General features: G+C 35.2%; 1 pseudogene; it reads left to right on the top strand.

Moving 5' to 3' along the window:
* The first annotated feature begins 36,617 nt into the window (after positions 1 to 36,617).
* LOC109677404 (aldehyde dehydrogenase 1A1-like) lies at positions 36,618 to 64,007 on the top strand (annotated as a pseudogene).
* The last annotated feature ends 8,082 nt before the right edge of the window (positions 64,008 to 72,089 follow it).

Raw genomic sequence — 72,089 nt, 5'->3', positions numbered from 1 at the left:
AATATCTATGTACAAAAATAAAAAAAGAAATAAAATGAAAAATAGAAAATTAAAAAAAAAAAACCAAAAAACCAAAAAACCTCCAAGTTCAAATGCATTGAAGTTTCAGGCTAATAATTTGGGTGTCTGTCTCAGTCTCCAATCCTGGAGATGGTGCCTCAGATGTTGTTCTGTAGTTATCTCATCAAAGGGAAAGCGTAAAGCAGAACAAAACTACACACACACACTCACAAAAACCCCACCAAGTGTCCCAAGTTCAAATGCAATACAGTTTCAGTAAGGTTTTCAGCATGCAGGTGTAAAGGTGTAATTCGGTTGTTCTCTCATCAAAGCTAGGGAGAAAAAGAGAAAAAAAGGAAAAAAAAGCAAAAAAAAAAGTCTGGAGACAGTTCTGAGAATGGTATCTGCAGCTGTGGTTTGCCTGCCCACTGCTGTCAGCCTGCTGTTGCTGGAGGCATTATTTATGCAAATCTCTGGGGTGAGCTTAGCACTCACCTGGCCCTGCAGGCATTGTTTACTCAGCGTTTTCCTGTGAGCCTCTGCTACAAGCTTTCCCCTTTCCAATCACTGGGAAAGGTGACACTGCATCCACGTTCTCAGGCCTACATGTTTATTTACAGTTCATGTGGGAAGTGGGTCTTCCCCCATCTCCTGTGCAGTTTTGCTCCCACCGCCACTTTTATAGGCTTTCCTGCTCCTGATTACTGGTTGGTGCTGCTGCTCCTGCCAGCTGCCATGTTTGTTTACAGCTCATGTGGGAAGTGGGTCTTCCTTCTTCTCCTATGGAGTTTTCCTCCCTCCCCTACTCTCACAAGCTTTCCCACTCCTGGTTGCTGGGCACGCATGCCCCTGCTCCCACCAGAGCCTCTCCGGCCTGCCTGGCTTGTTTATTTTCAGTCCTGGGAAGGATTCCCTTCCCCCAATCTTCAGCGCTCAGTGCACCCCACCCTCTTTCCCGCATGTCTTTATTGTTCTTATTGCTTATTACTCAGTTTCTCTTTTTTCCCAAGGTGGGGGTCAGTCTGTCCAGGGGCTATGCTGCTCTGGCCTAGGCTTGTCTGTGGGAGTACTGCAGTACCGTGAAGCTCACCTTGTCTGCGTCTTCCCAAGCCATCTGGGCGCGGGCGACTGGCAGCCTGGGGACCCTCCTTGTTTCTCCGTTTAACGTGAAGTAGAGATTCTCTGTGCTGGCTGGAGGTGTGCAGGGGTCAAAGTTTTGCCCCTTCTCAGTGATTTTGCCTGCAAAGTGTGTCTCTAGCATCTCTCCAAGATTTCACTATAGGAGGCTCGTTTTCTGCTCCTCCCTCTAGCCACCATCTTGGAATCCTCTCAGAAATTGGTTCATTTTTTGTTTCTCTTAGAAACACATTCTGGAGGTATAGCTGAGAGAAGAGCAGACTAATGAGTCAACGGGAATTGTTTGGTCCTGATTCTCCTGCTCAAAACCCTACAAGTTGGCCTCACATGGACCTTCAGGGGCTTCCCTGCAGAACTCAAATTCCACTGGACAGTGTCCTCAAAGACTCAGGTCTGGTACCTTCCGGGAGGAAACTGGCCTCATCTCAGCATTTATTAATTTGAGTCTTTTCCTCATCTGTTTTGTCATGTTGGCTAAACATTGTCAATTTTGTTAATCTTTTCAAAAAACTGACTTTTCGTTTCGTTAATTGTTTGTACAGGTTTTTTGGTCTTGATCTCATTGATCTCAGCCCTGATCTTTATTATTTCTCTCCATCTGCTAGTTTGGGGTTTGGTTTGTTCTTGTTTTTCTATAAATTTTAGATGTATCATTAGGTTGTTTACTTCACAAGTCTCTGTTTTTTTTAATGTAGGCACTTATAGCTCTAAATGTTCCCCTTACCATGGCCTTTGCTGTGTCCCACAAATTCTGGTAGGTTGTACTTTCATTTTTATCAGATTCTAGGAAGTTTTTTATTTCTTCCTTTATTTATTTGATCACCCACCAGCCATTCAGCAGTATGTTGTCCAGTCTCCATGTGTTTGAATATTTTTTTGTGGTTTCTTTTTTTGTTGAGGTCTAGTTTTATTCATTGTAATCTGATATGATACTGAGGGTTATTTAAATTTTCTTGAATTTGTTGAGACTTGCTTTGTGTCCTAAAATATGATTTACTTTGGAGAAACTTCCATGAGGTTTAGAAAAGAATGTGCATTGCATGGTTGTTGGGTGGAATACTCTGTAGATGCCTGTTATGTCCTTTTGGTCTAATGTGTACAATAGCTCTGAAATTTCTTTGTTGATCTTTTGAAAGAATGACCTATCTATTGGTGACAGTGGGCTCTTCAGGTCTTCCACTATCACTGTGTTATATTTGTGCTCTTAGGTCCATTAGTGTTCTTTTATGTTGTTAGGTGTCCCTATGTTTGGTGCATGTATGTTAAGAATTGGTATTTCCTCTTGATGAATTGTTCCTTTAATTTATATCAAGGGACCTTCATTGTTTCTTCTGACTGGTTTTAAGTCTGAAGTCTACTTCATCAAATATGAATATATGCCTGCTTATGGGGTCCATTTTCTTGAAAAACCTTTCCCTGACCTTTCACTCTAAGCCAGTGTTTAGTTTTTTTCAGTGAGATGGGTCTCTTGAAAGCAAAATAAAATTGGGTCTTGTTTTAAAAACCTAGTTTGTTATTCTATGTCTTTTGATTGGGCCATTGAGGCCATTTATATTCAGTGTTCATATTGAGAGGTGCATGGCCTTTCCAGTCATTTTTATTACTCTGTTGTTTACTTTTTACCTATTCCTTGTTTATTGCTCTGCTTGGTCAAAAGGTTTATTCCTTTTTGCATCTTCCTGTCTCATTCTAGTTTCTTCTTCTGTGTGTAAGAGTCATTTAAGTATTTTATGCAGTGCTGCTTTGGAAGTCATGAATTCCTTCAGTTTTTCTTTGTTGTGGAAGGTTTTAAATTCTCATTTAATTGTGAAGGGTAGTTTTATTGGATAGATAATTTAAGTTGATAGTTGTTTTTCTTCAGGCACTAAAGTATGTCTTTCCATGACCTTCTTGCATTTAGAGTTTGTGTTGAGAAATCTGCTAGTATTCTAATGGGCTCACCGTTATATGTGATTTGTCTTTTCTGTTTTGTAGCTTTCAGTATTCTTTCTTTATTCTGTATGTTGAGTGTTTTGATAATGATATGTTTCTTTTTTGGTCTTGATGATGTGGTATTTTGTAAGCTTCTTGAACCTGGCTTCTGTTTCGGAAGGTTGGGGAAGTTTTTAGCAATTAAGTTATCTATACCTTTAGTTTGTATTTCTTCTCCTTTTTCTGTAGATTTGGTGTTTTCATGGTGTCCCAAATGTCTTGCATGTTCCAGTCATGTTTTCTTAAGATCCATTCCTGTTCTTTTACTATTCAATCTAATTCTACTTTGTCTTCTGTTCCTTATACTCTAATTTCAACTTGCTGTACTCTGATTACCAAGCATTTGATTGAGATTTTTATTTGGGATATTGAGCTGTTCATTTCAGATTGATTCTTTTTCAGGATTTCTATATCTTTATTGAGTTCCTCTTTCATATTGTGCATGGTCTTCTTAATTTCATTCACCCATTTGTTTGAATTCTCTTTGACCTCTTTTAGTTGTTTATTTATATCTTCTTTGAGATCTGGCAGTAGCTTTTGTGTCCCTTCTTTGAGCTCATTAATCATTCTTTCTATTATTTTTTAAAATTTAGTATTTGATATTTCCCTCTTTTCACTGTCCTTTAGATCCTTAGTGGTGGAGTTGACTTTTGAAGGAGAGCTGTTGTCTTGTTGCTTCCTGTTTTTACATTGAAGTTTGTACATCTGGGGTTGTTTTTGGTTTGAGATTTCAGTCTCTTGTGCCTCCATGTTTGGGATTTTATGAAGGATTGTACTGGACTAGGCAGTGGTTGAGCTCTGTTGTGTTTTCTTATCTCAAGACAGGAGGGTAATAGTTCAGTATCAATGTTTTTAACTTCTTATTCTCAGGATGTTGAGTTCTATCCCTGTTCCACATAGAAAAAGAAGACTTAGACACTAAGTTAATAACTGTTTCAGTTTTTGAACTGCAGCCTTAAAGTTGCAGTAGTCCCTGGTGAAGATCAGTTATCACTAGTGTTCTAGTGCATTTGGTTTTCAATTGGAGCAAAGATAAATCTTCATAGTGCTGGAAGGCTAAAGGTAGTAGGAGTTGTGGTGGGACAGAGACTAAGGGAAAGGTCTAGAGGTGAATAATTTATGTAGTAGGAGGGGTGGTGGCTGAGCTAATATAAGGTATTAATTAAGAGGCAGGCTAGGATGGGTAGAGGAGATCAGGTAGGTAGTAAATTAGGGGAGAAGGGGGGGATATTGGACAAAATTGAAAAGACAAAAAAATCAAATACAAATTTCACAGAACCAAAAAAACAAAGAGAAAAATAAAAACTGGGAAGCCCTTTATCTATTGGAATATTATTGGTAGTGAAGAAAGATTGCAGGAGGGTAGATAAAGAGAAAGAAAATTGATAGGTAGGGAGTTGTTCTGATGGTTGGCAGGTAAAAAGTATGAATTGGGGAGGGTAGTAGAAAGGGAAGGAGATAAGCAGTTTAAGTTTATAAACTTGTAGGTGGTTTGTGGGAGTCTTGTGAATGCCTGCAGTAAGAGAGGAGGAGGGAGATAAATCAAAAGAGGGAACTGGGGATCAAGAAGGCAAAACTCCTGTGAAATGTACAGAAAAGAAATGAAAAGCTGCAAGTAAATGAGTAAGAGATCTACATCACAGCTTCAGTAGCAATGAGCATACATTCTATGTAAGAATTGTGAATTTTCTATTGCTGTTACTCTTCTCCCACCCCTTTGTGTCTGTCTTTCAGTCCACATAGTGTACTGAGTCTTTTAGTCCACTAGACAGGCTAAATTGAATTGCTATCTCTGAGTTGCAACTGGTGCTGTATAGAGAGGGTGTTTGTAAATCTAACTGTTTGGAGTTTGTACTGATCCCTGGCCAGCCTCACCTCATTCACATTTGCAATGGTTCCATCTCTCACATTCCCCAGAATTATAGCCTGTAGCTATGCACCAAGAGCAGAGTTTTGTCCAGATGTTCTCCAACCTCTGGTGGTGTTGGAGATGTAGCTTGCTCTTGGTAGCACTGCCACACTGTGACCCATTCCCTGTGACCTTTGTGGGCTGCTGGGTCCCAGTAAATTTTCCCCATAGGGTACCTGTTCCTTGCAGGTCTTTCATTGGTGGTCACAAGTAAGATCAAGAAGTGTCACTGGCAGTAGTGTGTGTTGCTCATGCTCGAGGGTGGGGTGGGGAGACACACATCCTCCAGAGAAGTTCACTGTGGCTTCAGAGAAGGTTTTTGTTCTGGGACACACCATGGTGTGGCTTCACTTCTGCTCACCGGTTCCAGCAGCTCTTCTCAGCAGATTGCCTGCTAGGCACCTTTGTTTCTCAGCACAGATCTTCTCCATGTGGTTCTTCTACAGAAGGTGTAAGCTCTTCCAGCCCCACAGGGGGAGCTGGCACTCCAGTCCATGAGAAAGACTGATGCTCAGTTCTAGCTGTGAGAGAAGAGGCCAGAAGTATTAGTCTGCAAATTTTTCTCCATGTATTCTGTTGCTTCAATCAGTTTAAGTTCAGGCAGAGTTCTGATCACTGCACGTGGGGCCTGTGACATGATTTTCCAGGGCCTACAGTTTCCATATTCTTCCAGGTTTGTGGAGACTGGACCAGAGTTTATGGCTGTCAGCAAACCACTATGTTGAATTGCTCTCCCCAAGCCATTCTTATAAATAAAGCATTACTGGAACATAGCCATATCCATTTATTGACATATTATCTGTTGTTGCTTTTCCTCTTAATATTGAAATTCCAAGCAAGTCTATGTGGCCCAGAAAATCTAAAAATATTCCCTATCTCATTCTTACAGAATAACTTTGCCAATCTCTAGACTGAAAGATTAAGGGGAGCAATAAAAACCAGAAGTCTTAGTGAAATAGAAAGATGATAGATAGATAGATAGATAGATAGATAGATAGATAGATAGATAGATATGTAATACAAATATATGGATACATATAAATAAAATCTATAGATACATATTGGTATATAGATCCACACAAATTAAATAATGAAAAGATACTGATCACTATGATAAGTAGGAATTAATGAATTCATATATGCAAAATTGGTGCTAAACTAAAAGACAGCATAATCCGAAGTGTAGACATACCAGTGGATTGCAAAACTGATATTATGATGTGACTAAATAGAGCTGATATTATGCTATCTAGAAATTATAGTGTCAAGACTGGAATAGAAGATCAAATATTTCCTGTGGATTGAAAAAACCTCCATCTGTTGAACAAAGATATTATTGATTCTATTAAAGCAATTAAAAAATGATGACAGATTGAGTTCTGCTACTCAATTCTCTGGGTCATTCTACTTCCACTTAGGACAATAGTCTACAAAAGTGATATCCAGTCACCAACCTGGTGGATTTCTCAGGACAAGACTAAGCTAGTATACATGATGCCCTCAAATCAAGTGACTCAAATGATAAAAGCACTCCACATCTGTATCCTGTAAACATCTCTGTGTATTCTTTCCACATTTGCAGGGAAGCTCTACTCTTGGAGATCATTCATAGACCAAATTCTTTCCCCACCATTATCCTGTCCTAAAAACTCATTTTTTTGTGGACTTGAACTTAATTCCCATCTCATCTACCTTCCTGCTGGTGGGTAAACAAAAGAGAAACTGGATGCAGAGCAGTCAGCACCTGAAGTTCCGTCAGGCACACTGCACTTCCAGAAACATTTACTAAGCCCATGTCATCCTCACTACTGACGCTATGGAAGATCATTTTAGCAGGTTTTGATGGAAAGTGACAATGTCTCTCCACATAGTTAGCAGTTTTCTGCCTAGGAGAAAAAATGCCAACCCCACCACATTATACAGAGATGTAAAGAGCATGATTCCAAATGTGGAGACCATAGGGTAACATATTAATGATTGGTGCTTAGAAGAAAAATCCATAAAAAATCTTCAGGGTTTTCTACATTTAAGCTGAATTGTGAATGATATGCAGTTTGTTTTCTCCCTTTTGCAAGATGATGAGAAGAACAAATGCAATTTTTTTCCAGTCACTGAAACTTCTACACATTTATTTATTTGAAATATTAAAAACAAAGTTGACAGAATGAAATGTGGTGACAGAATAAATTAATTTTAAGGTAAAATGAAAAAACATGCTAGCAATTCTGAACTGTCACAAATTAAGAGTACTAGCATTATGTGTGGTTATGGCATTCTTGCCTCAGGAGGCAAATAAACATGAAGCTTTGTGGGAGACGCTCTTGAATGTTTAGCCCGAAGAAACATTCTATCTATTTTTAAGCATTTTACCCATAGTTTGAGGAAGGGAAAACTTCATTGTTAATTCATGACTTTTTAAAAATTCTTTCCACCAGCCAGATGTGCTAGTTGGAGATCCTAATTCTTAAGTGTAATGGGAGCATTCTATCTGTGCCAACTCAGGTTGAACCTGGTTCAGTAAACAAGGAAGTAATAAATCATTAGCAATCCATCAAATAGATACTGGGTGGTCTAAACACAAAGCTAGCATCAATGTCAGCAATTTACAAAACTTAAAAACAAGTATACAAAAGTCTATCAAAAGCTGCTGAAAGGATGAGCAAGAGTATGTGTGAAGGCTGGATTAAGAGACATATCAAGATAAAAGAAACAAATTTCTATAATAGGTGACAAGTCCAAGAAAGTAGGGATCACATAGACTTGGAATAGTAGAAAGGGTTAGGAAGACAGCAGGACCTCAGCAAATATTAGTTTTCTCATCTATACAATGCAGAAAGCCTAATACTTTCACCTAGATTTTTAAAACCAGTGGAGCAGAATCATGCTTATAATAACTACAAATAACTGTGTGATTATTGTCATTTTGTGAAAATCAGCATAATCTTTTGAACATCTTATTTTGAATAGTACCAATATTCCTACAATTGAAAATGATGGCATATAGAATGCCAGACAGATGACCTTGAATCATCAGCTGTTTGGTATTTCATAGGTTATGAATTCAGAACACAGCAGGATTTAACATGGATTTACTAGGAGAACTGCCTTTCCTATGCCTGAAGCTTAATAGGAATTCTGAGACACTGAGGTTTCTAAGACCTTCATTCTTTATTTAGAATCAGTGATTTCATTTACCCAATCATATAAATTTCCTGGTTTTGGCCTGTGAAGGGAACACTCCCACAGGTTCTTTCTATGTAACAAGTAGGGTAAAAAATTTTTTCATTGCATGCTATCAATGACAGGCCAGATATGGAGGCATATAAAAACCACTTTTACTTGAGCCAGTTTTTTGGATTTCCTTAAATGGTAGCTGAAATGTCAAGTGATTGGTCAAGTGATGAGAAATAGATAATCTACTGTTTTATAGAGCAGAGGAGAATCTATGTACACAATGCTTAAAATAAAAAAAAATTTTGGTCATTAGCTAAGTATTTCTTAGAATTTTTCAGGTTAGAGGTATTGAATTTCAGGTCTAATTTCATTTTTCAAAAAAAAAGTCTTAGAATATCAACTACTTAATACAAAATGAACTTTCCAGAATTCATCCAGGAGTTTGCACTCTTGAATTTGATTTCCTTATAAAAACAATTTGGACTGTCCACAGATACTCTTATGAACCTATATGTGTTTACAGAGTTCATGAACATGTACCTGAGAAGCTGGTCATTGTACAGGAGTATACAGACAAGAATATGCCAAAGCTTTTCTAGCTGGGCAGGATATCCTCTCACAGAACTATCTCCCAATGGGTTAAAAGGAATTTTTGAAATCTGGGTCCAGGTTGAACCATGATACTGTCACTTGAGAAGAGCTATTTCCTATGTTCACAGACAGTTTATTTTTAAAATGTTCAAACTCTACCTAATAAAGTGCTATTCCATGCTGAAAAACTATAGTAGTCTGACTTTAGAGAGAAATGAATTCCTAATTCTCAGGATGTTTAAACGCTTTACAAGACTAATCAGGACAACTTATTAACATTTTGAATTAGTACATACTTTTGTTTTAGTCTATGAAGGAGAGAAAATATAAGCAAAAGCATCTCTTATTCTTCAAAAAGTGTTCAAAAACAGAAAAATATGCAGAAGTTGCCCCTTTACAATATTCTTTGGGAGCTATCCAATAAATGCAAGTAGTTATTTATATTGCCACAGAATCTAAGAAATGTGACTAAAACAATAAAGTATAGGAGTAAAATATCTTTTAGACATGCAATTCAGACTTCCCCAGTGCATGTATTTATTCCACCCACCCCCCCAAAAAAACCACAGTGTCCATAAAGGAAACAGCTGAAAGGGAACAAACTCAGATCTGGAAAATATTTCAATGACATTTATCTATGCATGTAAGAAATAATTAAGCATAAAAACCATAAGTAAAAACATCTTCAGATATATTAGTATTCATCAGAGAAAGCTTCACAAACTAAAAGTGAACCAACTATAAAAATCTATTATTTTTATGAACCAATCGAGTTTTTTTTATTTTGTTAAAGCCTGGGGTCATACTTTTCTGATGAAAAAAATTTCCATTCCACTCAGCATTAAAAGGAAGATTACATAAGAATTCTCTTCTTAAAACACAACCAAAATTGCAAGGTAAAATATCATATGTAGCTATTATATGCATCTTTTAGCTCAATCAAAAAGGAAGAGAAATCCCCAGAACATTAAAGAACAAAGAGGAAACTAAAAACTTGGAGGTAAACAAACTGTTCCTGCCCTTGAGAATTTTTAGCCTTGATAGATACAGGTTTTAAGAGCCAAGTAAGAAGAGCAATCTAGGTTGCTTGAAGAGCATGTGGGAGCTGAGACCCTGCATCTTTTAATGACTTACAAACCCTGAAGAACGTGATAGAAAAATATGTTCTCCAAATGACGGGATAGGGAAGCAATACACTCACGTCCTCAGCCTGGACTCTGGGAAAAACATTCTTCTCTCATTGAGGTTTCATAAACAAGGCTAATACTTATTGTCAGTGTTCCAGCACTTAGGCCTTAAACCACAGTACCTTCCGAATGTCTATGAAAGGGCTATCAGAAAGACAGGAATACAACTCTCCACCTTCTTGTGCAGTAACAGACTAACATATAATTTCACATCTTATACCTAGTTCTGATAATGAAGTCAAGAATCTTTTAAAAATCTCAGTATGATTGCCCTTTCCCATCCAGAGATCTGTATTAAAGTATGTAATTTTGCTGAATTGCCTAACCTATTCTTGGAAGTGTTATTAAAACAAACAAATGAGTGTCTTCATTTTTTTTTTTTTTTGCCCATTTGGACTTCTTCCTTTGAAAAAGCTGTGTTCAGTTCACTTGCTCATTTCTTCATTGGGTCATTGATTTTGGGGGAGGTTAGGTTTTTGAGCTCCCTATATATTCTGGTGCTTGAACCCTTGTCAGATGCATAACTGGGAAGGATTTTCTCCTACACTGTGGGCTGCTCTACAGTCTGATGACCATTTCTTTGCTGTGTAGAAGATACCCATTTGTCAAATACCTTGTCTTAGTTGCTGAGCCACTTGTGTTCTATTTAGGAACTCATTGCTTTTGTCTATTTGTTCCAGTGTATCCACTGCTCTTTCTTTCACTAGCTTCAAAGTTTCAGGTCTTATATTAAGGTCCTTAATCCCTTAATCCACTTTGAGTTGAAACTAGTACAGGGTGAAAGACATGGGTCTAGTTTCGGTTTTCTGAATGCAGAGAAGAGGCTATCTTTTCTCCATCATATGTTTTGTGGACCTTGGTCAAAAATCAGGTGGAAGTAGTTGTGTATGTCTTCTGTTCTGTTTCACTGCTCATCATATCTGTTTTTGTGGCAGGACAAAAGTGTTTTTATTACTATGACTCTGTAGTACACTTTGAAGTCAGGTACTGTGTTACCTCCAGCATTGTTTTTCATTCAGTATTGCTTTGATTATTTGTGGTCCACTGTGCATCCAAATGGGCTTTAGGGTGGATTTTTTAATCTCTATGATGAATGTCATTTGAATTTTGATGGAAATTGTGTTGAACATGTAGATTGTTTTTGGTAATATGGTCATTTTCATGATGTTGATCCTGTGAATCCATGAGCATGGGAGATCTTTCCATCTTCTGTAGTCTTTGATTTTTTTCTTCAGTGGTTTGTAATTTTCGCTGTAAACATCTTTAACCTCTTTTCTTAGGTTTATTCCTAGGTATTTTAATTTTTGAGGCTATTATAAATGGGATTGTTTTCCTATATTCTTTCTTAATTGGTTCATTGTTGGTATATAGAAAAACTACTGATTTTTATAAATTGATTTTGTATCCTGTTCCTTTACTGAGGGAGTTTATGATGTCTAGAAGTTTATCCTTTGCTGAAGGTGTTTATGATGTCTAGGAGTTTATCCTAGACCATAAAGGTAATGCACATCAAAACCATGTTAAGATTCCACCTTATCCCTGTTAGAATGTCTGTCATCGAGAAACCAAACAACAACAAATGTTGGTGAGGATGTGGGGAAAAAGGGACCCCCATACACTTTTGTTGGGAATGTAGATTAGTAAAATCTCTATGGAAAACAGTATGGAGGCTCCTCAAAAAACTAAAAACAGAACTGTCATATGTCAAGCAATATCACTCCTAGAGATATACTTGAAGGAATGTAAGTCGGGTTATAATAAAGGCACCTGCACACCCATGGTTATTGCAGCATTATTCACAATAACTAAGCTATGAAAACAGCCAAGATGCTTTAGCTTTAGCAAACTTTAGGTTTTCTTCTTTATCATTATATATAAAGATATAATGCAACCCATAATTCTATTGAATCCTTTTGTTAAACAGTGATTTGAAATGACTTATTTAAAGCATCATACTTTGGAGACTGTTCCTATGTTTTGTAAACTATATCCTCCTTCAAATGAGCTTGTTGATTTTTCAAGTAATACTCTTTAAATAGAGAAGTTATTTTGAGACTGCCTTAATATTAGTATAGAGAAGAACTTTAGATTTTCTTCTTTATCATTATACATAAAGATATAATGCAACCCATAATTCTATTGAATCCTTTGGTTAAACAGTGATTTGAAACTATCTTATTTAAATCATCAATAAGACAAGTAAATAAAACATTATATTTTTTGAAAGATCAAATAAAGTACTAGAAGTCATTGAGAGTAAAAATGCAAAGCATGATTTAAAAAACAGATTAAAACTGCTGAACAGAAAGCAAGTAAACTAGAGCACAGATTTGAGAAATTTATCTAAGTTACAGTACAAAAGATTAAGACATAGGAATATTGAGATTGATTCAGGAATACATAAGTTAAGAGTGAGAAAGTCTAATATATGTCTAATAGAGATAAAGACTAAGCCATCTGCAATGGTAAGGAAGGTTATAAAACCCAGATTGGGCTTTTATCTCAAAAGGAATAAAAATAAAATACACATTAAACATGCTAAATTAAAAAGTTACAGAGAACACTTATAAATGATTGAGAAAAAGTAAGCTGATAACATATAATTATCATTAACTTAAATTTATTTAATCAAGAAAATTTCAAAACAACACAAAAATGCTCTCAGCTTCTGATTCTGGTGATGGCAGAGCAAATAACCTAAGCTGGAGCCTCTATTAAAGAACAACTAGAATAGCTGGATAAAATCTTTCTATAAAAAAGTCCCTTGAAGTCTTGACAATGAGGCACTATCAGTCCAGATTCTAGGCTGAAAAAAAGTCATGAGAAGGAATCCTAGTGTTGTACAACCTTCCTCTTAGAGCATTTACTGACCACAGGAGATAAAGTTGAGACTCTTCAAGGCTGCTGTCCTACACATTTACTAGTTGGGGGTTCCACCACAAGCAGAGGGGTGGGTTGTCCTGAAGAGAACCTCCTACTGTGATTCTAGAATCTAAGGCCCCACAGTAGTCTGGAAGATATAGAGTATTGTAATAGCAAATGCATTTAAAGGAAAATAAAAGAACTGATTTCTGCTTCTAGTCAAGATGAAATAAAATATACTGGATTTGCCTTTCAGACTGTGTTCATTAGCTTTGAATTACTGTAGCAAAATACCTGAGTTAATCAAGTTAAAACATAAAAAGTTTATTTATGTCCACAGTTTTGGAATATTCATGTTTATTGTTGGCACTTTTTCTTTTGGTACGATGATCAGACAATTCATCATGATTGAAATGCAAGGCAGAGGAAGCAGTTTATGGTATGGGGACAATAAGTGAAAGAAAAACAAGAAGAGGCAGAGACTAGGGTTCTCACAATCCCCTTTCAGGGGACACTCCCAGTGACATAAGACCTCCCACTAGATCCTCTTGTTAAAGTTTCTACCACTTCTCAATAGTGCCATGCTGGGTACTAAGCTTTTAACACATGGACCTTTCGGGGACATTCTGGAAATAATTGTAGCAAGCCTATAACAACAAATTCTACACAAATTCCTACAAAAACTCAACAAAAAGGAATTCTTTGAGCTCATTCTCTGAATCAGGATTATCTTGATTTAAAAAAAAAGAATGTAAAGAACAACTAACAAAGACATAATGAAAAAAGAAAACTGAAGACTACCATATTTCCAAAACAAGATGCAAAAGTTCCTAACAAATTTTTAGAATGAAGAACTGGGCATAGTGGTTCACACTTGTAATCCCAGCACTTGGGAATTTGAGGCAGGAGGATGTGGAGTTTGAGGTCATCCTGGGCTACATAGTGAGTTCCAGGCCAGTCTGGCTACATAGCAAGACCCTGTCTCCAAAAAGAAAATTACAATCATATCCAAAATGTATACAAAAAGGGTACTACTTTATGGTCATGTGTAATTTATCTCAGAAATGGAAGGTTGGTTTGACTTTTGAAAATTAATGCAATTCACCACATGATTTTCTCAATACATAAAGAATATTTTAGCAAAATTTACCATCCATTCTTGAATAATAATAAAAAAGTTCTCAGCAAACTATGAATGAGACTATCCTCTACTTGATAAAGGGCATCTAAGAAAAACCTACAACTGACATTATAAGTGACATTGAAGGTTTTTTTTCCCCTATGATCAGAAATGAGGCAAGGATATTTGTCTCTCACCAATCCTATTCAACAGTTTACTGAAGATTCTAGATAATGTGGTCAGATAAGAAAATGAAATTAAAGGTACTCAGATTAGACTGGAAGAAATAAAAATGTTTCCCTTTGCTAATAATATGTGTGTTCATGTCTCCCCAAAATTGAATGAATAAAGCAAATATAGGATGCATACACAATGGAATATCATTCAGCCTGTAAGAAGAAGAAAGCTCTGCCTTAGTCAAACACATGGGTTAACCCCATGCATAATAGGCAAAGTGAAATAATTTCGGCACAGAAATACAAATGGGCACTGTATGACCTCACTCACATGTGGAATCTAAAAAACTGAGCACACAAATTCAGATGGTAGAATTTTCCTTGCTAAGGACTGGTAAGTGTGAGAAATGGAAGGAAATTTGGTCAAAAGGTACAAAGATTCAGTTATGCAAAATGAATGAGTTCTGGAGATCTAAGTACTGCATGGTGACTACAGTTTTTAATATAATATTACATACTAAAAATTTGCTAAAGGAATGGATTTTAAGTCTTCTCATTACAAAAAAAAGAGGAGAAATTGGCCTGGAGTGAACAACAGAATGTCCAGTAATAATATCCACTAAACAAATATTTAGATAACCCAGCAGCAATATGTATGTTTGCAGGAATGTAAATGGAATTTAAAATTTGGTGAGATATTCTGATTAGCCCAGGAAAAGAGTAAAAAGTACTAATTGATTTTAGAAAAAAGTGCTAGTAGATTTTAAAAACTACGTGTGATTTCTAGAATAACCAAAAAATAACAAGAAAGTTAATGTCAAATCCCCAAGCTTATAGAGCAAAGAACTAAAATCATAATATGTGAGATGATGGATATGTTAATCAGCTTCAATGTAACAATTTTACAATGTATAATATAGCAAAACACTGTTGTTCATCTTAAATACATAACAATTTTCTTTGTCAAGTATTCATCAATCAACATGGAAAAAAGATTAAAGTCAATTATATCACCTAGGCTAAATTTTAAAAATATTAAAAAAATCACTGAGAAAAATTTTAAATGATCAATATGATATACATGCCTTTTACATCTACAGATATATGAACTAATGTATTTGATACAGATTTGAAATAATTTCAAACAGACATAATATTGTAAACTACAAATACTTTGGGACTGTATTGATGAGCAATAAATAAATTAAGAAATGAACATAAAACCAATCAGTGAATCAAGGAGAAATAATTTTAGACTAAGAAAAGTCATGAAAGGTAGGCAGGAGACTGTCACTCACAGACTGGGGGTTGTTATATGAGAATAGTGGGAAAGTGCTGGGAAACTGATTAGGCCTGGAAAATTGTTGTGATGGCTTATTGCCAGGAGTAAGGAAGGGAGGTAAAGTGACAATTAGGTCAGTTGGTTGCTCAACCGACTCTTGGCCCCTGGCGACAATGTTATGACATTTTTATCATTCTTTGGGGCCTGCTGTGATTTTTTTCAGTAATTGATGGGATGTTTCCAGTCAATAGTCCATGATGGGGAGGGGATATGGTCCTAACATGGTACTCCTTACACTTGCCCTACCATTCCTGTCTTTTGATGTATCTATCTCTATCATCTACTATCTACCTATCTATCTGTTGGAAAAGAGACAATGATATTTCTTTTAACTATTTTATGCTGAGGTGGGGTGTTGAGGTCTCTTAAAGGGAAGGGATATTTGCAAGGTCTTCTTGCTTTAGACACCTGTAGCAATCCATTAGAGGAATAGAATTGAATTAAGCTGCACTTGATTATTATCCCGGATGAAAGCTTAGAGCCTCTGGGAAGCAAAGTGAGAAAGTGTTTGAAAGATACAATGTCCAATAGTCAGCAGAGGACTCATAGCATCCATTTAGCCAGGAAGAGCACTGTACCCAGCTGTCTGTTGTTTGTTGTTGGAGATTGGCAGTGCATTCCCAAGTCTCTTAACAGCATCACAAACAATCCCAGACTGATTGACATAACAACAGCATTCTTCCTGTAAGAATAGACATACTATCCTCTTTTTAGCAGTTAGGAGATCAAGAGCTCAACAGTTTTGGAGGACTAATCCTGTCAAAGAGTCAAACTGATTACAGGGTGAAATCCTGACTCTGGGGTGAGAATAATTGGGTGAATTACTCCTTGTAGAGGTTATTCACGTCCTTTGTTAAGTTTACTCCTAAGTATTTGATTTTTTTTGAGGCCATTGTAAATAGAATTATTTCTATATATTCCTTCTCAGTCTGTTCATTGTTGGTGTATATAAAAGCTAATGATTTTTGTAAGTTGATTTTGTATCTTACCACCTTGCAATAGCTGTTTATGGTGTCTAGGAGTTTTTGGGTAGAGTTTTTTGGTCATTATTCATAGAATCAATCATCTGCAAATAGGGATATTTTGACAGTTTCTTTTCCTATTTGTATTCCTTTTATTTCTTCTTCTTGCCTAATTGCTCTGGCTAGGAATTCTAGTACTATGTTGAATAGGAGTAGGGAAAGTAGGAACCCTTGTCTCATTCCTGATTTTAGGGAGAATGGTTTCAGTTTTTTACCATTAAGTATGGTAAGTATATAGCCTTTATAATGATGAGGTACATTCCTTCTATTCCTAGTTCTCTTGGAGATTTTATCATGAAGTGTTGTTGGATCTTTTCAAAGGATGATCAAGTGGTTTTTGTCTTTGCTTCTATTAATGTGCTGTATGACATTTATAGACTTGCATATGTTGAACCAACCCTGCATCCCTGGGATGAAGCCAACTTGGTCATGGTGGATGACCTTCTTAATGTATTGCTGGATTTGATTTGCCATTATTTTATTGAGGATTATTTCATTGGTGTTTATTAAGGTGATTGGCCTATAGTTCTCACTTTTGGAGGTGTCTTTGTCTGGTTTTGGAATGAGTGTAATACTGACTTCATAAAATGAGTTAGGCAGTTTTCCTTCACTTTCTATTTCATGGAACAGGTTAATAAGGGTTGGTATTAGTTCTTCTTTAAATATCTGATAGAATTCAGCATAGAATCCATCAGGTCCTGGACTTTTCTTTTTGGGAGACTCTATTGCTGCTTCAATTCATTTTGTGTAACAAATCTATTCTGGCAATTAATATCCTCTTGGTTCAGTTTGGGTGGTCATAAGTATCTAGAAACCTGTCCATTTCTTCAAGATTTTCAAATTTATTAGAACATTAGTTCTCAAAGTAGTCTCTGATGATTTCCTGGATTTCTTTGGCATTTGTTGTTATCCCCCTTTTGTATTTCTTTTTTTTTAATTTTTATTTTATTCATATGTGCATACAATGTTTGGGTCCTTTCTCCCCCCTTCCCCTGCCTCCTCCCTTATCCCCCCATCCCTTTCCTCTCCCTCCCACCCCCTTGCTACCTGGCAGAAACTATTTTGCCCTTATCTCTAATTTTGTTGAAGAGAGAGTATAAGCAATAATAGGAAGGACCAAGGGTTTTTGCTAGTTAAGATAAGGATAGCTATACAGGGAGTTGACTCGCATTGGTTTCCTGTTCATGTGTGTTACCGTCTAAGTTAATTCTTCTTGAACTAACCTTTTCTCTAATTCCTGGTCCCCTTCTCCTATTGGCCTCAGTTGCTTTAAAGTATCTGCTTTAGTTTCTCTGTGTTGAGGGCAACAAATGCTATCTAGCTTTTTAGGTATCTCACCCATTCTGATTTTACTGATTTGGGTTTTTTTCTCTTCTCATTTTAGTCAGGTTTGCCAGGGGTCTGTCAATCTTATTTATTTTTTCAAAGAACCAGCTTTCTGTTTCAATGATTCTTGGTATTGTTTTTTTGGTTTCTGTTTCATTGATTTCAGTCCTTATTTTTATTATTTCTCTCCTTCTGCTTTTTTTGGGATTTGTTTCTTCTCGTTTTTCTAGGAGTTTGAGATGTAGCAATAGATCATTGATTTGAGATCTTTCTGACCTTTTAATATATGCAATCATGGATATAAACTTTCCTCTTAGGACTGCCTTTGCTTTGTCCCATAGGTTCTGATGGGTCATGTTTTTGTTTTCATTAACTTCCAGGAACCTTTTAATTTCATCTTTTATTTCATCAATGACCCATTGATCTTTGAGCCATGTGTTGTTCAGTGTCCAATTGTTTGTATTTTTTTTACTGTTGTTTTTGTTGTTGATTTCTAGTTTTCATGCATTGTGATCAGATAGAATGCATGGGATTATTTCTTTTTTCTTATATTTGCTGAGGCTTGCTTTGTGTCCTAAGATATTATTAATTTTGGAGAAGTTTCTGTGAGCTGCTGAGAAGAATGTATATTGTGCAGAAGTTGGATGAAATATTCTGTAGACATCAGCTAGGTCCATTTGATCTGTGTTATGATTTAGTTCTAGAATTTCTTTATTGATTTTTTTCTGGATGACCTATCTATTGGTGATGGGGAGGGTATTAAAGTCTCCCACTACCACTGTGTTGGAGTCTATATATGTTTTTAGGTCCTTCAGAGTATGTTTGATGAAACTGTTGTGCATTGACATTGTGTCCATATATATTGATAATTGTTATTTCCATTTGATGTATTTCTCCTTTTATTAGTATAAGTGTCCTTCTTTATCTCATTTGATCAATGTAAGTTTGAAGTCTACTTTGTCCATGACAGTGCCATTGGCTTGGTAAATCTTCTTCCAGCCTTTCACCCTCAGCCAGTACTTGTTTCTGTGGATGAGATGGGTCTTCTGTAGGCAGCAGATGGTTGGATATTCCTTTTTTATCCATATTGCCAGACAGTGTATTTTTATGAGGGATTAAGTCCATTAACATTCAGTGTTTGTATTGATAGGTATGTGGTGATTCCTGTCATTCCTGTCTTAGTTGTTTAAGGGTTTGATTGTGTGCAGCTGAATCAGTGTTACTCTTTACTTTCTTGCCTTTTCTTCTCCTGTGATTTGGTACTGCCTGCCCTTCATGGTTTGTTTGCTTTCACTTTCTGTGTGCAGAATTCTTTGAAGAATCATTTGTAGTGGTGGCTTGGTCATCATATCTTGTTTTAGCCTCTGCTTATCGTGGAAGACTTTTATTACTCCATCTGTTTTGAAAGATAGTTTTGGTGGGTTGAGTATCCTAGGTTTGAAGTTATTTTCATTCAGTACCTGGAAGATGTCACTCCATACTCTTCTTGCTTTTAATGTTTCCATTGAGAAATTTGCTCTGATTTTGATGGGTTTACCTTTATATTTTATTTGTTTTGTCTCTCTTACAGCTTCAGTAGTCTTTCTCCATTCTCTGTGCTTCTTGTTTTAATGATAATATGTCATGGGGTAGTTCTATTTTGGTCAAGTCTGTTTGGTGTCCTGGAGGCTTCCTGTACCTGAATGGGCATAGTTTTCTCTAGATTTGGGAAATTTTCTGTTATTATTTTGTTGAATATATTATTAATTCCTTTTCCTTGCATCTCTTCTCCTTCTTCAATACCCATGATGCTCAAGTTTGGTCTTTAAATGAGTCGGTGAGTTCTTGCATATTCCTTTCACAAGTCTTGAGTTGTCTGACTAATAGTTCTTCAGTTTTTACTTTAATTTCCATTTCATCTTCAAGATCTGAGATTCTGTCTTCTGCTGTTCTAGTCTGCTGGAGTGACCTTCCATTTTGTCTTGTATTTCTGTTTCATTCTATTTTCAGATGTTTTCCATATCGTGGGCCACTTCCTCTTTAATATTGTCAATTTTCATCCTTAATTCATTTTCTCTGTATTTATGGTGTTCTCTTTTTCATTTTGGTGTTTATTTAGGGCTTCTATGAGTTCATTTATTGGTTTTTGTGCTTTCTCATATTCTTTATTTTTGTTGTCTTGGAATTTCTTGATTGCCTCATATACGTTTTGGTTGACCATATCTAGTAACATCTCTATGAAATTCTCAATGATTACTTTTAGGATTTCTTCTTTCAGAATGTTCTTGTGGGCTTCGTTGGGTTCCTTCGTATAGTTTATCTTTGTTTTTTTGGTGTCTGGATCTTTGTATATGCTATCTTCATTTCCCTCTGAATCCTTTAAAAATTCATTTTTGTGGGAAGAATGGTTTCCATCCCTTTTCTGTCTTCCCATCATTCCACTTGGTACTATTTCTGTCCCTGGTCTATGTGTAATTTGGTATTAGCTAACTTACAATTGTAAAACTAACAAAACCACTAAAGAAAAAGATAAAAAGAAAAGGAAAAAGAAAGAAAAAAATGGGGAACCAACTAAATCAACAGGGAGAGATGGTGGACAATCAGTGAACAAGACAAACAAACCCTTAAAGAAACTGAAAAAAAAATTTTCCTTGTTTAAGAACAATAGAATTTCAGTCTTAGTAGTTCTGGTGTTACTCCTTTAGCATCCAGTCCTGTTTGTCTGTGTCTCCTAGGCAGGTTTGGAGCCTACATCTGGTGGTGCTGGAGCCCTCCTGTTTTCTCAGTGTAACATGGCATGGAGAAGCTTTTTATGGGCTGGGGTTTCAGGGTTTTGGACTCTTTTTCTTCTTCTTTTTTTTTTTGCCATGTGTGCCTCCAGCAGGAAAGTATTCTGTTTGTTCTGCTGAAGGTCTCTCAAGCATGTTTGGAGCTGGTGGCCAGGCAGGTGGTGGGGGGTGGCCCTGTGGGCTGGTTTTTAGGCCGTGGCTTGGTGGGGTGGTGGCCTGGTGGTCCTGTAAGGTGGCAACCCAGAGGGCCAGTGGGGCAAAGGCCTGGTGGGCTGGCAGGTCAGCTGGTGGGCAGCGGCGGGTGGCTGTGGCAGCCTGCCTGTTCTTTCAGTATATCATGGCATGGAGAAGGCTTCCACTGGCTAGAGGTTCAGGGTGTCAATGTTTCAGCTCTCCCTCATGATTTGTCTCAGCTAAGGGTATTTCCAGCATCTCAGCAAGGTCCCTGAATCACAGAGTTCATGCTGTCTGTGTCTGTGTCCCAGTTGCCATTTTGGATATTGTTGATGTACTTATTTAATTTATGAGACTAACATTTCATCTACTAATCCTTCAGGACATTTTATTTTTAAAATGCAAAGGCATCAGAGAATGGCATAATACAATGATCACTGGACAGTCTTCACTTATTTCTTTCTTAGTGCTTCACTAAGTACTTTATTTCAGTTGAAGGATAAATACCCAGGGGAAGGCAGGGACGGTGGGCCTGGCAGAACTAGAACCTCAGGAGCCATGTCCTTTCTTGTAGGGCAGATTTTAAATGGCAGGGTTGCCTAAATGGCAGTTTATTTTTCTTGTTTTCTTCTGAATATTTCAGATTACAAGTAGCAGAAATGCCAAGTTTTGACCATTTTTTTTTGTCAAAGGTTTAGAAACAATATGCTTGGATAAAACAGTCTTTTCTAGTGATGTAAAATGACTAAACTGACACATTTTTTAACTCTGCAAATGTTTGTACCACACATAGATAAAGTCTAGACACAGCTGTACACACATTTAATCACAATATATGGAATGTTAATTTAGAATTACTTAGAGTAATAGTAATTTTATTACACAGTTAGCAGGTGGTTTATTTAAGAGATATTTATATGAAGTGACACGTCAATGAAATTCGATTTAGTTAAGGTTTTCCTTCCTAAGTAGTTAAAAATTTGACAAGCTCAACAGAAAACATGAACAATTATTTTGATAAAATCTTTCCTTCAGCCAACTTTTTACAGATGTTACTCAGACAAAAGCAATATTCCAGTAGCCTTGTTATTATACACATAGATAATTAAACTTTAGTTTTACATCAGTGCACTAAATTTTGACCTTAGAAAAAAAATTTGGCAATGTTTAAATTATAGCCATCTGAAGTACATATATAAACTTTTGATAAACTTTTATAATTTGTACTTCAAAATAATTTATAAATATTTGAACTTAAATAAAATTTTGTTTCTTTTTTTAGTAAAATAAAATACTCTATTAGCCTCATATTTTTATACAGATTCAGGAAGAAAAACAATCTTAAACTGTTCCTCTATCCAGTAAAATATTTATAAAAACACATTTGTTAATAGATGCACTTATAAAAGAATTAAATGTAAATTACACTCATGTCAGAATGAAACAAGGTTACTGTCCATAGTCTTTTTTCTCCCTAAGACAAAGGATATGTTTTGAATGCTTGAAGTTTAATTAGAACTGGTTGACACAAAAATCCTGAAAAACTTATATTTCTTTCTTTTTTTCTTTCCTTCCTTTTTTGGAAAAGATAATTATTTATTTTTCATCTGTTTTTATTGTTGTGCTGAGTGGGGGAACATTGTGGCATTTATAAAAGTTCTTATAATGTATAAAACATATCAAATTTAAATTCTTCTCTTCCTTCATTCTCCCTCATTCCCCCTAATCCTCCATTCACTTATTCTTGGAATAGTTTCAACTGGTCTCATTTTTACATTTACATAAAAGTGTACACAGTATTTGCACCATATTCACCCTCCTACACCCTTTCCTCACCATCTCCACCCTCCCACTGGTAACAGCAATCCCCCCAGGCAAGATCTGTTCACCCTTGTGTTCTCCAATTTTGTAGAAGAAAACAAATTGACATTTATCCTTCTCTACGATAGCTGTATAGGGAATTTCTTTGTGGCATTTCCATGTATATATGCATTATCACATTATTTGGTTCATTTCCTCTTTTTTCTTCTCCTATATTAGTCTATTTCTTATGGTTTCGGCTGGTTTAAAACTTCTATATTCATTCTTATATAGAAAGTGCACCTTCTTAATTTTGTTCCCTTTCCCTAAACCTCTCAAATGTGATCTCCCCTTAGTGTGACCTATTTTTCATAATATTTGTGTGTTTGTATTAGGTGTACATTCCATATGAGAGAAAGCATGTGGCTTTGGCCTTCTGGACTTAGCTAAGTTCACTTAAGGTAACATTCTCCAGTTCCATCCATTTATCTGCAAAGGACAAAATTTCATTTTTAATGGCTGAAAAAAATTCCATTGTTTAAAAAAAATACATTTTCTTAATCCATTCTTCAGTACTGAGGCATGTTGGCTGTTTCCATAGCTTATCTATTGTGAATAATGCCATAATAAACATGCATGTGCAGGTGCCTTTATTTATAACATTTATAATATGATTTATAAAATCATGGGATTTATAATATTTAAATCCCATGATTTACATTCCTTGTGGGTATATACCTAGGTGTTTATTTTTTTGAGGAGTCTCCGTATTATTTTCCACAGTGGTTGTAATAATTTGCATTCCCACCAGCTGTATGTGTATGAGGGATCCTTTCCCCCAGTTCTTGCCAAAATTGGTTGTTGTTTGTCTTCTTGATAGTCATTCTAACAGGAGTTAGGTGAAATTTTAACGTGATTGTCATTTCCTTTATGGACAGGAATGGTGGGCAGTTTTTCATGTCATTTTAGCCATTTGGACTTCTTTCTTTGAAAAAAATCTAGTCTGTTCAATTGCCTTTTTCTTCATTGAGGAATTGATTATTTTTGAAGTTTATTTTTTTGAGTTCCCTGTATATTCTGGTTATGAATCCCTTGTCAGATGTACAGCTGGCAAAGACTTTCTCCCATTCTGTGGGTAGCTGCTTCAATTTAGAAAACATTATTTTTGTTTTGCAAAAGTAAAAAAAAAGTAATTTTTTTAATTTCATGTTGTCCCATTTGTCTATGATTTCTCTTAGTTGCTGAGCCACTTGAGTTCTTTTGAGGTCATTGCCTATGCCTATTGTTTCCAGTGTATTCTCTGCTCTTTCCTGCACTTGTTTCAAAGTTTCATGTCTTATATTAAGGTCCTTAATATATTTTGAGTTGATATTTTATAGGTGAAAGACATTGATCTAATTTCAGTTTTCTTCAGCAGAGATCCAGTTTTCTCTGAAAAAATTTGTTGAAGAGTCTGTCTTTTTTCTATTGTATCTTTTTGGCACCTTTGTCAAACATCAGGTGGGTATACCTACATGCATTCGTGTCTGGGTCTTCTGCTCCCCTGGTCTTCATACATGTTTTTGTGTAAGTACCATACTGTTTTTATTGCTAGGTAGTATAGTTTGAAGTTGGGTATTGTGACACCTTCTGGCTTGCTCTTTGTGCTCAGTATTGTCTGGGCTATTTGCAGTCTTTCTTTTTCCAAATAACTTTAGGGTTTGTTTTCCAAGCTCTCTTGTGTATGTCATTGAAATTTTGATAGAAATTATGTGGAACATGTAAATTACTTTGGTAATAGCTATTTTACCAAAAAATAATAGCTATTTTCATTGTGTTGATTCTACCAATCCATGAGTGTCAGAGATTGTTCCATCTTTTGTAGTCTTCTTCAATTTCTTCCTTCAGTGGTTTACAGTTTTTCTTGTAGAAGTCTTTCACATCACTTGTTAAGTTTATTCCTAGGTATTTAATTTTTGGAGGCTGCTGTAAATGGAAAAGTTTTTCTATATTTTTTCTCAGTCAACTCATTGTTGGTGTATAGAAAGGGTAATGAATTTTATAAATTGATTTTGTGTCCTGTGACTTTGCTGAACCTGTTTATGTTATCTAGGAGTTTTTTTGTATCTGTTAGATATAAGGTCATATCTTCTGCAAATAGGGATAGTTTGACCACTTCCTTTCTAATTTATATATTTTTATTTCTTCTTCCTGTCTTATTGCTCTGGCTAGGAATTCCAAAAGTATATTGAATAAGTGTGGAGAGAGTGGACACCATTGTCTTATATCTGACTTTAGAGAAAATAGTTTCAGTTTTTCCCCATTTAGTATGATGCTGGTTATAACCTTGTCATATATATCTTTTATTATGTTGAAGCACATTGCTCCTATTACTGTTTTCTTCAGAGACTTTATCATTAAAGTATGTTGAATTTTATCAAAGGCTTGTGCTGTTTCTATTGAGATGACCATGTAATTTTTGTCATTGTTTCTGTTAATATGCAGTATTACATTTAATGATTTGCATATGTTGAACCATATCTGCATCCTTAGGATGAAACAAACTGGATCATGATCTTTTTGATGTGTTGTTGAATTAAATTTGTCAATATTTCATTGAGGATTTTTGCATCTATGTTCACTAGAGAGATGGGCCTATAGTTCTCTTTTTTTGTTGTGTCCTTATCTGGATTTGGAACAAATTCTGAGTACAATTCTGCCTTCATAGAATGAGTTTGGTAGTCTACCTTCTCTTTCTATTTTGTGGGAGAATATAAGCAGTGTTGGAATTAATTCTTCTTGAAAGCTCTGGTAGAATTTAGTGAAGAATATGTAAGGCTCAGACTTTTTGTGGGGCGGTGATTCTTTATTGGTTCTTCAGTTTCATTGTGTGTTATGGATCTGTTTAAGTGAATAACTTCCTCTTGATTCAATTATGGATGGTCATATGAGTCAAGAAATAGGTCCATTTCTTCTAGATTTTCCATTTTATTGGAATATAGATTTTCAAAGTAGTCCCTGATGATTCCCTAGTTTTCCTTGTTGTTGTTGTTACCTTCCCATTTTTGCTTCTAATTTTATTAATTTGCGTATTTTCCCTCCTCATATTAGTTAAGTTTGCCAGGGGTTTGTCAATTTTGTTTATTTCATAGAACCAGCTTTTTGTTTCATTGATCCTTTGTATTTTTTTTGGTCTGAATTTCATTGATTCCTGCCCTTATTTTTATTATTTCTCTACTTCTGCTTGTTTTAGGTTTAGCTTCCTCATTTTTTTGAGGAGTTTGAGATGCAGCATTAGGTCATTTATTTCAGATCTTTCAGTGTTTTTAATATATGCAGTAATAGCTATATATTTTCCTCTTAAGACTGGCCTTGCTGTGTCCCAATTGGTCTGATAGATACTGCTTTCATTTTCATTAAAGTCCAGGAACTTTTTGATGTCCTCCTCATTTCTTCAATGACCCACTATCACAGAGCAACATGTTGTTCAGTCTCTAGTTGTTTGAGTATTTTCTGCTGCTACTGTTGTTGTTGAGTTTTAGTATTATTGCACTGTGGTCAGACAGCATGGAGGAATTATTTCAACATCTTGTATTTGGTGAGATTTGCTTTGTGACCTAAGATATGGTCTACTTTGAAAAAAGCTCTTTGGGCTGCAGAGCAGAATATATATTGTGCTGTTTTAGGACGGAATACTCTGTAGAGGTGTGTCAGGTCCATTATTCCCATGGTTTTATTCAATTCTAGAGTTTCTTTGAATTATTCTCTATGGTCTAGATAGCTTATCTAATGTTGATAGAGGAGTATTCAAGTCTCCTACCACCAGTATGTTGGTGTACATCTGCATTTTTAAGTCTAGTAGTATATGTTTAAGAAGTTCCATGCACCAACATTAGCCATATATAAGTTAAGAACTGATATTTCCTCTTAATGTGTTGCTTCTTGTATTCATATGGAGTGACCTTCTTTGTCTCTTTTGACCAATTTAGGTTTGAAGTTTATTTTATATGATATACGTGTTGCTACTCCTGCTTGATTTTGGGAGCCATTAGCGTGGTCAATCTTCTTATACTCTTTCACCCTAAGACCATGTTTGTTTCTATCCATCAGATAGGTTTGTTGTAAACAATAGAATGTCAGGTTTTCCTTTTTAATCCAGTGTGCTAATTGTTGTCTTTGGATAGAGAAGATGAGGCAATTAAATGTAGTGTTAATATTGAGAGGTATGTAGTGATGTCTGCCATTTAGTTGTTTTTGTTGTTTAAGGATTTGTGTGTGTGTGGCTAGTTCTATACTACTCTCTGATTACTTGTCTGTTCTTTTAAGGGTTAATATTTCCCAATCTTTCATGTTTATGTTTGTTTTCATATTCTGTTTGTAGGATTCCTTTCAGAATCTTCTGCAGTAATGGTTTGGTGGTCAAATAGTGTTTTAGTTTCTGCATATCATGGAAGACTTTTATTCCTACATTGACTTCGAATAGTAGCTTTGTAGGTTGAGTATCTGAGGACTGAAGTTATTTTCTTACAGTGCTCAAAATATCTCATTCCATGCCTTTTTTGTTTTCAGGATTCTGTTGAGAAATCTGCTGTGTTTTTTCGATGGATTTACCTTTACATGCTATTTCATTTTTCTCTCTTACAGCCTTCAATATTCTTTCCTTGTTCTCTGTGTTACCTGTTTTAACTATAATATGCCATTGAAAGCTTCATGTTTGTTTGGTGTCCTAAAGACTTCCTGTATTTGAATGGGCACTGCTTTCTTTAGATTTGGGATGTTTTCTGCTATTATTTTGTTGAATATATTATATATCCCTTTTGCTTGCATCTTTTCTTCTTCTTCAAGGCCTATGATTCACAGATTTGGTCTTTTAATGGAATTACAGAATTCTTGTGCATTCCTTTTAGAGCTCTTGAGACTTTTGTCTGTGAATTCTTCTATTTTTTCTTTATACCTATTTTGTCTTAGAGCCCTGAAATTCTGTCTTCCACTTTTTCTGGTGTGCCAAAGTGGCTTTCAACTGTATTTTTTATTTAATTTAAGGAACTTTATTTCCAGGATTCTTCTTTGATTCTTTTTTTGGATACTTTCCACATCTCAGCTAAACTCCTATTCATATCTTGTGCTGTCTTCTTTATTTCATATATCTCTTTTTTAATAATCTCCTTAGTTTCATTTATGAGTTTGTTGAAATCCTCTCTGAGTTCACTTCACTGGTTCTGGGTCTTCTTGAGTTTTTTTTTTTTTAATCTGTGTTCCCTTGATATTCTTTTAGCTATTTTTGTAAGTCCTCTATAAATTCTTCTTTAAGCTCATTGAACTTTCTAATCATCATTGTGCAGGTGTCAGCAAGTGGGGATTCATTTCCCTCACTTTCCACCAAATCCTATATTGAGTTATTGTTAGTATTTTGAGGAGTTGTGTTCCCATAGCTTCTTCTTCTTCCCATGTTTCTATTTTGTGCTTTGCTCCAGTGTTGTTGATTAGCTAGTTGAGGTTATTATCACCTATTATCTTTCCCTGGACTAATTTCTGTGCTGTGACTGGCTTAGTGATATCTAGGTTGTTGTACAATTTCTGTTCCCTGAACTACAGGTAAAATTTTGCAGTAACAAATTCACAAATTCTGTGCTAGACTAGTTATTTACATAATATATAGAAAACCTCTTGGTGATATTATTTATAATCAATGGTTATTTGGGGCATAACAGCTTGGATAGAGATAGATACTTAAGTATTTAAAAAATTGTGCTAGAGAAGAAGGTAGAAAAGGGAGATGGGGAGAGTGGGGGAAGGAGTGTGAGGTGTGGGGGCTATAGTGTAATAAGGCCCTAATGTGTGCTAAGGTGTTGTTTAGTCATTGTGTGTGATGGTGCTATTGTCAGGGATTGTAGAGGGATAGAAAGGATGAGGGTCACATGTAATGTTCATATAAAAGATTATTCAGTGGGTGGTGAGTGTTGAGGAGGTTGGGAGTAGTTCAGGGAAGGGAAGGGGAGGAGAGGAATGTAAGGAAAAGAAAGGAAGGGAAAGAAGAAGAAGAGAGAATAGAAAAAAATTGGGGGAGAGAAAGAAATGTGAATCAAAAGAGGGCTAACTGAATTGGTGTTTGGACAAAAAGAAAGGGCTGATAAGTAACTAAAATGGAAGAAAAAATGAAAACATTAAAAATTCATTTATATATATGTACATGTAAAATCAGTTCAATGAATGTTTTGAACTCTTATCTCTGATTAAAAATCCAGATGCTGACACATTTTTTACAGGGTCTTTGTGTCACTGACCCTTCTTAACACTGCTATGCTGGACTGCATGGCAATGGATGTTGATCCTCCCTATCAGATAGCTTTGGACTGTCTGAGCACAGGGCATTAGAGCCCAGGCTTTCCTTGGCATCATGGGCCCTGTGGTGCAGGTAAGTCTGCAGAATTGGTCCTGTGGGGAGCTGGTATATCAGAAGTTGCCAGCCCCTTCCACCTACAGGGCAGGCCTCAGAGCTACAGTGGAGCTCTTCTCTAAGAACTCTGTCAGTTTAAGCTTGCTCTAGGTTTCTTCAAGGTGGTGCAATGTGTAGTTTTCAGCATAGTGCTGCTGGGTTGTGCCACCCTCACACAAGCTAGTTCATCTCTGTGGTCTGCCCCTCCAGATGGGGAGGGGATATATTCTCTCTGTGTATTTGGTCACCAGTTTTGTCTGGCTGGTAGGGAGTTTGCAATGTGCCCCCCAACTGTACTACATGGAGCAGGTCCAAGTTTTCCCAGATGCTTACCTACCTCTTTCTGCAGTTCTGTGTCAGGTTTTTGTTTTATCAACAAGCTGGGAAGGAAAAAAAGAGAAAAAGAAAATGAAATTAAAAAAAAAGTGGCTTCCCAGCCAGTGAACCACTGGACCAGCGACTGACTGTCTCACTACTTGACTGTTATGCCCTATAAAAAGCCAATTTAATGGTTGGTCATTGAATGTTATGTGCACACTATGTATTGGTGGTATATTAGTTGACAGAAAAAGGAGGGTTACCTGATTCTTGCTACCAGGAGAATCTGGAGTACTTCTCTGAAATGAGGCAGGTCAAGGTCCCATTGTCTATCAGTTATTTGCCCTCTTGGTCTCTCCTGGTTTTTCTTAAAAGTAGCAACAGAAAAAGTGAAGAAGAGAAGATAAGAGAAACTTTTAATTTTTTTTACATTTACTCTGTTCACACTAACAACAATAAAGTTAGTAAATATGTTAAATTGACTAAAAAAGAAAATATTATAAGCAAACTTGTAGCTGCTGCTGAAGACATGCTTAGATGGAAGCTTAGAGGGTTAAATGAAAAGAAGACAGTCTGAAAATTTAATGACCTAAGTATATAGCAGGTAGACAAGGAACAGCAAGAAAACACCTAAAGAACATAAAATAAGGAAAATTAAAAGAGAAATTGATAAAAACAAAACTGTTTTGATAAAGCCAAGTTGTTCTAAAAAATTTAATAAAATTGACATCCTCCTGAAGTCATTCATTGATCAAGAATTTGAACTTGTAACACATTCTCAGAGAAGGAAATTCAATGCAGAAGGGAGGACTGAGGGCAAATATTAAATAATAGGCAAAGCAATTTCTTAATAAAATAGGTACAATAAAATTGAAATTGACTGGATAAAATAATAATGATATGGTTTGTGACTAATTTGGGGACATCAATCAAGATGGAACAAAATTTTATAATGGACAATTACTACATGCAGAGCAGGGCTAGAGAATCCAGGCTGAAGAACTAAAATGTCCTTGAATTTTTCTTAAGAAAAAAGGATAGTGAGAAGTGGAAACATATTTATGACTGTGTTAAAAAATGAGGACAATAAGCAAAGACATACAGCATTTCTTCCAAGTAACAAGAGATGTCAAAGGAGGAATAGAGATGTTGCAATCAATGCAAAAAGAGACAGGCAAGAGGAAGAAGGGGCCAGGACAGAAACTTCTACCTTCTTTCCCACCCTCCCTCATATAATAGCTACTGAATTTACATATGAGCCCAAATGCTTAGAAAAGGTTTAAAATTCTTTATTTTCCCTTACCAGTAAGTGTGGTTTTGTGACTGTACTCTGTTCAAGTACTTCTACTTTTCAGGGAATTATTTCTCAAAATGTAATGGGACCTAGTTCTTTGTCATTTTTCTTCCCCTTTCTCCATTCTGAATCTCGGAATTTCAATGTGATGGGTGGAAGTGTAGCATCCTTTTGTTACCAAGAGGTCAAGAGTCACTGGAGCAGTGAGTTGGAGCCTCTGTGTGACACTCTTCCTGCCCTGGATGACCTACTTAAAATCCCTGTTTATTTGAGAAAGAAATCAATTTCCACCTAGAATATCTGTTTTGGGTTTTCCATCATGAACAGCCGAAACCTACTCCTATACAACATGAAGAAAAGCACAAAGTACAAAGTCACTCAGTAAGCACCATGGACATAAATAGACATAAAAGATGAAATATGCATATATGTTAAGTGCATATTAAATAAAGTACTTATTAAAGGCAGAAATACTTAGATTGGATTCAAAAGCACTTAAGTTTATGTTATTTAATCCCATAGCTAAATATAAGCACAATGGAAGGTTGAAACTGATTGTTTTATTAAATAAAGTAATTCTTTTACAGGAAAAAAATGCAAGTGCCTGAAGTTTGGTTATGCTGTTTAGTCATAATCAGAAACAGGAAATTCAAGAAAAAGATTAATTTTGAGGAAATGGTAATGAGCTCAGATAGACACTCTTAAAATGTAAACTAAAGGTCAGAAGAGTTAAGAAGTTTGAGTGAAGACAAGTAGAATAAATAACAGAGTTAGGTAGGGGTCTGTGTTGTAGTACAGTGGTTCTCAAACAACACCACAGGTGTCTGAGGCCCACCACAGAGTTTCTATTTCAGTAGATTGCATTAAAAAGCAATTCAGTTTTATATTCTTTAAAACCCAGACCTAAAATATGAGGACACTGCAAGGCTGAAAGTAACTTTTGTTTCATTAAATAAAATTAATAGTTTTATAGGCAAAGCATCAACAAATTGCCAATGCCTCAAGTTTGGATGTGGTTGTTTTTTCATAATCAGAAGCTATAACACTTAATGTAACACTGTAAAGCTGTAACAAGTAGCAATTACTTTAAGCTTGGTGGTCTCAATTATGCATAATTATTCTCATGATTTTATTTTTTCTCTCATGATTTTAAAGACAGTTTTAATGGGTGATATCACCCATAAAGTTTAACAAGAACATGTTTAAACAAAACCACTTGTCCTATAGAAGCTTAAATGTACCATTTATTTTAGAGAGCACACTAAACAGTGAGTGCATTGATTGTGCAAGGTGAGAAAGACATCTACCATATCTCAAAAACATAAGATGATGATAGTATATTTGAAGAGCAGAAGGAATCAATAGGCCAAGAAATTTTGCTAAGTTTAAGAAAAATGGCAGATGAACTGAAATTAGCCCGCAAACACACATACTCAAATTGTACTTCTGTTTTTAAAATCAGTTTACCAATGAAACACTGATTACCTCTCCACAAATGAGGTGAGATATTCCAAAGGTCATACTTTGGAAAAATATTTCCAAAGTATTAAAATTAAATAGTTAATTTTGAAACTTGAACATGCATGAGAATGGTATGGTATCTGATAAAAGTGTAGTCATCAGAAATATGGAGAGATTTACACCACTGGATTAAGCAACAGGCAGACTTATCAGTCACAATTAAGGCAATAGAGGAGGTTCCTGGATGTGTCCCATGACTAAGCAAGAAATTCAGCTTCAATGAATTGTCTAAGATTTGGAAATCAGAAAATGTGAGAAAAGGGCTGGAAGAAAGCACATTTAGGAGATGAATATTAGGTTTATTATTTCTCTCTCTTACTGTGTGTGTGTGTGTGTATACATATGTGTATTTGTGTAATTTAGGTTGCCCCTAAGAAGGAAAAGAAGATTAAATAGCCCTTGTCAAGGGTCCCAAGTTGAAGTACCAGCCCCAGCCCTCCCCTGCTGCAGAAGCCTGACGTGCAATTAAAAACACACAACTACACGTCGTGAAGTGTGCCTCCCTTGTTCTCACCAGAGCCATTTTTCCCACTGTAAGAAAAGTGAAGAAAAAATCTCTTACCCATGCAGCTATTCCTAACAACCTACTTTTCTACAAAATAAACTCTGGGACCAGCTGACACCTCTGAAATATACATCTTGTGCCTTGTGGTTTCTAAGCAAAAAAAATCTGTCCTTCAAGTGAAGTCAAGGCTTAATATTGACTGGTGTATAATGATACTTAGTAGGTATTTGTTGAAATGAAATGAGCAAGTGTGGTAATCTGCCTGCAAAATTGTTTCCTTTACATTCAGTAATACCTGGTTTAAAGAGACCTATCTTACTTAATATCCAACAAGTCTAGTCAAGTGTGTGTGTCCATCCAAAGAAGGAGAAGACATGGCTAAGTATGCTATGAAGCCTTGTGCTTTCACTTCCAGGACATCAACTAAACCATTGTTTGAATCCATAAACAGCTGTGATCTAGGAGCAGAGGAGAGCAACTAAATCATTGTTTCTACTAACATGTTATGTAACAGCTATTGTGCAATGTGCATTTAATTCAAGCACATTTATGAAATAGAAACAACCATATTTTCCAAACAGAAAGAAATTGAGAGAAAGAGAAATGTTCAAATAACACAGAACTTTCTATCTGCACTTCAAACAAAAGTATGGTATAGCCAAGGACTTTGGAAGATATTGCCTTATACACTGGAGGATTGGCTCAGGTACCAAATCTGATCTGTCTCCTTTTATTGTAAATGAATTTTGTTTTAAAAAACCACATTCACTCATTAATTTACCTATTGTCTATAGTATCTTTAATCAGAGTAGTATAAGTTACAGCAGAAACCATCTGACCCAGAAAGATGAAAAATATTTATTATCTGTCCTCTACAGAACAAGTTTGTCAATCCCTTCCTAAAATGAATGAAAGGTTAAGCATAAATGTCTGCCCGGGTCACTATTTACTTTGAGAACTAGAGCAGCTGATTTTGAACCTATCTGGGAACTCTCTTATGGAGAAGAGGGCAGATAGAAAAAAGAAGACAACCTGGTTTTGGAGCCCTATTGGCCTGAAATGAGATTCTTGGCCTTTTACTTATTAGCACTTGATGAAAAACAAGCTGCTTACCCTCTCTCTCCCTGTCTCTAAAATGGGAATACCAGGTGAGGGTAGAAAGAGAAACTGAGATTCTAATACCAGACAATTAGTTGTCCCATCTAAGTCCCATATTCAGGGAGCTGGCAATTTCCTAGGAAGAAATTGTTATTGTTAATGAGAGCATCCAAAGAGTTATATCTTGTTTCCTTTGTAGCTTTTGCTGTAGCTTCAACACAATCAAGCATTGTACATTATCATAGGACTCCAACAGCTTAAAATTGTCCTTTATGAAGTTTCCCAGCTTAAAACATTAAGAATTTAAGTTATTTCAGAGTGCTCTTTCAATTCTTTCTTTGTACATTTGTAAATAGTGATGTCTGATAAATATAGCCATCTTCCAAATATAGAAGTTACTTTCATTTTAGGTGAATTTTCCCAGATGACTTTGCCATGTAGCTAGTTGTGGTGGCTGTGTATGACAGTGTACTCTGAGTTACCTAAAGCTTTTGCTGAGCTTTCTACTCCCATATAGAAAAAAAAGGGTTTAGGGCTCCTAAACTCATATGCAGTACTCCTTAGCTCCTACTGAAGAAAAATGCCCCTCTTTGACTCTTTTTTCTGATTCCAAGTCTGTCAAAGAACTGAAAGGTAGATAATAGTATGAAAAGTAAAAAACAAACAAACACCAAACCCAAGAACCACAACAAAAAATTTGCCTTTAATGGCCAGAGCAACAGAGCCATATATCCTTAACACAAGTTTTGGCTTTGTAAAATAATTCATACAAAAATAGTGCAATGGTTCCAGAGGCAACTTCAGTGCTGTAGTGCTAGATTCTTAAGAATTTAAGTTTAAAAACGAAGGCTTTCTGTCTTAGGTATTGCAAAGAAGATGTGCCTTCTCTGCTCCAAGTCTGTTCATCCAATCATATTCAAATATGCAAATAAACCTCAGCCTCATGCAGATAAAAAGGAAGAAACAAACCAAATACTGTATCAGAACCAAATTGCTGAGCCTGTCACCTCTGTTCCCAGAATCGAATCAGAAATGCAGTCCTCTGGGAAGCCAGACTTACCTAACCCCCTCGCCAATTTGAAGATTCATTATACTAAGGTTAGTATAACTTTTATGTGCTGTTTTCCTCAGGTTTGTAAAGAGTACATCTATTAAAGTATAAAATGTCAATTTAACTAAATTCTGTAAGGAACCCTTTGTAAATACAAAAACAAAAGGATTTTAAAATTAAAATCTGGGTTTAGTGTCCTGAATAAATAGTGAATTTAAAATCAGCAAATCAGACAAATTTCCATAAATTTATGTTTAAAATAACTCCAAGTGAAAGGAGTTCTGTTCTGTGTGAAACATTCATATACTAGAAGTCAGTGGACTTTAGTAACTTGTTCTATTAACTTCAGTACTGCCAGCCTGTTTGAGAAGTGAGGCAAATAGTCACTGGGAGAAATTACTAGAATGAGTCAAGCAAGTGGGAATTTATTAAAGGAGAAGCAGAGCATACCAAAATAATATAACTTCCCTCTGCTTTTAATAAAATGAATGTTAGTAACAGAGGATTTAAGTATGATAATTGGATGAAGTCTGTTTCATAAAACTTCAAATAGACTTGTATAATTTTGCATATTTTGGGAAAGAAACCATGCATATTTATTTCTCCAGACAATTTACTATGAGAGCACATGTGTAATTGTTAACTGGTAAGTACTTAGAGAAACAAGAACAAGAGCCAGATTTAGACTTCAGAATCTGCAGCTTTAGAGAAGTAAGAGATGGGTCTTGCTGCTGTTGCTCTGAGAGTTCTCTGAACTTTGGCCTATTTCACAGATAAGTGCCTGTGTTCCTCACACATCCCAACACTCCAAAGTGAAAATTGAGACAAACAAAAACAGTCTAACCCACATCATTTTCTCTTGATAGTGGACCAGCGCTGCAATTAGTTTGAACTCTTTAACATGCAGAGGATGATGCTGTTTTGTCTGAGTAATTGTATTGGTGTAAACAGGCAAACAAGGAGGCTTGTCCCCTATCCATTTTATATCAAATCCCTAACATCATAGTGTACTCACATCCAGCATGTATAATCTTGATAGCTGTCATTGGAGAATTTTTAATCACTAAGTAATTCATAGTTAACATACCAATGGATTTAAACCTTGGAGTGGTATTTAGTATATTCTCCATCAGGGTCGAACTATTAATAATTTATCTTTAAATATCAAGTAAGGAGGAATTGTCTGAATGAAAATACATGTTAAAACAGGTTACAACAAAGGCACCTGCAGACCATGTTTATTGCAGCACTATTCACATTAACTAAGTTATGAAACCAGACAAAATGCCCATCTACTGATGAATGGATTAAGAAAATGTGTTATTTATATACAATGGAATTTCACTCAGCCACAAAGAAGAATGGAATTTTGTCATTTGTAGGTAAATGAATGGAAGTGGAGAACATAATCTTAAGTGAAGTTAGCCAGGCTAAGAAGGCCAAAAGCTGCATGTTCCCTCTCATATGTGGAATACAGACCTAATACAAATATAGCAATATTATGAAAAACTAATCACACTAAGGTGGAGGAGGGTCACATATAAGAAGGGCAGGGTAAAAGAAGGAAACAAAGAAGATGAATAAGGTTGATATACTCTCTATACAAGAATGAATATAGAATTCTTAAACCTGCTGAAACCACCATAAGAAAGGATCTAATGAACAATGACGAAAAAAAAAGGAGATGAACCAATTAGGGTTATAATACATATACACATGGAAATACCACAGGAATCTTCCTGTGTAGCTATCTTTATTTCAAATAGGTAAAATTATCATTTGTTTTTCTTTTTCCTTCTACAAAATCAGAGAAGAGAGGAGAGCAAGTCCTGTCCAGGGTAGGGGACAAGTCCTGTCCAGGGTCCTGTCCAATGGGAGAGTGGATGTGGCAAGAAAATGTGGTAAGAGGATAAATAAGGTACAAACATGTATACACATGTATGTAAAAGAAAAAAAATAGTTTCTATAGAAACTATTCCAGGAATGTGTGGGGGGTGATAAATGAGAATGGTGGAGGGGGTGAATTCAAGAATGATATATTTGATACATTGTAAGAACTTTTATAAATGCCACAATGTACTCCAACCTAGCACAAAAAAATCCAAGAAAATAGCAGTAAACTTCATACATGTTTACATAAAAACATATTTTAATTAAGTACAAAACAAAAACAAACTTAAAAAAAAACTAAGTCCATATGTCTTCTTTTAAAGCCTTCTTTGAAAACTATGTACATTGGCCGCATGTGCTGTCTCATACCTGTAACTCTAGCTACTCTGGAGACAGACATCAGGGGATTGGAGTTTGGGGCTAGTCTGCAAATGTTAGTGAGATCCTCATCTAAACCAATAGCTGGGTATGGTGGCATGTACCTATCATCTCTGCTAAATAGAAAGCCTAGATAAGAGGAATGTTGTCCAAACCAGCCCAGGCAAAACCAGAAGATCCTATTCCAAAAATAACTATAGCAAACTAGGCTGGGAATGTGGCTTAAGTGGTAGATTGTCTCCCTAGCAGGCACAAGGCCTTTATTTCTCTGAATATCAAACTTAACAAAACCAAAAACTAAACAAAAAAGTATATATCAGCTACCTATGATTTGAAATTAAATAAATTACTTCATATTATCCTAAACCTAACAAAATACTCATAGTATAAACAAATAGTAAATTAAGGGATGAAAAGAGAAAAGAAATCTTGTATTTGACCAAAACAGAACATATCTTTATTCATCACACCAGGGATATTTCATTTTTTTCCCTAAAAGAGGGAAACAACTTAAGATTTATAAAGCCATTGGTTTAAAAAAAAGTTTTAAAAAATCAGGTTTCATCCTTATATTCAACTGGTATTCATACACATATCAATCAAAAGTGGTAATTACTACTTTGTCTTGGTAAAATACCTTTCACTAGTAAAAGACAAATGAATTTCAAATCTTTTCTTAATGAAATGCAAATTCAAGACTGTAAATGTTGAAACAGACTTTTTAAATGACACATCATGCTTTTCTCACATTTCTTTTCCTTTTTAGTGTGTACAGGACAAGTGTCCAAAATTTCTGGACCCCTTTGTTCTTTCACTAAGGAAGGTTCACTGAGAAGTCTAGTACCTGATTTTATCTGAAGATAAATAAACTATGAGATACTCTTTCCAAAAGAAGAATAAAACCCCTATGACTTTAAAATGTCAATGAAAAACATACCATGATCCAATTTTTCTTAGCAAGCTTCTTTCACAATCCCACCCTAAAGCCGGCTTTAAAGCAGTAAAATAAAGCATCAGAAAATAATCAACTGTGTCACCTGATCACCACTAGCCCCAAATGAACATGATCAGATTTGTGGTGGAAAATATGAGCAATGATTTATAAAGATTATGAGGTTTCTGCTCGTGCCCCAAATTCTCAGCTATTTAAAAAAGAAAACAATTGCTTTCTCCAGTCTACATTTCTAGGTGTTGAAATGACTTCATACCTTCATGAAACTGAAACATACTGTTTTATTTTAGTGTACTATGCACTTGTGCTTATGTATACAGGTGTGAGTTTATAAGTAAAATATCAAGACACAACGAAAAAATTTGAGAGGATAAGGATATGCAACATATAGGCAGTTGTGTAATTCTATTTTAAAGTTTGAAGAAACTTCCAAAATTTGTTGCATAGTTAAATACTTTTATTATCTACCCTCTCTATATTCCTACAGATCTTCATAAACAATGAGTGGCACAGTTCAGTGAGTGGCAAGAAGTCCTCAATCCTGCCACTGAGGAGGAAATCTGCCAGGTAGAAGAAAGGGATAAGGTGAGTTTCTAAATGCTGCTTGCATGTCTCGCCAGGTTCCTTATGTCTCACCACTGTGAGCTCCAAAATTCCATTGCAAGTTCAAGAAGACATGTCATGAACATATGGCTCCTTGAGAAATCCGGGCAAGTTTTCTAAGTTATCCTTGGTCATGAAAACCAATATCTATGTAATGATGATAATGTTGTGCTCTGGGTGTTGTGGTTATCTTTTTAATAGAATTTTTCTATTGAAATAGTATATAAGCAGAAATATTATATACATGGACTAAGAAGGAATTGACCACAGAGTTAAAAAGGAGAGAAATCCTTTACTTATATAAAATTCTTTTTTTATGTGACTAAAGTAATTAAAAGGTAATATAAGAATTTAAAACAATGTAGTATCAAGCTATTTCACTAAAAATCATTGAATTAACATTAATCAATACCATTAAAATTGAATATTAAAATGACTTAAATGTCAAATTAAAAGTTGATAACTGTAGCTAATAATAATAACACAAATGAAAAATTTATATAATTAGCATTTTCAAATTCTAAATGCTCTTTTAATTTAGTGCTTCAGGCAACTGTATGAAGATGATACTATTTTTAATTACATTTACAAATGATAATAAACTGCAAGAATTGTCCTAAGAAGTATTCCCAGAAATAAGAAAAAAATATGTTCTTACATTCAAAAAAAGATGAATGAATACATTTTATTAGTCACTCCTGTAGACTCATACAATATTATTTTACCTCAAACTCCCCTCTACTTAGTTGAATAAGTCTAGCAAAGCTGGAGTTGAAATAAAAAAAATTCTTGTGCAAGCACAAACACACACATTCAGTGACACGCATTAAAGGACTAGGTAGGAAGTGCTGGGGTAGATGGAGCAGAAAAATTGTGAACATAAAGTCTGGGCAGGTGAGATGTGGCTAAGTACAGGAGTTTGGTCCTGGGAGTGTTGGTAAAAGGAACTAGTTGGAAACATGGAAAGGGAAACTGATAAGATGCAACTCCATGAGGAAGATTATCCTGTTAGCAATAGGGAGGATAATTGGAAAAGAGCACAAACTTGATTCTATGAAATAATAAGAGCCTACAATAGTAGAAGGCTGTGAAAATTGAAAGGAAGTATAAAAGTATAGAATTGCTGAGTTATTTTGATGTTGTTTTGTGTTTTTAGGACAAAAAAATTTGTCTTAAGGCAATTTATTCTGATTTTAAAGGAAACTGAATGTTAGAGAAATTGTGGCCTGGCATACATATTTCACTTTAGAATACATGGGCCCTCTCTACTCATAAATTCTGCATCTGTGGACTTAACTACAAAGGATCAAAAATGTTAGGCTCTTATCGACATAGACTATGTAATTAGGGTACCATGGTTGTGTTGATACTGAATATGTAGATTTTTTTCTTATTATTATTCTCTAAACAATACAATTATTTATCTAACATTTACATAGTATTAAGTATTATAAATAATCTAGGGATGATTCATAGCATATTGGAGACTATGCATTGGTAAATATAGCATCAATTTATTTAAAAGACTTGCACATTCATAAGATTAGGCTATCTACAAGGGCAACCTGAAAGTAATTTCTTCTTAGATACTGAGGGCTGCCTGTGATATTCAGTTTATAATGTTATAGAGTAATGATAGTATGATTTAGTTTATGCCCTACCTATTTGATTGAATATTTCACTATTCTATCACTAACAAATTGATAAAAGAATGCTACAGAGTGGAGTGTATGAAATCTTCAGATTAATGAATAGATGCTTGGATGCTTCTAAGCTTACATAACTAAGAAAGAGGGACATGAATTCAAATCCGAGGTTTTTTGTTCCAAAACTGTAAATTAACTATCGTTGCCCTATTCTGCTCCTACAAGATTAAACATAAAAAGGAGAGCATCCAAAAGACATAACCATATGACTATTTTTGTTTATAGCAACATTCTCTAAGGATGTGTTTATATGGTAGAATTATTTATCGTGCAGCCAATTTCTCCACATCCCTTTCAGGGGTCAGGATGCCTATGTTAGTCCATTTTTGGCTAAGGCTAATGGCAGAAATCTGAGTAGAAGTATCCAAATGAAAGCTGTGTCACACACATCTGTTTAAACACAGAGCTGCATTTATTGTATGAGCTATGGTATCCACAGATCTTGCTGGCAATCACAGATTCTGGTGGTTTGTCTTTTTTCTCAAACAGTGCCATCTGAATTTAATTTGGAAAAGGTTACAATTTTTAGCATAAAACAGTGTCCAAACAAAACAATGCATATGATTAACTGAATGTCTCAAATATGTGTATTTTTCACCAAAGCAAGAAATAGAGACATTTTTTATTGTATATATTCATCATTCTCCCAAAAGTTTGCAAGTGAGATAAACCAGTAATATATTATAAGAATCTTGCTTTTAGTCAGTATAATTATTGCTAAATCAGACAGATTATTCCTCTAAGGTATCCTTCTTATGTGAAACTAATTCATAGCAGTTTGATGATAAATACAGATAATCCCAGATTTACTACTGTACTTGAAAGTGTGGTTTTCCAACTGTAATAATATGCAATAGCGATACACTTTCAGTAGAAACTGTAATTTGTATTTTGATCTTTTCCCAGGTTAGTAAAGGCCATACTATATTCTTTCAAGATGCAGGGTAAATCTTCCTACCAGACACACAACCACAAATCTAAAAAACCCAACATACTGCACAGTGTACTGTATTCAAAAAATTAAATGCGATAGTCAAAACTTTATTACAAAATAGGTATCCAGTGTTCTATGCACATGAAAATCGGCAAGGCTAAACTATAGTGTTTGGTGAGTCAGGAATATTAAGGGCATTTTCAATTTGTAACATTTTCCACTTGTCAAGGGTTTACCAGAATGTAATCCTATCATAAGTCAAGGAGATCCATAGTAAAAAATAGTTTATTAGCATTTTAATTTGCACATTTTTAAGTCTGGGGCTTCTTAGATGAATATGGCCCAACAAGAGGGATATCAGTTTGAGGACGCATCATTCTTAGATGGGATTCACCATTTGGGCAACTTCAAAAACTTCCTTCTACCCTAATTCTCAAAGGGAATTTTGTTCCCTGAAAACAGTTGCAATCTTCTATCCTGTGATGTCATTATGATTAATGGAGTTCCATGATATGGTCAGTCCTTTTTAGAAAATATAGGCACTGTAATGATATATGCCTTTAAGACATTTGCAATTTGCTCGATGAAGAAAATAAAACCACATGAAGTAGTATGAAAGAAGTTGTAATACTTGTTGTAGGTGCATTTTGTAGGAGATGAGAAGAGTTTTGAACAGAGATTTATAGGGGAATGGAGATGCCTAGAAACTTTGGAAACCAGATGGATTAGGAAGGAAGTAAAGACTATGCCTGGTTTAGAAAACCACAGAGAGGGAAGAGCATTGGGTCAAGACATGCAAATGTGACATATTAATGCCAATTTGGACTTCTTCTATTAATGGATCTTTGTTTGAATCAGTGGAGTTTTAGACAGTGCGTTCTCAATAGAAAATGACTCTTTTACCTAATCAAAAATTGAATAGGATTTTGTACCCAGTTGGGTAATGGTGCCTAATCATATGCAGAGCTTTCTATAGACCACTTCTATTCATTCCCTCTATGCCTTTTTCCCTCTATTTATAAGGAATTTGTGTACACATTTGTAATGCTTGCTCTTCAGCAGCAAAGAAAAGTTCTTCATCATTCTTCAATAAACTCCTCATGAGAATGGGAAGATTACAGAGTCTTCAGAGACCACAGAAGTTATTTGCCATTTGTGACCTTGAACTGTGGAATGACTATAGCCCAATCACAAAGGGAAGAGCAAGCATCTACAGTCAGGTCAGAACTATTTCAATCTCCGTTGAGCAGCACTTAGGTTATTAAACTTGGGCCAATCTCCTCTCTTTTTTTATCAGTTTATTTAGATATAAAATGGAAAAACATATTTGTTCTGTAAGATTATTGAGAACTAATTGAGATAATGTGTAAAGTTATTAGAATATTAATTGAATTAAAGTTAATCAAAGTATCCTATTGAAATAGGATATAATAGCAACTATTAAAATATGGCAGCGATTATATTCTAGGAAATCATATATTTGATAGTTCTGTCAAACTTATCTGAAGATTACTCAAGTTTCATTCCAACATACTGTAGTGGAGTGTATAGAATGTGCTAGTCTTTGGGCTAATGGAGTCTGTTTATGAGGAGCCCTGGTCTACTTTTCAGGGTTATTGCCTTTGTACTTGCCAATCCAATGGGTTAGGCCTACTGAATTGAATTCCTTGTAATTTACAGGCAGATGTTGACAAGGCAGTGAAGGCTGCAAGACAGGCTTTCCAGATTGGCTCTCCATGGCGTACTATGGATGCTTCGCAGAGGGGACGCCTGCTCTTCAAGCTGGCTGACTTAATTGAAAGAGATCGTCTGCTGCTAGCAGTGAGTATTGTGAATTTGGTTTAGTGAGCAGGATAAGCACGAATTTCCTTCCTCTACTCCAGGTCACATGCTGTATGCATCTCCTAGAATGATGTACTGGGTTTCCCAACTTTACTGGGCCCTGAACACTTTCGGTGGAAACTCTTGTCACTTTTATTATAAGTGCTTAAAATATTTCTCTAAAATGAATTTTATTTTTCCCTCGCCCAACTCTGCAAAATATTTCACAAAAAGCTACAATTTCCTTTCCAGAAATGTGACTGTTCATAATTAAATTATGTTTTTCTTTATCACAGATGATAAAGGCAAAGAAGAAAGAAAGAAATTTAATTGATAGTACATTCATAAAAAGTATACTTTTATCTTTGCTGGTTGTGCTATTTTTAAAATTTTGGAAATTATGAGTTAGACAAGTCAGCACATAACAAGGGTAGAGGAGGGCATTTCTTCCAGCCTTCTCAGCCAGGCATTACAATAAAACTAATGCAATACAAACTAATACCCAGGTTGGATTTCACAATAAATTTTTGTTACCATTATAATCTTAAAGTGGAAATAACAAAATGTCCTTAATTTACTTTTGAAAAATTAGAGCAATTATAGTTAATGGATCATTTATTACAGACACAGTAAAATTTGAAATATTAAAAAAATGTAAAACAAGAGGCTATGTACAATAAAACTGTACTAACCAAAATGTCCTATAGGAACATAGAAGACTTCACGGAAAATTGGCTTCTCTCATTTGTCTGATTTATGGACTGTACAATGTTGACTCTCCCCCCTTCTATTTGTGTATTTATGTGTGCATGTGTGTGTGTGTGTGTGTGTGTGTGTGTGTGTAAAGGGAGAGGGAAGCACAGTCACACAAAAATCACATTTGCTTAAATTTAGGCATGATGAACAGTGTAACAGAGACAGAATAGCTTCAGCAGTTAATCACAATTACATTCCTTTCAGGTGATCACCCAGAAGAACATGAGACCACAAAGAGCTCTATAAAGCTCTACATGAGGAAAGAAGGAAAAGAAGAGAAAGGTCATTGTACAATTGTTGCACAGCTAGATCAGAAAATGTTGAACTTGACAGTTTGACTGTTCAAATGATAATTATGTTAATAGTGCTCAAACCAGGAGGTCCTTACTTGAAAATTCTAAAGACAAATTTTGAGGATGAAAGATCCAGGTGTTAAATTGGTGTATGTAGATTGGTTGTACCCAGGTGGAAAAGGAAAATTAAAAATGACTATTGAGGCATGACTATTTTCACTAAAACTCAATTATCACAAAAGATTACAAGTGAAATCTTGTTGGAACTCTTATCTGACCATTGAGAGTAGGTGCCATTTTTATCAGCTAGCTATATTTCCAATTGTCAGCAACTCCTCGAATATTGGTAAACAGGAGGATACTCAGTTATACTGACAAAGAGAACATCAGGGTTTATAAACTGGGATCTCAGTACCCATTTCACTAGATCTTGCCCGATGACCATAAACAAGTTATTATAACAATTATTTTTTGGGAAAAGAATAGATTAGACATGTTAATTCAAGATTCCTTCTGGTTCCAAATTATCTAGCACATGCTTATTGAAAATATTAAGTATATATTTCTAATCTAAAATTACTGTACAATTTCAGATATGGAGTTTAATCTGTTTTTCAGACAATGGAGTCAATGAATGCTGGAAAACTATTTCCTCCAACATACCTGACAGAGTTAGAAGCATGTATAAAAACATTACGCTACTGTGCAGGCTGGTCCGACAAGATCCATGGCTACACCATACCGAGTGGTAAGTAGATTGAGGAAACCACAAGCATGAGTGTAGGAGTGAGGAGATTACAACATTGAATATTTTCAAACTGTTCCTTTTAAAGATGTAAACCAAAATTATGCAGAAGTATTTTCCCCTCAACTTTAAGCCAACACAGTCTTAAATGTGGAAGTTTTGTTGAGGTTCAATAAATGCTTATTTAAGTTGTATCTGCATAATCGTGCAGAAGACAACATGGGATATTTTAGAAAATATTACAGTAAGTAAGAGCATTCTTAAAATGACAATGACTGATTTGAGGCTATTGTTTCTATAAGGCCCAAACATTAAAAACCTGGTTCCTGAAATTATTTATTTAGGTTTCATTCCATAGTGACATTTATACCTTTTCCATAATCTAATTATTTAAGTATGTTTGCATGTTCCAGTATGAATCTGTAATGCTTATCTGTGCCAATTCAAACTCAGTTTAGACCAGACTAATTAAATTAATTCATATTGATTTGTTTCAAATAGGTTCAAAGCAAGATGAGACTGTTTTTATAGCCTGGATTAAGAATCTCTGTATGTAAATGTTTATGTATGCATTATTTAGTGGGATATACACACTACAGAACAGATATGAAAACACATCAATTTGGGAAACATTAAGGGTAAATTTTAACTCTTATACATGTGTTGACTTTTGGAATATATATCCAGGACTGGCCCTATTATCCATTTCTGATCTAATTGGAGGTTAGAAGTAGTAGCCTGAAAATTAATAAAAGATAATAGTGGTACCAAGAAATGTTTGCCTATTTTATAGCTGTGTAATTTATCCTCAGACAACATGGAAAAAGCCAAGTAAAGTCCCTATGGTTTTTGAGAAGAAGAGTGCTTGATGTGGTAGCCAGGAGGCTTCTGTGAGAACTAGAACAGAGATGAACACAAAGAACAAATCTCTCAGGAACTCAGTCAATCCTGATGGGAAGGAAATGTCTGTCACTTCAGGCAATATTATTCATGGATTAAGAGAGTTTGTCTTCTCGTTTGGTAGGCAAAAGAAAAAATATTTTACAACAAGTTCTTAGGTAAGATTATGTCTTATGGGGGGATATTACTATTTTTAGATCATGATCACCTGTTTTTAAAAGATCAAATTACTGGTTGAACTTTGAGCAGTTGGAAACACAGTAGAATATGGTTCTTCTCTTAGACAGAGATGATGGTGCATTCTTTCTCATTGATTTTGTGTAAAACTTTGAGGATTATGCCTCCTAAGTGATGAGAAAGTTATCTTTCAGTTATTATACAATCTTGCTTTTACCTAACTGTTTTACGGTTTCTGTCCTTCCTGCTTACCATTTTAGGGCTCAATATTTTATTTTATAAAAGGGTTGAGGTATGTTCTTTCTTCCTTTTTAAAAATTACTGTGTACGTGTCCTTGCCCATCAACTTCAAACCATCCTTCAGTGAATGACAAATACAGTTACCTTTATAGTAGTGTGCTGTGCTTTATTTTCTAGATGGAGATGTTTTCACATATACAAGACGTGAACCTATTGGTGTTTGTGGACAAATCATTCCTGTAAGTTGTTCTCCATATAATTCCTAGTTGGGGAGAGGGAATCTCTAATTATATGTAATTTAGGGTTAAAATTCTTTAATACAAATGATTGCTTGCATATGTGCACTCTTTTTTTAGTGTATTATTGTTGGGTTGGAGGATATATTATGACATTTACAAAAGTGCTTACAATATATCTTAGTGAGATCCACCCCTTCTATGATTCTCCTTTATCTCTCCTCCACCTCTTAGAATATATTCAATATGTCTCATTGTTCCATTTTCATACACGAATACATAATATTTCAACCATATCACCCTCCTTTAACCTTTCCTTACCTCCTTCCTCCTCCCTCTGGTACCAACCCCCCCAATAGGACCTGTTTTATATCCTGTCCTTCATGTTTGACAAAAGAAATTTTGTTTGTTTGACATATCTATGTATATATGTATTATACCTGATGAGGTTCATCTCCTCCACTTTTCTCCTATCTACCGTAGTTCCCTTGTTAGAGTGATTTTGACAGGCTTAAATATGCTATATTCATTCTTGCAGAGAAAGCACTTCAACTATATTCACCTTCAGTCTTTTTGAATGTCTTGAAGTAAGTCCTGTTGAACCTATTCTTCCTGTGACTAAACACATTGGATATGAATTAGGGACTCCAGAAATTCCCCTACATCATGATTATCTCCTAAGGGGTTTTTCAATATTATAGCATCAACAATATCAACACTTTACTCTATGGGTAGTTTTTGAAAATTTCTAATGTATACTCTTTTTAAGAAATGACAGAGTGCTCATCACAGGCGCTTATGCTGCAGGACACTTACTACTATCCAATATTCTTTGTCGTCTCTTTATGACTTCTCACCGTGGTCAATAGTAGCAACCAGACATTTCAAATCCTGAAGCTTATTTGTTAATTATAATGGAAGAAATGATTCCAGAGATATCTGGAGTATTTTATGGAATGTATTGTACCTTTAGTTAACAGGCTGATACCCAAATTCCTCTTTTAAATGGAATCAGGAATATTTCCTTTTGTACCTTACAAATGGGAGGCTCTCTAAACATAACTAACGTATTTTAAAAGGCTAAATATAAACATGGTAGTGTGTCCTGAAGTTTTTATGTAAAGAAATGGTAATGATTTACCTTTTGTTTCAATGAGATTGAAGTGTAACCAAATCAACATTTTAAATTAAATTTCTCATTATTCAAAAGCTACAAAATGGTACAGTACAGGGCTAGACATCTATCCAAGGGCCTGTGCATGCTAGATAAGTGTTCTACAGCTATACACCCATGCCCTGCTTCCATGATTAATCTTCTGGATAGCGCTCTGAAGTGGAGAGGACTATTATCAGCACTGGCAAGTAATGAAATCATACAGAGAACAGGTCACTTGTCTGAGTCTCACTGATTTTTGTGTAGCTCTGAACCTAAGTATGCTGTCTCCAAAACTTAGAAACCTATGTCTTTAACATGATTATTTGTCCTGGGCTGAGGGTGTAGTTCAGGGGCAAAGCAAATATACGCATAGAAAGCATGTACAAGACCATGGATTTAAACCTCAGTACCGCAAAACAAATTTCCTAGCTATAAATGCTGCTAATAATATTATTGGGTGAACAAAATAAGTGGCTTAAGGAAAAGGAGAATGTTCATACTTTTTGAACATAAATAACATATATTATGCTTAATTGTATATAAAAACATACCGTGATTTTTTTTTCCCTGTTAGAATAAGAATTCAAAATTACAGCATTTGATTAAATAGAAGGCTCTTTTCTGCTCACTATTTAGGTTACTCAGAACTTGTTATCATTTACAAGTTGTTTTTAGCAATGTGCTTAAATAGGATGCACTAAATATTACAGGAAATTATCGTCTCACATTTCTGGGGGAGGGGTTTATAAATGTAGAAGTTATATTGTAAATGTGGCTTGGACCAACTCAAATACTCTCTTGTTATATATTTCCATCTAGTGGAATGGACCATTGCTTATGTTCATTTGGAAGACAGCACTTGCTCTTAGCTATGGAAACACGGTGATTGTCAAACCAGCTGAGCAAACTCCCCTCACTGCTCTTCACATGGCATCTTTAATCAAAGAGGTAAAGATCCTAAATCAAAACATGCACATGAATTCATGAGTCCTAATTTAAAATAGGAGGACTTCATTTAGCACTACTTTAACTTGTATTATTTACAAATGGAGTTCATCCAGTGGTGGGGATACATGTAGCAGGAGAGCTGGCTGGGGTTTCTGACAGTCAACCCAAATGAGGCTCCACCAGAGTCAGTCACCTTGTGACCAACTATTTCTTTCTTTTGTCGAACTCTCATGAACATATATTCATGGTAAAATAAAATTGAAAATTGAAAATTAAAAATTAAATTTTTTCTTTGTAACTATCACTTGAGGACCAGCTGGCTTTTGTAAATCCTTTTAAACTTAAAGGAATTTTTAATGTGTGTGAAGGTGGAAGCCTATGAATTCTGTTTTAACTGCTTTGCTTTCTCACTTTTAGGTAGGGTTTCCTCCTGGTGTGGTAAACATCATCCCTGGTTATGGGTCAACTGCAGGGGCAGCCATCTCTTCTCACATGGATATTGACAAAGTGGCCTTCATAGGATCAACAGAGGTAATGTCATTTACTCAGAATGGCAGTTAAGAATGCTGACATCTCTAACCATCAGAAGCATGTCCTATTTAACAAAATACTTTTTATCGATTAGTTCCTAATTTTACCTTTAAATATATTGATATAGCATATGCAGATGAGGTTTGGATGAAATGAAATACTTCTTACAATGTCAGAAGGATTAGAGAAAGCTGTTTTAGTGTGTTCATTGCCTTCTTTCTTTTCTTCTTTTTCATTTTTCTTTTATTATTCATATGTGCATACAAGGCTTGGTTCATTTCTCCCCCCTGCCCCCACCCCCTCCCTTACCACCCACTCCACCCCCTCCCGATCCCCCCCCCAATACCCAGCAGAAACTATTTTGCCCTTATTTCTAATTTTGTTGTAGAGAGAGTATAAGCAATAATAGGAAGGAACAAGGGTTTTTGCTGGTTGAGATAAGGATAGCTATACAGGGCATTGACTCACATTGATTTCCTGTGCGTGGGTGTTACCTTCTAGGATAATTCTTTTTGATCTAACCTTTTCTCTAGTACCTGTTCCCTTTTCCTATTGGCCTCAGTTGCTTTAAGGTATCTACTTTAGTTTCTCTGCGTTAAGGGCAACAAATGCTAGCTAGTTTTTTAGGTGTCTTACCTATCCTCACCCCTCCCTTGTGTGCTCTCGCTTTTATCATGTGCTCATAGTCCAATCCCCTTGTTGTGTTTGCCCTTGATCTAATGTCCACATATGAGGGAGAACATATGATTTTTGGTCTTTTGGGCCAGGCTAACCTCACTCAGAATGATGTTCTCCAATTCCATCCATTTACCAGCGAATGATAACATTTCGTTCTTCTTCATGGCTGCATAAAATTCCATTGTGTATAGATACCACATTTTCTTAATCCATTCCTCAGTGCTGGGGCATCTTGGCTGTTTCCATAACTTCATTGCCTTCTTTCTTGAGAAATACAGTTGCTAAGCCTGTGATATATGATTGGTAAAGTATATGATGGTAATCAGCACAGTGATTTGTATGAATCATTGCAATTCTATCTTGCAGATTAGGAAAATTAAATAACAGAGCTTCATCCTCAGCTAATTATTTGAGGTTCTCTCTTCTCTACACATCCTCAAAGGAAGTCAGAATCTCAACTTCCCTTAATGTTATAGATGTTCTCTTTGGTTCATCTTGGTCAGACAGAAAATAACAATCAGGACTTCAACCATGGGCCCTGTGTGGAGAATTAGGTGAGGCAGGGAGTGGGGAAATTATCCTGTATCAAGCAAAGACATTCTTGTGTCATTGTGTTATGTTCTGGCATTGCTAGATGTTCAGGATTCTTCTCATTTGGTACACAGCATGGAAGACAAGGACTGTAAATACTTCCACTTTATGAAGCTGCCACTGCAAATGGGAAACAAGGCAGGATGTAGGAATATGCATACAAATAGCTACAAAGGGGCTTATAGAATGGAATGCTAATTTCCAGATTGGTGCTAGAATTTGGACTGAGTTTTAAGAAAAACTTTCTATTTTAACTCTCTGGAGATTGACAAGCAAAAAGAATATTTTAGACCATGAGTTCTGGGAAGTTTAATTATTTTATTACCCTATTTAGCCACTCCAGTATTTATATATTTTAGTCACATAGAAAATAGACACAGAAAAAGGTTTCATTCTGCAAATCCCTAATTGGGTTGAGGAAAAAACAAACCATGAATTGAGAATGCCCAAGATATAAAAATAACTATATAACTGTATATAAAATAAGTATAACTAAAAATAACTATAAAACTGGTGAAGCCCATATGTTGAAATCCAAGCAGAGAAAGTAAAAGAAGGAAGGCACAGATTCTGCAGACTCACATTCTAAACCTTCCCCAATAGAGACTCCATATACATTTCAGGGTCCAGACCCTACACTTGCTTCTCCAGTTTATACCATGAGCTGCTGTTCTCTGATTCCAGTGGCAAAATCACTGCATATTTGACTCACCCCTCAGTCCAAAGAGCATTTGGGGGAGGACATTTGCTTACCTAAAAGGCATCATTTTAATTAAAAGATAGAAAACATTTAGTTTCAAATTCTTCTTCTGCCTCTCCTAGTGTGTCTCTGAAAGCTTAAGTATCCTTCCTAATTTCAAGTAAAATAGGGGCAATAATGTGTAATTTACTGAGTTGTAAAGTATAAAGGTGAACGAGTTAATGAGTAATAAAGCATTTATAACCCTACCTAGTGTTAGCAACAGCTTTGAGATATTGGTGTATCACAAGAGAAAGAGATGACACAACTCAGAAGTCACCAGGCAAAGCAAAACTTACTTCTACAGAAGGGTATGCAACCTACAAAGGTCTGGGAAGGAAGCTCACCATGTGGGAAGTGTGCTTGGGTTTTATCTCTAGTGCAATGATGCCCATTGCCTAGATTGTGCCAGTTTTAGGTTCACAGTCTTTGCAGTTATCTAATTGGAAAGGGGACACTCAAAGAAAGTGACTTTGGAGATAAAAAGTTCAAAAGTTCAGGGAAGCAATAACTATCTTAGTTTATCAGCTCCATAACCAGGGCAGCTAGCAGAAGCAGGAACTTGCCCAGCTAAGGAAAATAACACTTTATTCTTAATAGAAACTTTTATAAGGTTAAGCAGAGTCCATGAAGCATGTGGGAAATGAGTTAGTGAGACTAACATTTGTAACAGTAGTAGTTCCTTTGACATAAAAGACCCAACATAATCTGATTCTTACACTGGTACTGAGGAAATGGTGCATTGTGTGTTCAGTACTCATTTGATTTTCTCTTTCCTCCCTCCACTCTTTAATTTCTAACACTAGTTAAGGAAGGTGAGGCAAAAACTTCCCCATTTTCCCCTTATCTCTGCCTCTATACCCTATCACTTCTTGATTATTTCAAGTATCTCTTTATTTTCCCACATTTTGCTTATGTGTGGCCAGAAGCTACTCTAGCATGAGTCCCATGTGATCCCTCTCTGGTTTGCTCCTCATATCTGCTGTTCTAAAAGCCTCCTGATTTTAAAATCTTCCTATCTGTGTTCCCATGTCTGTGATATATGATTAGGAAAGTATATGTTTATTGTCTTATTATCACTCCCTTACCAGAGTGTTCTTAAAGGCTTCTTATTCATTCTTACTCAGAAGGCAGTACAATAACAACCTCTGAATGTATGCTGAGGAAGTAAATGTGAACAAAATAGTTTTAGAAGTCACCTAGAAAATAAATCAACATTAGTACAAACTTAAATGCTTTTAGGAACCTATTGTTAGTTTTCTTTCAGCTTCAGGTTTGTTGTTTGGCTTAAATTAGGGAACGTGCCAATGCCATTTAAGGGACAAGAATTGGATTGCGTTCCTTGTGTTCATTGTAAAAATGAGACCCTTTCTATCAAGCTAAGAATTTTAATGTCTCATTAATACATTTAAAGTAGAACCCCGTCCACACTGTGTAGGTTAGAACATTTTCACAAGCATTTGCTCTTTCTGCTTCATATGGCAATGACAATGTCATGGAACATACTGTCCACCCAAAGTCTTAACAGTTGTTATCTTTGTCTTTATCACAGACCTCCTTGAGAAAAATGATAAAACTACTTTTTTTCCAACTAAGGGAATGAAATCATGGTTTCATTCAAAAAAAATCCATACTTTCTTATTTTGGACATAGTTGAGTGTGGATAACACTCAAGGAAGCCTTTTATTTGCCATCTAAACTTTCACTAAGCAAAAATGTAGTCTTTTTTCCTCATTCATACTTATAATCAGCTTTTGTGTTAGGTCTTTTGACATCAGAAGGTTCTAGAAAAATACTTCTGTACTTAATTCATTCTCGAGACAAAAGTCACCTACTTTAGTAGAATTTCTTCAGTAAAAATAAGTTTTAAATATAAAAAAGCAAAAAAATTCACAGAAAGGAGCTGGAAAACTCAAAAGAGTAGAGTTAAAAAACATTATGAATTAAACAGAAAATTTCTGATCACCTCAAAAGAACATGTTCATAAGAAATGTGTTGCGGATGCTGGATGTGGTATTAACACCTGTAATCCTAGTAGTTGGGAGACAAAAGCAGGAGAATCAAGAGTTTGAAGCTTTATACAACAAGCAAGACTCTGTCAGGAAGGAAGAAAAGAAGGATGGAAGTTGTAGAAGGAAATGGTAAATGCTAGATATTGTTTCCTCAATGCATGTCAACTTTTAGTTTACTTTCATTAAACTAATTTTAAGGGTTTGATTTAGTCTCATTAAATATTTAAATAAATATACTCTGTTCTTTCATGGACAATTGCAACTAGTTCTGTATCTACATAAATTTAAAATCTAATCTTTTTGTTCAGTTGGAATATAAGTGTTCAATTGAAATTCAAAATGTAGAGTAGAAAAGAAATCCAGAGAATAAAAGAAGAACAAACAAAAATGATTATCTCAAAAAAAGAAAGTCAAAGATCATTTTATTGGACTAAGGTGTCAATAAATATAATAAAGAAATAACTATTTAAAAATTTTAGATTTTAGAAAAGCAAAAATAAAAATAGCAATAGAAAATAATCTTGATGAGAAGTGTTCCCAAAAAATATTAAATCGGTGTGTTTTTCTACAGAGAAACAACTAGCACGGATTCCATCTCACTGTAGTAAGTGCACAGAGCCCACATTCAATTCCAATTTCTTCTAACTCCACTGTCCAAAGATATGGGGGTTGAGAGAGAGTGAGAGAGAGAGAGAGAGAGAATTGTCAATCACTGATCACTGGGATAAAACCTACCAAGGAGATGAGGAGATGTATGTAATGATAGGATATTGTCATGTCGACCAAGGAGGTGACAAATCTGTTAGGGAAATGATATATATACCAATACTACAACTCAAAGCTGACTCTGAAATAGTGTTCATTTGGATCTTTGGGAGACTATGAGAAGAAAGAGTTACCTCTATGTAGAATCATCAAAGAAGGATTCAAGGAATAGTTAAGATATGCGCTGCAACCAATATAAGGACTAAACTTGGAAGCGGTTCAGGTTAGGGAGTGCATATAAATACGAAAAGAGATGAGATTTAGGAGAGTATGTCGAGTTGTATGGATGGAGTTTTCTGGACATCAATAGAAGGATGAAATGATCAATTCAAAGATGTTGCTTTAATGAAAGCAAAAAGGAACGTCCTGTCTAGCACAAAAAATTAGCTGTCGTGTTCTGTATCTCTGCTCTTTTGCCTGTGAACATGTTTCTGATTCACTCATGTCTGCATACATGCATATGGGGAAAATGTTATTTAGTGTTTCCCCCAAATGAAATGTAATGATGGTACAAACAGCATACAAATTTAAAGTAATAAAAGAATGTGTCTTAATGAGAGGAAACTAAGCATCCTCCTTTCCAACTTTCCATTTCAGGTTGGCAAAATGATCCAAGAAGCTGCAGGGAAAAGCAATCTGAAGAGAGTCACCCTGGAGCTTGAGGGGAAGAACCCCTGCATTGTGTTTGCTGATGCTGACTGTGAGTATTACTCTTTTGATAACTTTTCACCCTTCCTCCATTTGGATAACTGATAAAGCCATGCAGTGAACTTGAGTTGTTACAAATAGGCTTGTTCAAAGTGTAAGGAATTAATACTAACATTTGTACAAAGTTTAACAAAGTAGTATGTTCTAAAAAAAGCCCTCAATTATGATCACAATGCTAACACAGGTCAATTCCATGAACTATTTGTGTTCAGGTCTTTCATGAAAGTCTTTTAAATTGTCCTGAAGTTATAACACATAGACAAACTAAACATAGGTACAATATTTTTCTGGGTTTGAATAGATTACTACTTCCTAATCTGAACCCTAGATAACATAAATGTTTTGTATTAGGAGCTATAATGTGTATTTAATAATTCATTATCTTTAATTATTAGCATTATATTAGCGTGATGAGATTCTTCAGACATAGTGGACTGAGACCCAGTGGGAGACCGTAATTTCACACTTGTTATCTCCCTTCATTCTGAGTCTTATACACATTAGATGAGATGGCTAGAAGAAATGGAAACCATTTTAAAATTTCTTTTTTCCCTATCAAAGATAGTTGAGTTTACATATATTAAATCTATACTTATGATGTTATCCAAATATATGATATTATAGATTAATTTTAATACACTGCCTAGTATAATCCCCAAATTACTTCCTACATAGGAGTTCATTATCAAAAACAAATACTAAAACATTCCTCCAAATCTCTTAAACCATTTCATTGTTGATATGAGGCCATAAACACAAATACATCATAGAATTTGCCTGTGTTACTATTGTGACCTTAGTCAAAGCTTCCTTAGAGCATATTTTGGTGAAAATTCTACAAAAAACATAAGATTCTTGATTTGCTAACCCTATCTATAAACTTCTTCCACAACTTACGCAGCTATGTTTACATCACGGTTGTTTTAATGTTGAATTGAATCTTCAGCATTTAGAAAAATAAAATGCAAATAAAAGTTTATTCTTTTTCTTGAGACAATAAGATTCTAATGAAACAAACCAACCACACTGTGCCATTTAAACTAAACAGACAAGAGTTTATAGGCATCATTAAAATAACATGACTTATGTTTTGGATAGATTTGAAAATGTCTGCCCTAGAAAATGTTCATAAGGTAGGTGGTTGATTCTAAGTAGTAGTGGGGTTCAGTTAACCTTGTTAATTTTTTCAGAAATTCACTTTTCTTACTGATGAATGTATTTAAGAATGTTTTAAACTATTAAAGGAAATTCACCATCAGATTTTTTTATTATCTAACTCAAACCTGAGGACTAAAAGAAACATTCATGGTATATAAAAAAGTTGTATCTATATTTAGTTTATCTCTGAGCTATAAGTATATGGATTAAATTCACAATAATGGAATATAAGTACTTCCAATATCTGTCAGTTGAGATGCTTATAAAAATTATCAGAAGTGATACTTGGTCTTATGATCAAATCCATATTCTTGGTAATGTCCACATTAAAGTTGTAATATTAGCATTTTAGATACTAGTAATTGTTGTTAATATTTCCTTAGTAAATATAGGATTGTAAAAATTTCTCATTTGGCGTTAAGGATATGAACTATGTTTGGCCTATCTCTGATTACGCATTCATCATTTTTCTATATCACTCTATTGCCTCTGAGAAGCACATATAAAAATAGAAAGTATTCCTTCTTCAGGGCTGAGGGCATGGCTTATGTGGTAGAATACCTGCCTAGCAAGCACAGGGTCCTGAGTTCGAACTCTAATACTGATAAAAAGAGAATATTTCTTCTTTACTAAGTTAATGTTTTCTTTGCAGTGGACCATGCTGTTGAATTTGCACACCAAGGGATATTTTTCAAACAGGGCCAAATGCGTATAGCTGCATCCAGGCTTTTTGTGGAGGAATCAATTTATGATGATTTTGTGAGAAGGAGTGTTGAGCGGGCTAAGCAGTATATTCTTGGAAATCCTCTGACTCCAGGAATAACTCAAGGCCCTCAGGTAAGTGAGCAACAGAAAGAATGCCATACCAAGGGGCAAGAATAAAGTTTCCTTTTAGGACCTAATTGTGATTAAGATTTACCTTTCATCTGCACACCTTTACAATAGTGTATCAATATAGAGATTAAAACCCCTAAGTTCCATGTAAAAAAATCATTTTGTTCCTGGGTTGCACATTTTTCATTCCAGAAAGAGTTTAGGAGCCATGTGAGGAATTAAAAGTGTGGAAAATTAATAGGCACTATCAATTAAAAGAATCCAGAGAGAAAACCTTAAGTTTTAGGCATATGCAAGTATTGAAACCTAAAAGTTCTAACACAACTGGGTAATGAAGTAAAAACTCCCTTTCATCTGAATCTCTTTATACTTTGGATTTGACTTTAATTTTAATGACTACATAGATGAAATGCCAATTTTTATCTTATTTGGTAACTTCTTAAATGAATGCCAAGAAATGTATTTGATTCGAATCTAAACTGATCTCACAGTAGACAAAAGAATATAATTCTAATTTCTGTTTTATTTTCTCTTTAAATATCTGTTTACCTGTACAAAATATAAGTACTTTTATTGTATTTATGTATATATATACATAAACACACAGAGAAAGAGAAGAAAGTAGAGGAGAATATCTAAGATACTTGATATTGAACATTGTTTGGTCAATATTTTCCTCCATTAAAATGCCTACAAGTCCATCACAGAGTCAAAAAATTGAGCTGAAATACGTCATTATATCTAAGAGGAAGAAGTTAAAATTGATTTTTAAAATTATCTATTCATAGATTTCTAAAGTAAATAACCCAGTGATATATCTAACTCATTAATTTAAGGCTTTATATCTGTAAGTAATATATATTTTTATCACATGTTGCACTGAATTACTAGGATATGTAGGTATTTTGGAATTTTAAGAAACAAAAGATTCAGAAGAATCCAGGGGTTCTTTACCCTTACAACTTTACATCTGTTATCATTAGAACAATCTTATGGAGAAGAGACACTCACTAAGCTTTAACCTAGTACTTCCTCCATTGTTGGTTAATAAAAGCCATATAAAATATATCTACAGGATCTTCTCAGTTAATATTACAACAAAACAGTAATAAAGAGAAAATAATGGCCAAAATATTTGTTTAGGGAAATATTTTTTAAAGAAGATGTTTTTCTTATTTTAAAGATTGTGAGCATTAGAGCAATTGCATTACTGTATATTATTTATAATGTATTGTATATGTGTATTTACACATATATTTTCCTTCATTTTGATACTGATTTTCTTAATTGACTTCATAGACAAAAATATGTAGCTCCTTTAAAACTTAAAAAAAATTAGTATTTTCACTGGACAAAAGTGATTATATCCACATGAAATGTATTAATATCAGCAGAGTAAGATCTTGTTATGGTATGGAGTGGTATATTTTGAATTACAGGCTGCATTTAAAACAAACCCTCCCTCAGATTCTATTTCCTCACCTGTAAAAAAGGTCACAATAATATCAATCTTACAGTGTCATAGTGCAGTGAAATGATATAAGCTGTATAATGTATCCATCAGAATACTGGCTTACTGTGCATGCCCAAATGTCTATTAAGTAAGTGAAAATAACTCTAAACATTGGTAACATTTATGTACGTGAATAACTTTATAAATCTGCTCTCCTGACTCATGAATTTCTGGCTTACCACCAATTTAAGGATTGTATCTGTGTCTTTTTTCAATTTTTATCTTCCTTTTCAATCCATCAAACCTATGGAATCAAAAACTCTCCACATTCAAATCCATTTAAGTATATAGTTTAAGCATATTTCAACAATACAGTGACCTAAAATAATTCAAAGACCAGCCCATGAACCAGTGACTCACCTGGAAGGAGCTCCTGCTACCTGCAAGTATTACTAAACAGTGCATGAGGTCCATAGAGAAAGCCAAGTTCATCCTTAGTCTACCTGAAACTTGCTGAATAAGATTTGTACTTATGGTGAATGAAAATTAGCCAGGCCAAATTGAGTGCATCCCTCAGTATACCAGAAGTGCTCTGTCACTAGTCCCATGCTCTAGCATGGTGTTCCTCCATTTTCCCCATGAATTGGAACCACATTGGGACTCAGTGGGGCTAAGGCGCAGCCTAAGAAGGACATCTTGCTACCAGATGATGCCAGACTTATTGCCTATAGGAGCACATTGTCTGCAGCAAGGTATTCAATGGAAAGCCTCTATTTTTAGAAGTCAGTGATTATATAAGTAGTCCAAGAAATATACTCTCAGTCCCTTTCTTTAGTGAGTATGTAGGGATTGAATGCCCACCAAGTGTACACATTAGTCACAAACAGGGAAACAATATGACTTTGAAAACATATATATATTTTTTGGCATTATTCTATCTTGAACTTGGGTCCTTGCACTTGTTAGACAGACCTTCAACCACCTGAGCCACTCCACCAGCCCAAGGGAAAAATACATTGAAATAACCAAAAATACCATGATTTTGAGGTCATAGTCTGATTAACATCCAGCACTAGGCAAAGATGTTTTCCATGGAGGTACATGGAACCCTTAACTATTTACTAGAATGCTTTAACGAGGCAGAATCTAACACCAACCCTTAAGCCGTATTATATTAATATGTAATAACAAACTTATGTCTTCTTTTATATAAGACCACAACTTCCATAAGCTGCTGGAAATGAAGAGATTTTCTTTATGGAATGTCCTATTGAATATTGTATACTAAAGAGCCTTGAGAAACATGGCACCAATTATTGTGTCAAATTTTATAAAATAGTTTCTGATTGCAGACAACATTTAATTATTTAATGATGAGAGAGAGCTGAAATATGTGAGGTCAGAAATAACGTTATGGAAGCTTTTCCTGGCTTTCAAAAGATAGGGAAGTTTTCATAGTCTAAGAAAAAGATAAAGACCTCCCTTTTTGAGTAGTGGGAAGAGACAAGTTAAACTGGCAAGAATCCCATTCATCTTAGCTCCTGGTTGTCCTGTTTGTACTTCAATTCACACCTGAGACAGTATGTCTCAGACTAGTAACATACAACCAGGAGTTACTCAATCATTCAAACTCCTGTAAAAGGACTGAAATAATACAGAGTCCTCTCATTCCATGGTATGAAGGAGAGTTATGTGCTACTGGTAACTCCTTTTTTTTTTTCTTTAAAAAAGTTTTTATTAAATACTGGGTACATATGAAATATTGTAGCTAATAAAAATGTTTTCTCTCCTTTTTTCTTTTTCTTTTATTGTTTTATTATTCATATGTGCATACAAGGCTTGGGTCATTTCTCCCCCCTGCTCCCACCCCTCCCTTACCACCCACTCCGCCCCCTCCCTCTCCCCCCCACCCCCTCATTACCTGGCAGAAACTATTTTGCCCTTATCTCTAATTTTGTTGAAGAGAGAGTATAAGCAATAATAGGAAGGAACAAGTGTTTTTGCTGGTTGAGATAAGGATAGCTATACAGGGTATTGACTCACATTGATTTCCTGTGCGTGTGTGTTACCTTCTAGGTTAATTCTTTTTGATCTAGCCTTTTCTCTAGTAACTCCTAACTTGAACTCTGACCACTTTTTTATTCCCCCTTAAAAATATTATTTTAAACATTCAATTTTTGTAAAACTTTTCATAAACTTCAATTTGGCCCATTTAATGAAGCATGAAGTTAAAAATGAGGACTGGCTATCAATTCAATCAACCTATTGATCTGGAAAATGCCCAATCCATGTTCAGAATGTGTTGTCCAAGAGCATGGGCAAGGCCAAAGGGGATGTTTCAGGGACAGGAAGCAAAGGGTCTTCTTAAAGTCTAAACACATTACCATTATTAAACTTTTCTTCCAGAGTGGATAAATGACAGTGTGTGGAAGGCTGATGTGTGTTCACCATTCTGTTATGCATTTCTTATACAATTCTAGATTTATATTTAATAATATAAATACTGTCAAGGTATCTTTCCTGAAAATTCATGTGAAGGAAATGTCCCTAAGAATGAATCTGAACCTCTCTCAGCTGTTTTGTTCAACATTAGATTTAATAACAATATCCTAGCATTTTTAGCCCCTCATTAACAGACTCATGACCTTTGTTAATTGCTAATATTTTTTACTTTTCATATGCTATTTCTTAAATAGATTGACAAGGAACAACATAATAAAATACTGGACCTCATTGAGAGTGGGAAGAAAGAAGGGGCCACACTGGAATGTGGAGGAGGACCCTGGGGGAACAAAGGCTACTTTGTCCAGCCCACGGTCTTCTCCAATGTGACAGATGAGATGCGCATTGCCAAGGAGGAGGTAATGGTGTCATTCCGTTCTGTTCCTTTCGCTGCCATGCGTTGTCTGTGTGCACCAGCTGTGCCTCTGACATTCTCAGCTCTTTGAACATCTTAGTGGATATTACTCTTCATTTCCGCTGTTGATAAAGGCTTAAGTAACTTGCAACTAAGTCTCAATATGGTAAGGAATCCATTGGGCCTGCCAAGAATTACTTGCCAAGCACAGAGCAGGGGTGGTTAATAATCTTTAGGGACTTCCTTCCTTCACACCATCATCAAAGGACACAAACTTTAGTTAGGAAGAATTAGTTCACTGAGCTACTGGACAGCATGGGGACTATAATTAATAACAAAGTATCATATTCTTGAAAATTGCTGAGAGAAGACTTTATGTTTTCTAACCACAAATAAAGAAAGAAATATCTACCCTGCATATTGGGATCATATTTGCCCTATGGTCTTTTAGTACACATAAACCATTCCAACATTTCAAAGTAATCTTCATCCTCCTAAGTCATTGCCCAACTTCCATGGCAATATTTTCTTTCCACCTTCTTAATTTTTTATGTATGTATACTTATAGACATATATATATATATATACAAATATATGTATGCTTACCAAATATTTAATAAAATTATACAAAATTAGAAGTCTAATACTTTAAATATCTGAATCCAAGAGCTCATGAAGAATCAGGAGTGATATAGCAGGTAAAAACTTAAACATAATACATATAATTACATATTTATATGTAATTATATATTTAATATATAATATGTACACAGAATGCATTTGTACTTCATGTCTATTATATGACAGGTGTCATTCTTTCTTTTCTCTCATACTTACCTTTCTCTCTTTTTCATTCCTTCCTTACTTCCTTCCCTCCCTACCTATCTGTCTCTCTCTCTCTATTTCTGCCTTCCTTGTCAGTCACTCTATCACATGAGTCACATCCAAGGCCTTCTTTGCTTTAGTTACTTTTCATTTATATTCTTGTTTTTTGTTCAGGGCTGGTCTTGGACCATGATCCTCCTGCCTGTGCTCTCATACCTAATATTATAGGTAGGTGTCTCCATGCCAGGCTTGTGGGTTGAGATGGGGATCTTGGTAACTTTCGGCCTGGCCTGGCAACAAATCATGATCCTCCATCCTCGTAGCTGGATGAGGATGATAGGGATGAGCACCATATTTGTTCTTAGGTTATTGTCTTTACCCCCAACCCCCACAATGTGATCAAATTAAGAAGAAAGGGTGTAATCTGATTTTCAAACAGAAGTAACAAATAGGGAAAACAAAATAAAAGTAAATGTACGTATATGGATATCCAACATGCTGAGTTTCTCTACATCGATTCAGTCCTTGATTGAATTACAAGTTTTGCATCTGTTGGTAAATTCATGTTTGGTTAGAGCTATATGTCTTGTACATCTTGATTAATGCCCAGTAGAGACAATAATAGGAATGTACTCATAATTCAAGGAAACTTTTATGGTGTTTCTCTAGTAGTGTAGTGATGCCAACTATGTGGAAGGTAGAAATGGCAGAACCATACATCAAGGCCAGCATAAGCAAAAAAGGTAGTGAAGCCCCACCTCAAAAAAACGCAAAACAAATGAAAACAAGGTAGGGGTGGCAGTGAATGTCAATAATCTGAGCTCACGAGGAGGCACAGGTTGGAGGATCATAGTCTGAGGCCAGTTCTGGCCAAAAGTCATGAGACCCTGTCTGAAAATTAACTAAAGCGATAAGGGTTAGAGTGTGGTTGACCAGGTGATAGAGCATTTGCCTAACAAGTGCAAGGTCCTGAGTTCAAACCCAGGGCTTATCAACAAAAGGAACAAAAATGTATATATATACACATATATATATACACATATATATACAGATACATGCGTGTAATATATAATATATAAATACATTTATATATATTTATACATGAACTTCTATGTAATATATATTATATTGCTAGCTGGTTGCTTCAAAGAGGAGCGTGGAGCCATGTATTTTGTTCAACTAAAATTATGTAAACTATTGACACATTTATTGGAGTAGCTGTCTACTTCTATTTCCTAGGTTACAATGTCATGATTACACATACAGCTTTAGGATTTGCACTCAGCCTGTACTGAAGGGCAGCCCCTACACCACTTGCATCAGTGGGGAACACTAGAAAATCAGTTGTCATGTCTGATTTTTGCCTACATTCATTCACATTTCCCATAATATTATGTTGACATTCAGAGCAGCCTCTCTTGTATTAGCTTTAATAAATGTTTAATTGAAATATAGAAGCTTTATTTTAAAGAGAAAATCCAGTTGATTTCCTCCTCTCTGGGGTGAGATACAGAATGAGTTTGGGTCATGATAACTAGTCTACTAGAATAATCAAAGTTTGGTTTATGTTTCCTGTCTTGTCATTATGTCCATTGCCAGTGAATCATGCTTTGGTTAGTAAAGGGAACTTAAGAATTTATGCTCTTCCAGTAATGAGCAATTCTGTGGGTATATGTACGTTATACAAGATGTGTCCACAAAATAGAGTCTGACTAAAACTCCATGTTAGTCTACCTAACTTAGCTAATTATAAAAACTTTCAAGTATAGAGGAAGATTTGGTATTTCAATCAATGATGCTGGATATTTAAAACATAAATATTATTATCAATCTTTGTCTATTCATTTATCCTGTAAAGTACTTTCTTTTTATATGTAGTAACTTGGAAGGTGATTATAACTAAGGAGAAAATTTAAAATGTTTCCATACAAATTGTGAATTAGTGTGAAATCTAGGAAACAATTCCAACACCTAGGAAACAAATATTGCTTTATTTGCTTTTATCCTCTTTTATTTCTAAGGGAATTCAACACATGATCATTGCCTGTTTTCTCCTTCCTTTTCTACAGTTACCTAGCTTGATTCTTACAACTGGGTGTGAACCGAGAAACAAAATTTTAGGCAATTCAGAATAGGAATCTAAACTAAAATTTAAAATATTCAGTTATAACCTATTGTATTAATTTCTTGTGGTATAGATATTTGGACCAGTGCAGCAAATCATGAAGTTCATATCTGCAGATGAAGTGATCAAGAGAGCCAACAACACTCACTATGGCTTGGCAGCAGGAGTCTTTACCAAAGACCTTGACAGAGCCATGACAGTCTCCTCTGCTCTGCAGGCGGGTGTAGTGTGGTAAGTGAAACTGAAGTTACCTACGCCTTTTGATGTTAGGTGTGTCAACAGGTTAACTTATTTTGACTTTTGTAGCCTTGAATTTTTCATTTCAAATTACATAGCCTGCTAGAAAAATTGTTGCTGCTAAAAATGTAGAAAACAACAAAAATGAAAGAAAACATAGTTAAATAAATATAATATTAGAAGAATGTTCATTAACTCTCTCCAGTCTTTTGATTTGAAATTAGTTGCCTAAAATATTTATGGATATTCGATTTACACAAAATACATATTTCTAAGCAGGTCTAGGCACATGTCACTATGCTATGTACAAAGAAGACAAAGAAAAGTAAGTTTGAAAAAGTTTAATTAGATAAGGCAATGTTTATTAGGAACCTTATGGATGCATATATTTAATTTGTGTATCACATTCTCACTCTGGGATTTTTATACATGCAGGAAGGTTGTAATTTAGAAGAACATACTGAGTTTTGAGGAGAATACTCATCTCATTTTGACCTAGTTTATGTCTTTGATTTTAATATTTACTTTAGTAGATATAAATTCTAAGGCTGTGCTTCTCAAACTTTGGCATCTCCAGCCCAGTCCCTTGTTCCTGGACAGTTTTCTTAACAGTTTTTCTTTAAACCTCCCATTTTTCCCTCAGTTCTGGCACCAGATCATCTTCCTTTTCACATGTGTTTCAGCTTATTAAAAAACTGAAAAAAACAAGCAACAACAAAGCAGTAGAAGCTGAAAAGTGTCCTTACCCCTCTTGATCTCTTGATGCCATTATATCTTTTCTTCCTAACTCAAGTTATAGTCATCCTTTAGTGAATAGTTACTGCATGTGGCTATGCATTTCTACACTTATCACTTCATTTTACCTTTCAACAACTATTTGTTAAAGCTCAGTGAAAAAGCTGAGAGGAAGACCTGTTGTCTCTGACTTTAGAGCAATGGATCTCAATCCTAGATGTACAATAGTATAAAGTACAGTGTCCTTTATTCAATAATCCAAATTCAAAAACGCTCTTAAATGTAATAAAGTTATCCTGAAAAATCTTTGGCTTCTGAAGCATTTTGAAATTTAGCATTAGCGATACTACACCAGTAAAGTCTACGCATATGTTTCAAAATTCCAAAAACTGTCCTGGGGAAAGAAAAGGTATGCAACAAATACACTATTGCAATCATTTTGTGGTTGAGTCTGGGCATACGCCTTTTACTTAAAGAGGTTTCTTTTAGTTGTTGTTGTTTCTGTTTTTTAAATACAATATGGTGCTAATGTTCAACTAGCTCAAGGAACCAGAGCTCAAAACTTGGTTCTGTTTATACTGGGATGTTTTCTTTCAGATCTCTTACATTACATCAATCCAATTCTTCTTAAAGAGCCAGCATACCTAGGGATCAATGCAGAATATTCCTATGATACAAGTATTAACTAAATACTTTGTGTACATTGTCTGCATTTACTGAAGACTTACTGTGCACTGAGTACTTCAACATGCACATTCTGTGCACCATCTAACACAGGCTAGAAACAATGCCATTAAATATTATCATCTATACTTTACAGGCGAGGAAGTACATGCTTAGAGAGAACAGAATGCTATTATTTTCTCTTTTTCTTTTGGTGGCTGTTGGGAATGAACTCAAGGCTCTTATTTGCTACCAAGACCTTTATAGCTTGAGCCATGCCGCCAGGCCTTTTTGCTTTAGTTTGTTTTTCCGATGAGGTCTCATGCTTTTTACCCAGACTGACTTAGGACCCCAACCTACCAAGTAGCTGGGATTATATTTGTGTGCTGCCATGACTAGATTTTTGTATTCTTTTGAGATACTGTCTCATGATCTTTTTGCCTGGGCTGGTCTTTAACCATGATCCTCCTATCTCCACCTCTAAGTAGTTGGGATTACAAGTGTGTACCACCACATTTATCCAAATAACATTCTGAGCTCACAGTTTACTCTAAGTGATTATTTCTGTTAACTTATAATAAACAAGTGTCATTTTCAGTGTGGTGTCAAAAGAACAAACTTATTTTCTGTACATATTACCAAATGCAAGTTTTAGGTTTTTGATTTTTGGAAAAACAGAAAGTTGCATGATGCTTTATAAAAATCTTGTTGGGATGATTCCACTGAGAGCTTGAGAATGCTGTTAAGAATTTCTATACCATAGAAACAGAGGGGACTGCTATCTTCCTATTTCAATATACTCTAGAGTATAATAATATTCTAGCATCATCTGAACCTAATAGCTGCTTTGGGATTAGAGGAGAACTGTTGAATTCCAGAGTTGTTGGGATTTTACCTGTAATTTCAAGGTAGAGATCTTATTTTTACTTGAAAGAGCAGTTACACAAACCCTAGAATTGCCTCATTCTAAAGGCGTAAATTTATTCAAAGAACTATCCCTCCAGTTTTGGAGGCATGGGTAAGGATTCTGAGGCCTTGTGAGAATGTGGAACTGTGGGAATTGGAATAATAAGTATTTCCCCTGAGAAAACACCTGAAACATTACCTCAAAATCAAAGTAATGACCTAAGTCTTCCAGGCACAATACAGTTTATATGGGGGTCACCCTGTTGTCCACCTTCATTGTTCGTAAACACACATCCCTTATATATTTAAGTCTTTAGCTAGCAATGCTAGCAAAGGCTGAAACTGGTTTACAAAATACTAAGGGAAGATAAAGATCTTGGCAGTAACAACACAAGTAGGGTTATTCAAAGCACACTTCCTCCCAAAGCCCAGCATTTATGGACAAAGAAGTAGAGCTAGGAGACTGAGAGGTAAACCAGGCCTAAACAATCAGCATGTTTTACGCAGTCTGCTAAGGAACTTGGATTATCTTCCAGAGAGCAATGGGAGCCATTGAGCAGGTTTTAGTATTAGCAGAGATATGACAACTAGATTTCTGTTACAGGAGAATTTATCTGATTTTGTGGAGAGAGAATGAAAAAGGCCAAGACTGGTAGAGTATTCAATGATGTATTACAGAATTATCTTCTCCTTATAAATAGTTCTTAAGCATAGTACCTGAAACATTGTAAATGCTCAATAAATATCTATTAAACTATTATTTTAAATAATTTCCCCCTATATAGCTTAGCATGAGTATAGAAAAAGTAATAGTGTCTTTGTACAAATTTCTGTATGTCTCCTTCACTTTCTTTTTTTTTTAATTGTTGTGCTGGGTGGGGGTATATTGTGGCATCTACAAACATTTTTACAATGCATTAAGTATATCATACTTGAGTTAAGCTTTATAAGCTTTCCTTAAGAAACTCATATCAATACCCTCTTATCACCAAACACCCTAGTCAGTTTGGGAAGGAAGCCTTTCAAAGATTAACTTTTAACTATGAATGTTAGTATCAAACTAACTTAACCCCAATCACTACACAATGAATGAAAAAGAACTTTGGATAAAGACTTCCTCAATGTTATTTAGGAGAAAGGTTTTCCCCACTAAGCTACTATTCCTTTGTATCATATATTACACTTTTATGTAATCAGTCCTCATTGCTTCCTGTCTGAAAGTGAAGTGCCATTTCTGAGAGGCCTAATAGCAAAAATAACTTACCTGCTTAGTCACTGCCCTTATTCTGAAAGTATAAAAATCAAGATGCTGTCTAAATCTTGACTTTGAAACAAAAATTGCTGCAGGGAAAGCTAAAACTCTCTTTTCCTTTAAGAAAGCAAGGGCATGATTAACAATTTTATCTGCAAACTTGTGTGGGAACGCAGATTAATTTGTCTATTCATATTACATTAAATAGAGAAGACCTCAGTCAGCCATTCTTTGAATATGTGCATGCCAAATAATTTAAGTGGTAAAGATGAGAAAATTCATGCAAATCATTAATTGGCTCTTTCTAGGTATATAAACTGAGTGAGGTTATTATGTTCTATGGCAAATAAGCACCTAATAAGCAGTTTGAGAGAATTAAGTGCACATGTATTCAACCATGGAAAAGCTTGCAAAGCAGGCACATTGAGCCTGAAATGTGTTCAACAGCTGGAAACACAGATGTCTTCAGTGCGTGTCCGCTTCTTGTCTAGTCCAACATTTCTGACTGTTGGGGGTCTGGACCTGGAATCTAATCTTGGCTCTTGGAAGGCTGAACTTGGGAACCTAACTTTTGACTTGAATCAGGATTATCAAGTTTTTCCAGCATCTTCATTTTATTTTAGGACTTTTCAAATTGGTGCTATTAATACATTGTGAAAAACATAATTTGCAATGATATTTCAACATATTCAGATCAATAAACATAACACATTGCATCAACAGAATGGACAAAAACATTATCATCTTATTAAAAGCAGAAAAAAGTACTAGATAAAATTCAATATCCATAGTGATAGAAATCTTCACCAAAGTAGGTATTGTAGCAATATACCTCACTGCAAGAAATATATGTGAAAAACTCACAAATAACACTTGTCTTCTTTAATACATCAGGAATAAGACAAGGATGCCCACTTCTACCACTGTTATTCAGTACAGTATCAGAAGTCTTAGCCAGATCAACAGGCAACAGAATGAAATTAATGATATCCAAATAGAAAAGGAGGAAGATAAAATATCTCCATTTGCAGGAAACATGATTTTATATGGAGAAAAACCTAAAGACTACAGAAAAAATAAAACTGAAAAATAAATTCAGTAAAGTTACAGGATGTAAAGTTAGCATATGAAAAACAGCAGCATTTTTGTACACCAATAATCAACTTGCTGAGAAAAAAAACAAGAAAGCAATCACAGTCATAATCGTTCTAAAAAATAAAATACCTCTGCAATTGATTTACAGTTGATCACCTTTTGCAGACACTGAGTTCTATGGAGTATATTAGATTAGGATGTTATCCTTCTCTGATTTGCTTCTATTATAAGTAATTAGCCAAAATTTCACCAATGCAACTAATTCCTAAAGTAATCATTTACTATCATGAGCTAATAATGAATTATTATTGGAATAACTCCTATGGTAAATTTTTAAAAATTTTCTATTAAACTGTTTTCCAACTCACAGAAGTTATCTAAGTTAGGGATGAGTATTTTTTTCCTCTCAAGATTTTTTTTAGTAGGTCAACTTGGTTCACGATGGTCTCATAAACCATAGTTTCTGTTTTAATCTCTCCAAACACAGAGCGAAATGTAAGTCTTCAAATGCCACAGAGAAGCCTTAGGGAAAAGATTTATAAATTTTATCTTCTGTCTCATCATTATGAGTGGGGTAGATGTGAAGAATTGAAAAAGGCTTATGATTTTTGAACCTGGATATATTCCTAAGAAATCATGAAACATGAGATTTTTCTTCATTGACTGTGCACTGTAATACTGGGAACCAAGTGGATCATTATCTAACCATAGCCATACTGCCAGATGTGAAAAATATTCCCGGGCAGAGTGCCATATTGATAACAGCCCAAGCATTCCTCATGAGAAGTTTTTGCCCTTCAGTGGCTCGTGCTGTTTGTCTTTCAAAAATCTTCTCTTTGGGATTCCTATCTTCCTGACAATTATTTAGCAAAGACAGTTACTTTCGGTGCTTTTCATTATTTCCAGCAAATACTTATTGAGTTAAAGTCTGAGGTGATATATTCATCATTTCCTATTTAATACAGTGTAGATTTATAGTGCAATATATCATGTTACTCGATAAGCATAATTGAAGAAAACTTCATGAATTAACACATGAAATATATATGCACATATACACATATGTATACTATTCTACTGTATCTTACCTTTTAAATGCATGTCTCAAACCACTAAATTGATAACATTACACTTTGGTTTGATAATTACTTTTACTAATAACTTTACTTTTCAGTTAGCCATTTTAAAAATTATTAAGGTTAGATCATAGCTCAAGTGGTAAATCACCTTCCTGGCATGAGGCGCTGAGTTCAAACCCAAAAGTCTCCAAAACTAAATTATATAAAGTCCTTAAAAACTTGTAAGACTCATGAGGGATTTGGGGCTTCACTCAAGAAATAGCAAGAAGTTTTCAAAAAGTTTTAAGCAAAGGAATGAGGGGTCGTTTTGGTAATTTAGAAGATTGTTCTGCCTGCACTGTGAAGCAAGGCTTGGAGGACATGGGTACGTGCCAGGTGTCAGCCTCCAGCTCAGTAGCCTGTGTCCTCCCTGGGCAGTAACTCAAGGTCTGCTCTTTTTACATTATTTAGCATCCATGATCAGGAGACAGTTGGAGAGTGAGCATGTTAAGATGTTGGATTTTACTTTAGCAAAGGTCTGGCCAAAGAAACAAGGAAGCAACAAAAAGATTATGAAATTAGGCCTGTTTGGAGGCTGGAGTTGTAAATAAAGAACTTCTTTACATGTTAGCCATGTGTGTTTGTCAGTCAAATGATTCTGAAATGTATTCACTGACTTATTTTTTCCTTAGAGTTGTATGAAACAATAACTGGGTCAAGACTGAACTAAGTCAGGAATTTGGAGAAATATGCCGTGAAGGAGAATAACACATTTTTCCCTGAAAAATATAACCCAAGTTTTCTGTAATTATTTCCTTTTTGTGCTTCATATGTAAGCGTCTCTGAAAATCTTGCCACGCTTTGTTGTACTGAGAGAAACTCTTGAGTGTCATGAAAAAACAAAGGGAGCCCTACCTACATCCAAAATCAGAGGAATTTGAGAGGGCAAACTATCTCTGGGTTCAAAATGGACTTCTTTATGAATACTGTGCTTCAGGGGTAATTCTTTCAAAGTTCTAGATTTTGTTTCAAAGAGTTGGTGTTCCTTTAATCCTTCACTATAATTGTTTTATGTTGTTTGAAACATGTTAAGCTAACTATTAAGAAAACTGGCTGCTCATCATGAAGAAGTCCAAGATGAAGGAAAGACTCCATTATTCATAAATACATATATATTCCTATAGTTAATCTACCAGCCAGCAATGCTGCCAAAAACTGAAAGAGGTTTACAAAGAAAGTATCTGAGCAGTAACAGAACAGGAGTAAGTTTATTCAAAGCACACTTTCTCCAAAGTTATAGCATACACAATTAACTCCTTTTGTGTGTGGCAGGTAAAAGATCAAAATAATAACCCTTGAGATTATATCAAGAAATCTAGTCATTAAAGAGCCAAAAATGTAGATCAGAACCTTCTTTCAGATTGTCAGGTTATAAAGCAAGGAAAATGGGCAAAGTAACTTTCTAGTGAAGTGAAGAAGAATGAAGAAAAGCAAGCAATCTGTAGTTCAATGTGGACCTGTGAAATGTGGGGTACTAAACTTTTGTGTTTGTTTGGACACCTGCACAGTTTCTTCACTCTCACCACTGCCACCACCAACAAATTGCTGATTGTTTGTCCTTCTATCGCTATAGAAAATTTAAATAGCTAAGTAAAAAGCAAGCAGTTTCTGAAAATTGTTCCAAAATCCTGGTGCATTTATGCATACAGGTAGACTAAGTCTACTGGCATGTCATTAGTAATTTTTTACTTCGCCCAAATATTTGGTAGCTGGCATTTTAGGTAGTTTGTCATATTAATTACTATTTCTGTACTACTCCTTTAACTTGAAAAATGAGACAGTAAAACTGGATAATATTCAGTAGACCTTAAGCACTTATGTGATGAAAACTTAAGGTAGAACAAACCCACTGGTTTAGAACGTAGGTACGAAGAGAAAACAGACTTTTTCTGTAAGTAGAGAACATACCTGAACTGTGACACTTCTGATAGATAATCTCATGGAGACACACCGATGACTAAGTTAACATGTTAAGTAAAAGCCACAGATGTTAAATTATTTCATACAACATCCAGTGAAAAGGATTATGCCTTTAACCTGAGCAAATGTAGTTTTCTCTGGCTGTAGTCTATAGTTAGTGTTTGGTCTTTAGTTTCTTGTACAATGAATCAGCGTTATTTGGTATTCAAACCAACTACAACTAACTTCCACACTTGCTGTTATGTAACGTATAAAAAGAAATTCCTCAGCTTTATCATTTCCCATGAAATGATAAAGGGCTTTTTGGATGAGCTTTTCTTCCAGGGCACACACCTGTTGTACACACCTTAAGTCTTGTTTATATTTGGTACTGTGATAGTACACATATAAT

Source organism: Castor canadensis, chromosome 13, assembly GCF_047511655.1.
Source record: "Castor canadensis chromosome 13, mCasCan1.hap1v2, whole genome shotgun sequence".
Classification (NCBI taxonomy): domain Eukaryota; kingdom Metazoa; phylum Chordata; class Mammalia; order Rodentia; family Castoridae; genus Castor; species Castor canadensis.
The sequence above is the reverse complement of the archived record's forward strand: the minus strand, read 5'-3'. Positions and strand labels throughout refer to the sequence as shown.